Here is a 58,299-nt window from a genome sequence, read left to right as displayed (position 1 = left end):
GAGTGAATGTTAAGCCTAAGTACTTGGGTGCTCAGTTACCCTTGCGAGTTCATGCTCGTTGATACAGTAGTGGTACCTCAGAAATTGGTTTTTCCTCGTAACCCTCATAAAGACTGATTTTCCTGGATTTAAGACCATTTGCCAATTTTGACGCCATTTGTTAATGTTTCGTAAATTTCTATTTAATTCGGCCTGATCATCCGGTGCTTCTAATTTCATTTTAAATTACGCAGTCATCTGCGAACAATCGCATTGGCACTTTAATTACACTGTGAAGGTCATTTATTAAGATTAGAAATAAAAGCGGACCCAAAACACTTCCCTCAGGCACCCCAGAAAGGACTGGAGCAAAACTTGATGTACGACCACCGGTCTTAACACACTGCACCCAAGAAGATAAATAAGAACGAAACCATTGCGTTATGATTGTGTGTTTAAATATTTTGTTCAGTTTTAGTAATAACTTCTGATGAGACACTTTATCAAAAGCCTTAGCGAAGTCTAAAAGCCGGTTCAGACACCTGCGTTTGAGTGCGTTTGACTGCGTTGCGTCGAGAACCGAAAGCGAGTCACCGGCACATCTGTGCTTCATATGAAGCGTGGAATCTAATTCAAGGAACCATCTTGGCACGCGATAAAAGCAGCAGGGATGACCTGGTGTATCGCAGCCGCAACGCAGTCAAACGCAACTGTCTGAACCAGGCTTAAGAATACTATGCCAGTCTGACCGCGATTATAAATTCTTTGGGATAGCTCGTCAACAGTTTCGAGTAGCTGGGTTGTATTAGAAAGGCCCTTTCTGCTGCGATTAAACAAAGAAATCATTTCTATCTAGATAATTGAGAAGATGTCTTTGAATCTGCTGCCACGCTCCATACTGACGAGCGCAGCGGCCAATGGCCGCTGCGCTCGTCAGTTTTCACGACTAGTCACCCCATGGCGCTGCGTGTCCATCAGCGTCCAAGGTCACCGTGCCCAGGAGAGCACACGCGCTGACTGACGACGAAAAGTACACAGCAGACAAAAAAAAAAAAAAAAGAGGCGGTCGAGCAGCTTGAGTTGTGAATGCTTTCGCATTCACAACTCATAAGAAATGCGTAGGTGCACCTCGATCCTTTTTCGAAATTTTGACATTACAGGATCTTAAATCGTAAACGTTATGAGTGGGCAAATTAATAAATCTGCGTGAGGCTGCCCGCAGATCCGTCGATATTTAATATATTTTGTGTGGATTTCCGAAGAACTGCTGCCATCTTACAAGGCTCTCCCAGAAGGCTTACCAGCGTCACCTTTCACATTCTACTTTCTTGTTATTACCTTTTTCTGGAATACTCAGTATTTTCACTTCGCTCACCCCTGTGATATTGTTATGCGCGTTGAAGTGTCGAGCTGGGCAACATAGATCTTTTTTTTTTCACCGGTGCAATAACACGCCGTGTTCCAGAGCAAGGTAATCAAGGTGATCTTGCGCATCTAGACAAATTCGTAAAAACATTTTGGCGTCTTCGAAATAATTTAATATTATCTTCGTTGGATTTACTATCTTTTCTCAAAGCACAAAGGTGTGAATGTCTCAATGGCTCCGTTTTTCTACTCGAACCCTTTTATCGACGATCATTGTTTTGTTTGGGTTCTTTTCCCGATTCGGAAATTAACATACCGGATCCAGTCTGGCAGACCAACTGCCCAACCTTTTAGAGCTCGGCGAAAATTGTGCCGAGAAATTTCTGGCACACGCCTTAGAAGTGCCACTCGAATTGGGTGCACTCTCCAGCCTTTGACCACACGAACGGCCTTGCCGAAGGTATGGTGACATATTTTACCGGGGAATGACCACCCGAATTTGCCATAAGTATAAAACGGTGTATAGAAGATCACCTCAATCGGGCAGACACACAGCAAGACACAACCGCTTTCCCTCCACCATTTTTTTTCTTTCTTATAGTATCACATGTAGAATAGAGCGCCATTAAAGGGATACCTCAACGAAATTGGAAATATACCCATCGGGTTCAGAAGTAGGCTGAATATGATCCACAATAAATGAAAATGACGCGTTTTTATTTTGAGCCTGACGGCTGTATTTTTCGTAATAAACGGTCCACTCTGCCAAGCGCTTGGAGAGCAGCCAGTGGAGAGCACATGACATCCGGCGCAATGGTGACGTAGGTTGTCTCGGTACGAGCAAAGCCGCGGTGAGGCTGACATTGACAGGATGTCCTAGTCGTTCCAGCCAGCAAAGCGGCCGAAGTACGCCAGTGACTGGGCTACCAAAACTTATTGTGTTGCATGTATTGTTATGCAGCCTTGATGGTGCTACGCCTCAGCGAGTGACCTGCCTCTTAACTGTAGATGAGAAATTTAGCCAGTGCAGTACAACCCGCTAACCTGGTGTTTTTAGCGTACATCACGCAGTAGTGATTACACGAACGCGTGCCGTTACCAAACTCATCAAGATCGAAACAAGCGAAGGGTGGGTATCGAATCGAGTAGGTTCTGCAGCGCAAACGTTTGCTCAACCGCAAAGCTGTTTTTGTACGAATTTTTAGTGACAGGTTAATCTTCTATAATCTTGTAGAGGGACAATAACAAAGTGTGGGGCACACAAAATAGGGTCTTGGTAAGACGGGAGTTCCTCCTTCCCCTCTTCTCTTGTGGTGACTGGACGGCTGCCGGGATGACGTCAGGTTCAATGCATGTATAGTTTTAGGCGAGAGTCATCGTTACTACTTGTCAGGGTTCCTCGAGGGGTATTAACAAACGAGGCTTTGGCGACATCCACCAGGTGCCGTTTGCTATTTTTTTAATTCGCTTCAAAATTCCTTTCCTTGCCTTTTTGAACGAGAGATTGGTGTGTCAAATGTTACACTGCTCCCTTGAACACGTATAGACCAGGAAATAAGCACTGACATTTCGTTGTAGGAACCCTTTAATTGCGCAAGCTCCAGTGCATCACAGCAGGAGGTTTAGGAACAAGCCGCAACGTGCAGAGATTGGGGCGTGTCCATCATATAATGGGGCAAGTATAGGGGTCAAGGTGGTGTTTGACATCATTACAGAAGCGCCTATGAGAGTTCGCCATTGACATAACTTGTGTCGGTGAAACAAATATACAATGAGACGCGAAGAACTACATGACTGAATGTTTCAGACTTGTAATAATCCGTTATGAGTAACACCGTTACTTCTAATCGCTTACAGTTATCAGTAATTATTTGAGGGAATAATCACGCTTTCTCTAGAGTAATCGTAAAGTACTTTTCTTAAATATTTACGTAACGTACATAACATAATTGGGAATTATTACAATTTTATTATGGAAACATCGTAAAGTAAGAAATCAAATATATAAAAACATCACCCCCCCCCCCCCCCCCCCAAAAAAAAAAAGTGTGAGTTTCTAGTTTTTTAATTGTTTTCTTTTCTGTTGGCCTAACAACGAAGTCGGAAAGTCTCAGTGGTTATTGAAAAATAAAAAAAAAGTAGGATCAAAGTGCAGGCAAGGTTGTGTATTGCATCCATATACGCCTTTCTATTTTGAACTTTTTTCTTTCCTCTTCGTTTTCGCAACTAAAAACGGGAAGAGGTCACCCAGGGCTCCTACGCCCCTTCGAGAAGCTCGAGGCAGTAGGTGCGCAGACCTGAACTGACAATGTCCGTCTCGGTTATTGCAACTACGACCATTTTTATAATATGACAATAGGAGGGGACGCTGAGTCTTTCGCTGGAATCACGTTGAACTCAAATATCAATTTAAAGATATGTCACAATAACTGAAGGTTCCGCTCAAAAGAAAGGAAAACACTTCTGTGATGGGAATGGTTAAGGAAGGAACTCAGAATTCCGGAGCGGTGGTTGTAAGAAGAAAGATGTTATTTACAGAGTAAGAAATCAAAAATAAAAGTCAGATAGAGTAGGAAAACAAGTTACGAGAGTCATCAAAATATGTACAAAGTTCAGTCCGCCGACTTCGCTTACGGCTCACACGATGTTATTGCCGAGTAGACGCCTCGTTGTCGTAACATTGGTTCGGTAGCCTGGCAGGCTGGGTCGAACCAGGCGTAGGGTTGCTGGCTGCAGCTTGGCTAACGGCGGCGGTCCACGGTGTGCAGGTTCAAAGTCCCCGCGGGCCTCTTGGCGCCCGTCCGGAATCTTCCTAGACTGCCGGGACCGCTGGTGTTGAGCCGGGTGCCGATGCCCAACCGCCTTTTTCGAGCGCCTCGAGCGTGTGTCCTGTTCACTCTCCTCGTGCTGTCCTCCTCTCCTTTTTTCGTATTCTCATTCCCTGATACGGTCTTGCAGTCTTCTTCATCTTTGGTTATTCATGTGTTGACAGCGTTCATCTGCGTTGTCTTCCTCGTCGTTTCTTCAGCCCATATCATCACATTCACCCCCCTTTTAAAGACAATTGTTTAAATAAGATCGAACAGCAGAAAGTAAAGACCAAAATGTTATACACTTTGGAAAACGAAAAAAACACAAAAAAAAAAACACAATTGTTTCACCTAAATAGAAGCACTCGCAACTGTTTGAGGGATCTCATCCTTTACGGAAGCGTACTATAGTCGGCTCAAATAGTCAGCCCCAAAATTCTGACGGCCCCGAATGTACATGACATGAAAATCGTATTCAGCCAGCAGCAGACTCCATCGCAGCACGCGACTGTTGAGTTGTTTGGCGGAGTGAATGTATCGTAAGGGTTGATGGTCGCTTTGAACCGTGAAGTGTTTTCCAAACAGAAATAGGTGAAATTTCTGCACCGCCCATACAAGGGCGAGACACTCTCGCTCGATCGTTGAATATGCAACTTCTCGCGGCAACAACTGCCGGCTAGCATACGCAACGGGGTGCAACATCTGATCGTGCTCTTGCATTAGCACAGCACCCAAGCATCTTCCCGAAGCGTCTGTTCTCAGGATGAAAGCCCTCGAAAGATCCGGAGACTTCAAAATCGGTTTGTCGGAGAGGTATTTCTTTAGCCCCTCAAAAGCTTTGGCGTGTTTGTCTTCCCAGATGACTTTGATGGGTGCTTTTTTCTTTGTAAGTTCCGTCAGAGGGAGCGACGTCTCAGCGTAATGGGGAATAAATTCCCGGTAATATCCCGTTAGTCCAAGGAACGATCTGACTTCCGTCTTTGTTTGCGGTCTCTTAGCGCCTTGAATTTTCTCCAAAGTCTCGGTTAACGGCTCAAACGTTCCTTGTCCTACTCGATGTCCGAGAAATGTTATCCGGGAGAAGCCGATCTCTGTCTTCTTTGGCTTGATGGTAAGCCCAGCTTGTTTTACCCTCGTTAAAAATTGTCTCAGGGTTTTCGCGTGTTCCTCCCAGTTGGAAGATGCGATTAGTACATCATCAAAATAATGATGTGTGTTTGGTACTCCATCCAGGACTTCCCTCATTAAACGAGTGAATACAGCCGGGGCTGTTTTTATGCCGAAGGGCATGAACTTGAAACGATATAACCCTGACATTGTTGAAAACGCAGTCGCGTCCTCCGATCCGTGTGCCATTGGCACTTGCCAGTAACCTTTCGCAAAATTAAATTTGGAAAAGTACTTCTTTGTGCTGACTTGAGCAAACATCATGTCGACTCGGGGTATCGGTTCGCAATCAGGTACGAGCACCTGATTTAGTTGTCCAAAATCGATGCATAATCGGGTCGTCTTGTCCTTCTTCTTCACTACCACCACGGGTGAGTTGTAGGGCGAGTCGCATTTCTCAATTATGCCGAGACTCAACATGTCACCTATCTCTTTTTCTACTGCTTCCTGTAGCGCAAAGGCGAGTGGGTACTGTCGAACTTGAACTGGCACATCTGTTGTTAGTTTCAGCTGGCATTTTACGAGATTGGTTCGACCCGGAAGATCCGAGAATACTTCTTGGAACGACTCTAGCAATTCTTCCACCTCTGTGACCTGTTCTTCTGAGAGTTCTTCTGATTTCCGCACATCATTGTGGTCTTGCTAACGCCGAAGGCCGACATGGGGGACCTCCTGTCCTTCACCTTCCTCTTCTGCTGCGAGGCCAGCCAAGACTTGTTCAGGAGCGTCCAGAACTTCTCTCTCCTCATACTTTTTGAGCATATTGACGTGGAATAATGTCGTCTTTCCTCCAAGGTCTATTACGTAATCCAGTTCATTCCTTCTCTTCACCACTCGGAATGGTCCCTTCCATTGCAGAATCAGTTTATTTTTGTCAGTTGGTAACAAGATCAGCACTGGATCTCCCTCTTGCAGTTCGCGTACACGACTCTTCTTGTCGTAATATCCCTTTTGCGTCTTCTGGGCTTTTCTTAGTTCTTCGTGGGCAACTTTGCACGTGTCTTCCAGCCTCTTCCGAAGATCGACCATGTACCCGTAGGTTGTTTTCGTCTCAGGGTCGATGTTCTCGTTAGTCCACAGTTCTTTTAAAACTGCCATGGGACCCCGAACATATCTCCCGTAAAGCAGATCAAATGGGGAGAACCCCAAACTACTTTGTGGGACCTTCCGATATGCGAAAAGCAACGGGGTCAGGTACTGATCCCAGCATCGTGGCTTTTCTTGGCACATCCTCCGAATCATTTGTTTTAATGTCCCATTCAGCCGCTCGACAAGTCCATTACCCATAGGATGGTAGGGCGTGGTAGTCAACTGTCTCAGCGATAACAGGCGACTGATCTCCTTCATCAAGCCTGACGTAAAGCAGGACCCCCGATCACTTAGGACTTCTTGGGGTAGGCCTACTCGTGAAAACATTTGAAGAAGGCCCTCTGCAACCTCTGTTGTCTCCATGCTCTTCAAGGCGACAGCATCTGGATATCTGGTGGCAAAATCAATCATCGTCAATATATATCTGTTGCCATTTTCTGAACTCGGGTTGATTGGTCCGATGATGTCTATGCCGAATCGTTGGAAGGGTGTCCCTATGATTGGCATGGTTCCAAGGGGCGCCCTGGCCACCAAGTGCTTGGGAACAGTCCTCTGGCAAATGTCACACGATTTTACAAATCGTTTTATTTCTGACGTTACTCCCGGCCAGTAGAATTCTTCTTGTACACGATCAGTGGTTTTCTTTGTTCCCTGATGGCCGGCCATAATTCCTTCATGTGCCAATTTGAGTACGATCATTCGAAAGTCTTTTGGGACTACTAACTGCTCCCATTCCTTACGGGACGGTGTTCGATATCTCCTGTAGAGGATTCCGTCACGTAACACGAATTCCGATTCGTGTGCCTTTTCTGAAACGAACTTTTTCTTGATGGAAGCAAAGCACTTATTTAGCGTTTCGTCGTTCTCCTGAGCCATTCTCAGCTTTCTTTTATCAACTTCTGTTGGCTCCACCGACATGACTGGTAACTCGGAAATGTTTTTCTTGCCTGGCGCCTTTCCTAGCGCCCCTGCGCAATCACTTACTTTCTCCAAGACCTTACAGTCTTTCTCTTCACGTTTCTCGCTCATCGCGAGTTCTTTAGCAGTTTCCCCTCCTACTGCCGTCTGATCAGTTTCGATTTCCGCTTCTCTCGCTTCAGACACTATTTGTCCTCTGTCACAATCCCATTCTTCATCGGGATCATCGATCCTCCTCACTCCTTTAATATTTCCGAGTACCAAGTCATATAACGGGTTATCCATACACTTCGCCACCAAGCTGCCTGTGAAGTATGGTGTTTTTACTTCAATCTCCGCCTCTGGTAAATATTTAATCGTCCTGTCCAGAAGAAAAACTGGACTGGAAAAGCCAGTTAGCTTGTTATCTGGAACCAGGCTTCTTTTTACAACAACTGTGTTGCAGCCGCTGTCTCTGAGGACCGTTACCGTTCGACCTCCCACTTCTCCTCTCACCACTGGCATATCGTCTACTAAGAAACGTGGAGGTTTTCCAACTGCCATATTTACTACTGAGATTTTGTCCCCGTTTTTTAACAAGACATAAGTCTTTTCTGATTCGGTTTCGTCAGCGGTCGTTAACACACGGGAAGCCTGGGAAGCCTTGTCTTTTTCTCGGTCTGACTTCCAGTTACAAGCTTCTGCTTTGTGCCCAGCCTTTCCACACCTCCAACACGCAGAAGGACGCGGAGCCTTGGAACTCGTCCAGCAATCGGCTGCTCTATGACCAGGTTTGTTGCAGAGGTAGCATCCCTTAGCAAAAAGAGGCCGTACTTCAAACGAAGTTGAAATATATTTAGTACGAATATTCATTTTGTATTTATTCTGTATTATTTTGGCCGCATTCGAAATACGCGCGTAATGTATTCAAAATACACTATAAATATGAATCAAAAAATATTTTAGATATAGCAAAAATATTATTCCATCACACTCAAGATGCCATTTGTGGATTAAAAACCGGTTACACAATTTTTTTTTTTATTTTCGATTTTGTCAGCAAATGGTGTCCCTGTGGTATTTGAAGGCACTACTAAATACATCTCACAAAGCCACATTAAAACGAACACAAACACAAACACCATGACGCACTGAAGAGCTCATTCACAGTCCCGTTGACTGCTCTAGAGCCTTATATAGCCTACATATTGAAGGTAATAATTTTTTCGGTGACCACCTCTGCGCTTATTAAGGTTACAAGTATTCGATCTTCTCCTCGGGAGTCTGTCAAGGGGGAAACAGTGTTTTGAAGTTCGTGGACGATATCTCTTACTAAAAAGCATTGGTACAACTAATAACAATTCGGAACAGTTCCTAAAACAATATCTACACAAACGGCTCATAAAATACATGTCATTGCTTCTCTGCGTAGCACCACTCAGGGCGAAGCGCATCAAGGCAGTTTCTTCACTTTAAAATACTGTAAACGACTTTATTTTCGTGAGGACCTAATTCTCGCAAAGTTGGCGAATCGCCTACAATTCCGAAAAATAGGTCCCGTGAACAATTCCGGCAAAATGTAAAAACATTAAAATCTATATTGCGATCCCAGCGCGTCGCGAAAATTAGACTTTGCGAATTATTCCAAAACTCCAACTTTGACCTAAATCGCGAAATACTGAGCCCGCGAAAAATAAATATTTTACAGTAGTTGTTTTGCCTTTCCTTTTTAGTAGTTGACTATTTAATATGGTAGTTAATGTCACTGTATTAAAGTCACTATTCACATCACGTACAATGGTGAGTATACACGTTCAGTGAACTAACATTGTGCTAACAAAACCACGCCAAACGTATCTGTTCACAGCACCTGCTGAAGCTTTCCAGCATCAGCAAATGTTGTGGTTGTAGTTCCCGAACCCCGTTTGTGATTGGTGTGCAAGGAACTGATCAGGTGTGTTCTTGATAGAAAAAAGGAAACAATAACATAAACTGGGCTGATTTATCAGTGCGATGCTGCGTAATTCAATTGCCAAACTAATCAAATGTATTTAGGCGCTTCAGTGTAACCATATCTGCTTGAAGTGAACTTCAGAAGGGGAGCTTTTAAATATTTTGGTAGTTTAAGTCAAACTACCAAAGTATTGCAGTCGAAAGGTACTTAGAGTATAACACAACAGTATTTACGATTTTCAGGTATTTTAAGAGTATTCTGCACGTATTCTTGAATGCTCCATTTTTTTAGGGTTGGAGTATATTTTGCATGAATTAAATAAAGATTTCAAGAAATATATGTGAAAGGGATTTTGTGCCTATTAATTTAGTATTTACATATTTCAAAACGCATGAAGGGAACTTCAAATGTATTTTAAGTAAAGGTATTTTAAAATGATTTTTAGAAGTATATTTTAGTACTAAGTAACAAAAAAAGAAGTTTATATTTTCGGTATATTTTTCGTGTACTTACAATTATGAATTGTATTTCAAATACACTCAAATTAGAATGTGGTATATTTCAAACGTATTAGTTTTCGCTAAGGGATCGACCGGCTACCCTTATAGAATGCTGTGTTTTATTGCCTTCTTTCCCACAGCCTCCACTCTTGTGGTCCGAATCATCTCTCAATTTAAAGAGGCTAGTCTGTCCCTGTGCTTCAAGAAAGTGGTCTGCGGTTGTCGCCAGATTCTCCAGGGACCTGCAGTTTCTTTCTTTTAGGAATATAGATAGCTTTGTGTTGCATCTCTTCAGGAACTGCTCTGAGACTATCAGGTCCCTTAGTCCTTCATACGTCTTAGGGGTTTCTCCTGTCTCGATCCAACGGTCAAAGTATCTCAATAGTCGAGCCGCGAACTGTCTCCCTGTCTCCGCATCTTCGGGTTTGCCATCCCTGAATTTCTCGCGGTACCCTTCGGTCGTATAGCGAAACCGCTGTAGCAGGCTTAGCTTGACTTTTGCGTAGTCTAGGGACTCCTCAGGAGTCATCCTGCCAACTACAGTCAGGGCCTCGCCGGTGAGGCACAAGCTTAATGACAATGCCCATTTGGCAGGAGGCCAGTTTTGGCTGCTTGCGACTCTTTCAAAACGCTGGAGGAAAGCATCCAAGTCGTCTCGTTTATCATTGAATGGTGGAATGAGTTTATGAGGGCTGCGACAATTGGCTTGCGCTTCCTGATTTTCTGCCCCACCGGTACCCATCTCGTTCTCATTCCGATCTGAACTGGTACTGTCTCGCAGTCGGAGTCGCAGTTCTAACACTTCTCGTTCTTGTTGCAATCTACGGATCTCTCGATCAGCCGCGTCCTGTGCCTCTTTAGCTGCCTCCCGTGCTTCGTCTCGTAACAGGTGGCGTTCTTCGCGTTGCCGGTTGCGTTCCTGCTCAACCCAGTCGCGAAGCTCTCCCCCAGTATATCCTAGTTCTTTACCCAGAGCTACTATCTTTTCCGGATCCATACTCATTTCTCTTACAGCACCGTCCTGGAATTCGGCTCTCTATAAGATTTTAGGAAGAGAGGTCCTGTCGCGGACGCCAGGTTGTGATGGGAATGGTTAAGGAAGGAACTCAGAATTCCGGAGCGGTGGTTGTAAGAAGAAAGATGTTATTTACAGAGTAAGAAATCAAAAATAAAAGTCAGATAGAGTAGGAAAACAAGTTACGAGAGTCATCAAAATATGTACAAAGTTCAGTCCGCCGACTTCGCTTACGGCTCACACGATGTTATTGCCGAGTAGACGCCTCGTTGTCGTAACATTGGTTCGGTAGCCTGGCAGGCTGGGTCGAACCAGGCGTAGGGTTGCTGGCTGCAGCTTGGCTAACGGCGGCGGTCCACGGTGTGCAGGTTCAAAGTCCCCGCGGGCCTCTTGGCGCCCGTCCGGAATCTTCCTAGACTGCCGGGACCGCTGGTGTTGAGCCGGGTGCCGATGCCCAACCGCCTTTTTCGAGCGCCTCGAGCGTGTGTCCTGTTCACTCTCCTCGTGCTGTCCTCCTCTCCTTTTTTCGTATTCTCATTCCCTGATACGGTCTTGCAGTCTTCTTCATCTTTGGTTATTCATGTGTTGACAGCGTTCATTTGCGTTGTCTTCCTCGTTGTTTGTTCAGCCCATATCATCACAACTTCTCATCTTCCCTTGAAGAGTAGAATATATTTTTGAGTGCTGCTTTCCGATTTATTCGACCAAGACCAAAGTGATTTTATAATCTGCTAGCCTTTTTGCTATGAAACCTCTCTAGTCCGTTTGCCTCTAAGCTGACAGTGCGGTGGAAGTTGCATGCTCTTTTGAAACAGTCCTACAGTTATACAGCCACATTGCACCACGTGATAAAACTCCCATTCTTACCCATGCGAAAGAAGAAGACTCGGGTGACAATAGGGAGACGGCTAATCGGTGTGGCGAGTTTGTAGATTCCACCACACTGTCAGCTTTGGATGTGACGGAGCATAGGGCTGGCATTGCCTTACGTGTATATAGGAAGTTACTTGCATCCCTGTTACCCCCCTTTTTCGTCAGTTCTGCTGACCACTTCGGAAATTGTGGTTTATATATCTAAAAGAACACGTATTTTCTTTGACATAGATTTTCGGTAATAAGAAAAATAAAATGGCAGCTGACGTACGTACATTCGGGAATTGAGGAGTGAGAGAAACTCGTGAGTATGGCTTAGTTCTCTGCCGTTCGCTGCCCACATCTTTAGCACAAGTCTCTGCTGAGGTACACTACTGCAAGACCATGCTCTGTGCGCTTTTGAGGTGAAACGGTCCGCACGGCAAACGAGCGCTTACATTGTGTTCTTTTAAATGACGTTAAAATTAATTATTCTCAGGAGTGTCCTTGTGTTTTTATTACTTTATAACTACTGCTTGTATCTAAAAAGCTTCTTTCCCTCGTTAACCAACGTCTCAAATGCGGGCCCTACCTGTTCTAAAGAAAGCTAATCATAAAAAATATATAGTTAGTATTTTTATGCGTAACTATACTCTGTTTCACGTTATGTTGTACCGCAGAGAAGGCTAGAAGCGCGAGCTCATAGCGTTCGGAGCTGCTGGTAACGCACGAGAGCTTGTGCCGCCGAGATGTGCCCTAGACACGGTGGCCCTAGAGCAAGGAGCTCGCGCTTGTAGCCTTTCCTGCGGTACATCATAAGGTGAAACAGAGTATACACCTTTTCCGTCTAACCTCGACCCAGCGCGTAATGTGCATAGCCTCGACTCGGCGACTCGGCGCACAGCGGGAATAGTTCTTCCGGTTCTTACACTTCCGGTATGCGGGAGCAGGCCTAGCCCGCTGGCAAGATGCTGAAGTGGTGCGCGTTAAATGGGTTCTGAAGCCCTTGACAGCAAAGTGAGTTGTAATAAGGTGGGTTAATACGTCGATGTATCATGTCCGCGCATATTTGGTCATCGGGCTGCCACTGCGCAGTCGTTGGCTGCAGCAGCAATTTCCGAAAACGGAAGATAGCGCGCGACAAATTGTGCACCGAACACAAGAAGTCGCAAAGCAATTGCGGCTGTAACGTATACACTTTGCATCGCTTCCCCGCTGATATCAGCGGGGAAGCGATGCAATATCAGCACATAAAAAAAGCAAATAGGCAGTATAGAAACGGACATCTACAAGCGCAGTAATAGGCCTCGACAAGTCAAATGTAGAACGAATTTTGCAGCTTGTGGTGCAAATGTAAGACCCTGGGTGTAATGACTGTCATTGGCTACTCAAGTTTTGTTTTTCATTCCGTTCGATCATTCCTACGAGGATGTGCACTATAATTTTTGTGTTGCTCGGTAGCGACGCCTGTTAAAATACGTTAATGGAAACAATACGAAAAGAGGGCGCAAAATCGTCGTCGCCCTCCTCCCCCCCCCCTTTCACCCCCCTCTCCTGAATAGTTCCGACGCATCTGGGCGTCATACGAAGTAGAGATGTCCCGGTAACTAGCGATCGTACCTCGACGGTGCACCATAACAATAAACCGTTCGGCCCGCGTCGCCAACTCCCATTGTGAGTATTTCTACAATGAAACGATTTTTCTTCTATGCCCAGGGTCGCCCTCGCTCGCGCATAGAAACCCTCCGTTAGTCATTCGCAGAAGGGTGTCATTCTTCACAAACAACAACACGCGAAGAGTAAAACACTGGTAAAGGTCCTCAGGAAAAGTGAACTTGCCTCCGATTTCGATTACCGGCGACGCTGGCGACAAACCTCTCGGCGCTGTTGGCGCAACAACGGGCGCCATGAAGGCGAATAAACACGCCAGAACGCAAGAATAATTTACACTTTCAATAACAAACAAATTAGGAACTCACTAAAGGGAAAACAATGAAGATACGATGCACGGGGTCAATGGGGACAACGCGGGAGCTAGGAACAACGCTGCTCTCCGCATACCAAAATGGGCGCACAACAACCGTACGCCAGACGGCGCGGCTGTCGCTGCAACACGCAAGATGGCGACGACTACGCGGAAAAGGTGTATAGTACTACCTAGAGCCACTCTATATAGCAGCGTTGCTGCCAGAGTTGCGCCAGGCTTTTCCCTGTGCCGCCTCTTACCCTGATTGGTCACACGCGGTACCATAGCAACGAGCTGAGCTGGCTCGGTTTTCTTAGCAACCGAGTGACTACTCGTCACGTGACCTCGCAAGAGCCGTGATGTCACCGGTAAGATGGCAGCGCCCAGAGCTGGTGGATACGAGTTTGTTCGGTGCGCGGTAGTCGTAATGTGCCGCTGCTTGCCAACGATTTCGGACTTCTTTGTGCTCTCTGACGCAGGTATAACATGAAGATCTGAAAAAATGTGACTTTATACCTTTTCTGGGCAAGATCGTTCTGGATATTAGGGAGTTTTAGCAGATCATTTTCAAAGGCCTGCTACCGCTACGAGCGCGCGCTTCAGAGCATGCATCGAAGTGGCAGCGCGAGCTCCCGCTACGATTAGCGTGGCCTGAAAACACGATCTACTAAAACTCTCTATTAGCACCTGTGCGACAGCATGAGTCACATCGCTGTAGCGGTGCTTGGATTTCTGGAATTTGTTCGAGGATCGATAAGACATTTTGCATGCAATTTTCGCATACTCCTAGACTTGTTTGAACGTTGGAATGTCTGAGAATCAATGCGAATTGTATGCGTCGCATGTTGGACCTTGAGGAAGTTGTTTCAGCCCCAGGTAACCGCGTAATCACGAACTTTTAGTGAGGAAGCTCCTGCGATCTTTACTTTTTCTTCTAATCAACGATTTTACTATATAGCTTTTAGAATAACATTTTCGCATTTTCCAACTTCCTTCAAAAGTTTTAATTTCTGAGAATCGAAACGGAAGCTATACGTCGCGTGTAGGGCTTTGGGGAAGTTGTTTCAGCCCTGGGTCACCAAATAATCACAGAAACTTTAAGCGAGGAAGCGCCTGCGACCTTTAACCTTTTGTACTAATCGGCGATTTTGCGAATTGACAGTTCTGAAGACTTTGACAAACGTCCTTTCGTTGCAATAGCTTGCATTTAATCTTAGTGTGTTTTTTTTAGTTTTTTTTTTCAAGTGAGGCGTTTGCTCAAATGACTTATATGAAATGACCTGCTCTAAAAGAATGCATCAGCAGATACTATTAAATTTATATGCTCAGAGGTGTGTTCGTCTTTGTAATTATCAGGTTACAGACAATTATTTTTTACGAGTGCAATATTTATTTTCTGTAGCTGGGCCCGTTTTGTACTGATTAATGTCCGTGTGCTATGATGCTGTCATCATGTGTGTATGGCTCTAAATATCCTCTTTGCAATGCCTACAAAGCCAAAATGACGTCAGCTGACCCCAGCTGAGGCATTTGATATGAAAACTCCGTCACTCGGACGTATGCGCTCGTCAACATATATTCCTCGATGAACATTTGAATTCGCGTTGTTGTTGTTTAGCTTTACTTTACTTATTTTGTAGAAAACAACGATGGGTTGCGCGACCATGCAGGCCTGTAGGTCACCGTTGAGGGGGGAGGGGGAGAGGGAGAAAAGGATAGAAGAAGAGAAGGATTGAAGAAAATGAAAGAGAGAGTGTGACAGTCATAGTGTCGTCATCGTTGTCGTGTACGGATCAGGCGTATTATGGGCTGCAGTGCAATTGTTCGCGTAGGCGGAGAAAAAGCCGGACTGTCCCTGCGTACGGCGACTAGCACTCGGGAGTGAGGTTCTATGTCCATCTTCCTAGGCGGTTAGACCATCCTGGAACGTGAGTAGTGTCGCTATATTATGTCGCATAGCCGCGTGCGTCTCAAGAATTTGGCTAGCGCTGTTAGCATTCTTTCCGCCTTGGCAGCTGTTGCTGTGGGCCTAATCAGCGCTTCCAGGGTGTCACTAGGGCATCCGAGGGCGGAGTAGGTTTGTCTTAGTTCGTCCCGCTCTTGTTTGTACAGGGGCACACACATAGAAGATGCTCGTCGTCGGCGGTCACCCTACATTTACCGCATGCGTCATCTCGGTGGTCCTTCCATTTTGCCAGGTAGGCGGGAGTGAAGGCGCTTCTGGTGCGTAACCTGTGAAGGACGGCTGTCTCGTTTCTCGTCAGGCGTCCGGGAACTTTAGCGGGTAGGGGTCCATTCTCGAGCTCCGGTTTGCGTGCAGAGATAATTCGCCGCGTCAATAGGCGAGCGTCTGCGAAAGCGGGGACCTCAGAAATGGGGCAGTTTGGCTCGTCGTGGGCCCAGTCCGCGAGGGCGTCAACTGCTTCATTGCCCCCAATCCCGCAGTGAGATGGAAGCCACTGAAAGGCGATCGTCCATCCTCCCTTTTGGAGATTCTGAGCCTTGGCCATTACCTCCCGTGCGAGTGCAGGTGCCCTGTCGGGTTTCTCCAGGAGTCTTAGCGCCGCCCTAGAGTCCGTGAGCAAAACCAGGTTCCCCGGTTGTTTCCCATCCGTCATTGACAGTCCCAGGCGGAGGGTTGCCAGCTCGGCTGTTGTGGATGACGCATGAAAGCTCAGCTTCTCCATTCTGCTGTGTCCTTCCGAGATCGCCGCAGCCGTAGCTGTTCTTCGTTGTGCTTTCACTGACCCATCTGTGAATGTCCGTGTCCACCCGTGGTAGAATTCTTCGATGTGCTGTGATGTGTGTTGATACGCTACTGTCGCCGGTGTTACTCTTTTCGGACCCATCTGCGCGATATTCAATTCGATCCTCACTGCGGGAGGCTCACTGGGCGGCGGTGGAAGTGTGATGTGGGTGGTTGGGCACCCAGCAATTCCTTCAAGGAGATTGACGAGTGTCGCAAGATGTGCACGGCGAGTCGCTATGTTTTTCACGAGTGATACTGTGCTGGGAGTTTCTTGCATTCGTATGAGATGTCGTAGAGCCCGCTCTGTCGCTGCATTTTGCACTGTGTTCCCGATTCTACTAGTGTGTGACGCGATGATGCCGTCCGTGGGAGAATTCGCGTTCGTGGCTAATGAGTGCACATGAGTGCACTTGCGAATGACAAGTTCTATGGTGTGCTTAAAAAGCACGGTGGAAGCTTGGGGTCATCGCACCGGTGCCCTTGCATGTCACGACCGCGTGATTCCACTGCTCTCTTTTGAGTTGAGGATTAGAGCTAAGGAAGAAGAAGTTAAAGAATCCTCTCATGGCCCCTTTAACACTGGTATGCGTGCACACCAGATAAAAGTATTGACATTTTGCATGCCGCTAAACTTCCGGACGACCACTTGGCCTGTCGGCAAGAACACCGTATATCCGGCGTCCGTCTCTTTTGATGCCATTAACAATCCTCTGTAGACCACCGTGCTGTCCTTCTTGGTTTAGCCCCGTCGACTGTTCATCGCCCAAAACGAGGGTGATACCGTCGTCGACGTCGCTCCTCGCCAGTCGGTGAGATAATCTCATCTTGAATGAATGATTGGGTCTTGAAGAAGTATGGTGCTAAGCATACATTCTCTTACTATGGGTCAGTCGAGCAGCAGTCATGTCCCAAGGCAATCGTCCTGTCGTGGCCGGCGTAATCGGATTTTGTTCCATAGGAGCGAAGTCCGAAAGTACGAGGACGGTTCATTTGTCCCACGAAGCGGCCGCCATCCCGGCGGCGCTGAAAACCACTCGCCTTCTCCGTGCACGCTGCAAATCGTCTCATTTCACAGAAAAAACAGGCACCGCTCCTCCAAAGGCCCGTGCCGTACCGCCATGCAAAGTGTCTTTTAGGTCTGTTACCACTTTTCAATTAACGAAGGGAGATATCAACTAGATAAAGGTTGCCGCCTGGCGTCGCTAGCAGTACGGTTACCATAGAAACCTCCCAGGCCCAAAATGGAGACAACTATAGGCGCTTCTGACGTCGTGCATCTAGATAATTTTGCGTAGTGTCGCTACTCTGGCAGCTACGCTGCCATATAGAGTGGCTCTTGTACTACCCAGTATGATTAGCTTCGTACACCAACGTCTGGCAATATATTTCGGTATATTTAGGTTAGACAAGTAAAGTTACATACACATAGATCGATTCTTATTCCAGGTTCGGCCAGTTCTATGACGTTGTTTACAGCTTCGTGATTCCGTCAGCATAAAGCACCAGCTCCAACGACAAATCTTTAACATTGTCCAAGGTAAAGGAAACTTCTTTCGCTTCGCTGGAGAAGCACGATTCAGTGCATCAAGCATTCGTGAGGAAAAATACAATACCGCCACACAGCGTCTCAGTCAAAAGGATTTTCAGCGTAAAGGTCGACATCTTCTCGCAGGAGCAAGGGAAGATGTATGGCGAGATTATCGAGAGTCAGCTGTTGCTCAAAACACCAGAGATCAATAAAGTGTGACTTTCGGTAACTATAAGCACTCGAACAAAACGCTTTTTTTTGAGTCGTGTACAGTGATGTTAAAAGTAACGCCACAAAAGTAGCAAATTACTTTTTGAAATAACGGTCACTTATTTTCATGTAAGGATAATTGTAACTCTAATTAAATAAAATTTATTATCGAGTATTTTTAAATGAAATATCTTTTTTTTTTTTTTTTTTTTACTAACGTGTACAAGTCTGTTCTCAGATATGCAACGCGGTAATATGAAGAAAAGTAGTCGGTTTTGTAAGGGGAATCGAGCGTAATTAAAGAGACCTTCACCGGAAATCTGAACGAGGAGGGCCTTACTTCATTTAATCCTCAAACACGGAACGCGGCGTCATCCCCCTCGCCTCCCCTCTCCTGAGGGCGATACGCCGAGCACAGTGTACATTTGGGGATATATGTTTAGTTTAGTGTCGGATAAAGGGACTCGTTTCTGTGACGACAACTTTATGCGCGCGCACTCGATTCATTTGAAATAGCCTCTCTGTTATTATTTTTCAACTGATGCTTATGCTTTTTTTTGCTTTTTTTTTGGCTCGATGTCTTCTTCTTTCCTTTGTCCGCACGTTTCCGCGACTTCGCTTAGAGAATATTTCGCAGGGAGTTATGACTGTCTTCCCGAAGAGTCGTATTTCCTCCGAAGAATGAAACTACACCGGTGGGCAAATAGGAAGCGCCATATGTTTTTTTTTTACATCGTATTTCCTTTCTCTTTTGTTCAGCCGTTTCCATTAAGATTTGTAAGATGTCATCCAGTTTAGATTTTTTTTTTTTAGCCTTCATGTTAGCCGCGTCGGCTCTTTTTGTAAATTTTCTTGAGAAGCGTGTCGTTAGTTCTTAGAAAATATTCGCGATAATCTTCGGCATTCCTTTGTACTACCTTTGAAGTTAGAGAGAGAGAGATAGAGAAAAAAAAAGCGACCACCCGCGTATAAAGTAATGGAGTAGTGATTCATTGTCCCATGGAGTGGAATTCTGCATTCAAAAAATGAAGTGTACTTAAGAAGAAAGTCGGTATCGGAGATTAGACGAGCGTGGATGTGTGCCACCGAGATGGCGCGTTTTCCAAGGGGCGGTCTATTATTGGCGCTACTCCGAGGTTCTTCTGTTTCGCGTGAGGCTGTCTTCGAGTAATGTTCTGGAGCGTGCAAGGGGCTTTTCAAAAGGAATTTATGATGAGTTCAGTTCTGCAACCTTTAACAATATTATCGCATTTGTGGGCGTAAAAGTAGCTTTTTTTTCTTCAATATTTTCGGGGGTGCGTTTTATAAAAAGGTGCGACTCACACAATGTAGCAATTTATATATACAGGGTGCGACCGAAAGGACTAACAGATTTAGTACGCCTTGCAATGTTCGAATTCCAAACGCATATACCTTAAATTGGGCGCGCGAATATAGTTCGGTCAAAATTTGTATGTCTAGGGTTTTTTTTTTTATCAATTCTGAATTAATGAAATAATAAAGAAAAATCGGAGGCCGTGCATTTCTTATGTTTTATAGCAGCCTGTTTGTCGTCTGCACACTGGTTTATGAGCATCGCTCCCTGGTGGCTTGCTGAACGCTAAAACGCAAAAAGAAAGAAATGAAAAACAAATAGCCAGGCTCGTGGTACGCAGTCGTCAGAATTTCTCTCAAGCCATTCTTTCCTTCCTCTTCAGATTTTAACCGTGTCAACACCGAAGTCTTTATTCACTTATTATAAAAGGGACACTAACGCCCTCCAAAACTTTTTTTTTAAATTTTTGGTAGGCGGTTTGTAATGGTGTCTGGACCACCCATTCAATATTTTGCTGCAGTCACGCATCTTTTTTAATAAAGCCCAAAAAACGGCTTCGAAACCGAAGCCAAAGGGCACATTGGACCGCGTTCTTTTTTCCCCTCTGTTTCCCCGGCGTGTGAAGCATACGACGATGATGACGACGACGAAGTTGCGTGCACCGTTTGGCATGCGATTGCTTAGCAACTATATCCCTTCTGCTCGATCTCCTGCGTTTGACGATCGACTGGCCGGTACCACGAACAACAGGTCCGAAGTAGTGGCCTCCCATCTGTTGCAACGTTGGTCGGTCTTGCGCCTCCACCGCGTTGTCCAGCCCGCGGCACGTCGCCATATTGAGAATGGCGTAGTACGTGTACATCGCGTCATAGATTGTAGCTTCTCGGAGGCCACAAAAATGGGGTCCATATTTTTTTTATATTCTTAGATGACCCATGACCTGGAATATATTTGGTACAGTATATGTTGAACGCCGCGTAACAATGGAAAAAAGAGTGCGCAAAAATGTAACCTGTCCATTCTCGACCTCCTGTTTTCGGGCGGAAAAAAAAAAAAAACTTTCGAGCCGCATATTGTGGTCTGGGTAGTTGGGCCCTTATGCGGAGAGCAAGTTGTCTGCTTCTTTTGCAGGGGTTGTGGTGACGTCACAAAGACGCCGAGCTCAGATCGACTTTGATTGGAAAGATTGTGGATAAACCTTAAGGTGAATGCCTTAAGGTCTAAACACTGTTCTTTTTCAATCAGCCAATAAGAGCGGCGTTTTGACATCATCGCAACTCCCGCGCATGAAGCAGACGAACTTGCGCTGCGCCTAATTCCAACCAGAGCTCGGTATTCTGACGTCCCCCGCGCTTTCATCTCCTCCTCTCCCTAAGTTTCTACCAGTAATTAGAATGAAGACGAGAGTATTTGTTGAATGATGATAGCATGGAAGATAACACTACAATTAAAGCCTACCGAATATGATGATACTTTCGGAATATTTGTCTTTTTTGTTTGTTTGTTTCTGTTTCGTTTTCTCGATCTTATAAACTGCAACAAATGACACCGTACTGTGTACTCTGTGCGCACGTACGTGCACAAAAGAAAAAAAAAGATACATTAAGATACATATACAAGATCATGTAGATATGCACAAAACACGTCTGCCCCCTCATATATAATATTTTTTTAAAAAAGTTGTATACGTTTCCTAAAAAAAAAAAAAAAATGTTACGCAATATTAAAATGCAGATTTGCCTAATGCGAGTTTCTTTTTGTGCCTAAAAGTATTTATCTTCTGTTTGATATTGTTTTATTTTGTGTGGAGGAATCTAGCTGTTCTCCTGGGGACCACCACACGGATGTAATTACACGCAGTGGCACCTGCAAATAGTTTCCACAATGAATGTCGTTAACCGAAAGGGACAGGAGATCTCGAGTGCCAAGATTAAGTCTGGGGTGGCTGCCTCAAAAAGTTTCATCTATTACTGCGCTGGAAGAAAGCGCAAGGCTCACGAATACGTTTCCTTTGTTTGTGTGTGTTTTCTCGGGCAAAAGTGATCTTTGTTGGGAGAGAGATGAAAGTTTTTAGCAGAGTGAGCGAAAGATTAATTACATTTTTTCATTAAGCCGAATCTGCGGTCTTAGAAATTCGTCTCGGAAGGAGGCTTTTTTTTTTTTCTCGTTCAGTGCATTTCTTTTTATTTCGGAGATGTTTCTTTGTATTCCTTTGTTTCGCTTAATTAATCAACATTTTCGTGAAATAATCTGGACTGCATGGCACCGAAAGCGCGCATAAGACCGAGCTTTTGCTGCCGTAACTGACAACACAGTTAACGCACGGTGCCTTGCCTTATTTCCGACTTCATTTTTCTCGAATGCTGGGGGAAAACAAGTAGTAGCTAGAATAAGGCTTGTCTCAACTGTCGATTACTTTACCTTTGCACAAACAACGTAGTGGACGTAGTGGACTGTTCTTAAAAGGGCTGTTGCAAGACAGTGTATGTGTGCATGGTTGGAAGTGGAGTACAGGAGAAAAAATCTAAAAATTCGCAAGTACGAGCAGTGTTCATTCTCTAAAAAAAAAAAAAAATAAAGGGCAGAAGGAATGCCATACCGCTCAGACGTACTTGACGAACTTCAGGTCATGTATGAGGAAGACGCAGGAGCTGGAGTCACACTGCGCATATATCCTACACAAGACAGTCTGCAAACACGAGACACCGCAATATCAGTGGTTAGAATGCCGCGTGCCCATTTTACTCTTTAAACTCATTGCCGTGCGGCATTCGAACCACGAATCTCGCGGTGACTAACGTTCGAACCTGTATGCAGACTGTCTTTTGTGGGATGTATTGGGCAGGAGGTCGAACCATGGGGGCATTTTGTCGGGCTTGTTAACCGCACAGCTCGGTGTTTACCAACACAGCACAACAAAGAAATTAAACCTCGCCAGCACTGTCTGGGCACGAGCGCTTCGCTCTGACCAGTGCTAGTGCCACTAAATAAGCTATGCTTCAGAGTAACGACGCTTCGCTATATTGTGGCTTAAAATCATGGTTGCCAGTTATCTGAAGCTTTATCTGAAAGCACAGGAAACAATTTTACGCCCTCCAGAAATGTTTAAACCGTTCGCGACACAGCAAAGCAATATTATATGAGCTTCCTAACACCGAATCTAATGCCGAGGAAGTCTCACTTTTGAATCATGACGATCGGCAGTTGCGTCTGCTCTGCATACGACCCAAAATGGCGGCGACTACAGCAATGTTGAGATCGAAAGAGGCCACCGCGTGGGAGCATTTAAAGATGAAAAAAAATCGGCCCATCGTTGCGCATTTTGCTGGCTAGAAAGCCAGGCTGGAAAGCCAGAGAAAATGTGAGGCGAAATGCCATTTAGGTTTAAAATACCCCGATCAGCGCCTCGGAAGATTTCAGTCCCCTAGTTCAAGAAAAACGGCGGCAACTCTGCAACTACGCAAAAGAGAAAAGGCAAAATAAAGAAAACCGGGTCTATATGAACTATGATAAGTTAGTAATAAATGGGCAGACGTTTATCTGGGACAGCGACACGTGTCAACTAGTCCTGCATCGTCCGACTAATTCCGAGATCGTAGCAGAATGACGACACCTACCTCCCATCAACAGACTAAGCAAAGATGACATTGTTGATATGCCAGAGAAACCTACGGTTCTGGTTGTGAACTGCCGTTGCATCATGAATAAAGTTGATGAGCTTGCATCTTTAATAATGACTTTAAATCCACAGATTGTTATGGGGACCGAATCTTGGTTGGACGATACGGTCTCTGACACTGAGGTTTTTCAGCCGGGATTTACGGTATATCGTAAAGACAGACATCGACACGGAGGAGGAGTCTTTTTGCTGGTTTCATCTTGGTGGTGTAGCTGTGCAGTTAAATTTGAGAATGACTCTGAGTCGGTGTGGTGTCGCGTTCGTTTTCCCAAAGGGAACACTGTGGCGTTTGGAACTATCTACTGTCCGCCAGACGGAAATGAAACAAGCGTTTCTTTACTCTCAGATATGTTATCAGTTATACCAGACACCGTCTTTCTGGGAGGCGATTTTAGTTTGCCAGACTTTTCGTGGTTAACAGGGACGACGGCAAGAAGCAAATCGCGTGTTTATTCTATGTTCACAGAGTTGATAGATACATTTGGTCTGATTCAGTATGTCATGAAGCCGACTAGACTGACGGCAGTTTTAGATCTCGTCTTATGCAATGATCCAACTATTGTTTCTAGCGCCCAGGTATATTCTGGAATAAGTGATCACGATGTTGTTGTTACCGAGTTGAATGTATCAGGCGTACCTGAACAGAAACAAGAGCCACGCAGAGTACTCATCTATGAAAAGGGTAATTTTGACGCCATCAATAATGCATTACAGACATATTTTCTAACTTTTTCATGTTTATCTGAGTCTTGTACAACAGAGGAGATTTGGATTTTGTTTCGCCATAAAATATTGGAATTAGTTAAGGTTTTTGTACCTTCAAGAACTTTGCGGCAAAGGCGTATACAAAAACCTTGGTTAAATGCCGAAATACGGAAACTACTGGGGAAAGCAAGGCGGGCTTACAAAAAACGTTGTAAAGATAACTCTGTCCTTAATTTGCAAGGGTTAAAATATATTAATAATCAATTAAAAGTAACAATAAAGTTAGCTAAGCAGTCATTTTTGACCAGGCTAAACTGCGATCTTAAACGAAACCCAAAGGTATTCTGGAAATATGTGAAGACATGCAGGAAAGACGATATTTCTATCCCAGTTCTTGATGTTGACGGCCAAATGTTAAAGGAAAATGTGGAAAAGGCAGAATGCTTCAATTCCTACTCTAAATCGGTATTTTCTCCGGAACTCTGGGGGTATGTGGTGGAGTCACCGAATTGTTGTTTTACTGGCATGATGGCGGATATTGATATTGATGTTCATGGTATTGCCTCTCTTTTGCGCGGCCTAGATCAGTCAAAGGCTACCGGCCCTGATGGTATATCACCTGTTATTCTCATGAAGTGTTCCGAGATCGTGTCACATTACTTGTCTATTATATTCAAAACGATAATTGAGACAGGGTTGGTCCCAATAGATTGACAAACGGCGAATGTGATTCCTGTTTTTAAATCCGGAGATAAGAAACTTGTAGAAAATTATAGGCCTATATCACTAACGTCAGTTTGCTCTAAGCTTTTCGAGCATATTTTATACAGCGCAACGTTCAAATATCTTGATAGCTTTAACCTTTTTACTCCATCCCAGCATGGCTATGGAGTGGATTTTCATGCAACACGCAGTTAGCAGAGTTCCAGCATTACCTATTAAATGGAAATGACAAAAATACGCAAATAGACGCAGTCTTTGTAGATTTCAGCAAAGCTTTCGACACGGTACCACACAACCTTCTACTGATAAAACTAGCCTCTATAAATATTAGTAGTAAGGTACTAAATTGTATACGAAATTACTTAAGTGACCGTGAGCAATGTGTTGTCTTAAATGGAAGTAAATCCTCAGTCGTTTCCGTGACTTCAGGGGTCCCCCAGGGTAGTGTTCTTGGACCGTTACTGTTTTTAATTTACGTTAACGACATTGTACAAAATATTCAGTCAAGAATAAAACTTTTTGCTGATGACTGCGTTATTTACAGGGAAATAAATTCGACGAGAGACATCGAGATCCTACAGAGCGATCTAGATAAGGTAGCATACTGGTGTAACCAATGGAACATGAGCCTAAATATTGGAAAATGTAACCTCGTTAATTTTGCTAGAAACGTCTCTAAATTTTTTACAAGTTATACTATCAAAAACTTGACGATCTGTAATGTCTCTGAATGTAAATATCTTGGCGTTTATTTTCACCAATCACTTAAATGGAATAAACATATTGACTACAATATTAGTAAGGCCAGTAAAATGTTGTCTTTTATCCGTAGAAATTTCAAAGACGCGTTCCGAGACGTAAAATAAACTCTTTACTTTTTGCACGTAAGGTCAATGCTTGATTATGCGTGCGTTATATGGGATCCCTACCAGCAGTATCCAGAAAGAAATCTATCCTATATATCATCAGTACTTCTTCGACTCTGACCTAATCGAAACCGTTTCAGCGTATAAATATCTTGGTGTAAGACTAACATCAGACCTCTCATGGAATAACCACATTGAAGCCATACATGCTGACTCATCGAAAAGTCTAAGCTTTATCCATCGTAACCTGCGCAGCGCTCCTCCACTCGTCTGCAAAACGTCGTACGACACGTTCATCAAGCCAAAATGAGAATATGCAGCTTCCATCAGGAGTCCCCATCAGGCCTACCTCATCAATCACCTGGAAGCAGTGCAAAACCGAGCCGCTCGTTTCATCTTGTCTACTTACGATTTTTCTGTCAGTGTAACGGCGTTAAAAAGTCAACTAACCTTGTTTTCTTTGCAGCTCCGCAGAAAACTCTCTCGCCTCTGTCTTCTTCATAAAGTCTACTATAATCGCCCCGACCTCAAGAACTCTTTGTTATCACCTCCTGACAGAACATCTTCTCTTCTTAACAACTCCTACACAATCAAACTTGTTTCCGGTTGTACAAACGTCTTTCCTTCCGCAAGCCATCTCCGACTGGAACAACCTACCATCCTCCACCGTCACCATAGAGGACCCAGAAGTATTTCTATCAAGCTTACGTATTCTTTTTTTTTTGTTATTAGTATTTTTCCCAGTATGTTCAATTAATGAGCTTGACCTGGATGTATTAATTAGCTTGCGTTTCTTCCTTTTATTGTTTTATAACATGTATATATGCCCCCTTATGTAATGCCCGAACTGGGCCCTTAAGGTGAAAATAAATGAAATGAATAACACGAAATATGGAAGGCTTCTATAATCTCTCTCGTCACCCAATCCCTCTGTGTTCCCAAAATGTTGACCCTGCCAAAGTTAGGCCGACATTTGCACTCTATGCAATGAATTGGCAAAAGACCTCCAACCATGGCTCTGAGCAAATACGAATGTTTTCGTAATTTACCATTCAAACATTTTCCTGTTTGTCCCACGTGGGTCGTGCTACATCAGAAAAGGATCTTATACAACACACACGAAACACAAGTGACAAAAGGTTTTCTGTGTATACGATTCATTTGTGATGTAACAGGTGCGACGTGGAACCAACAGGAAGATCTTGGAATAACCGATTACGAGGACATTCGTATTCGCTCAGACACATGGTTGGGGGGGCTTTTGCCAATTCATTGCACAGAGTAAAAATGTCGGCCCGACTTTGCCAGGTTCTCCACTCTGGGCACACACAGGGGTAGGGTGACGTGAGGGATCATAGAGGCCTTCCACATTTCGTCTCACGGGCATTCATGTGTTAGTGAACCTTCAGTGGCGCTGTCAGCAAAAGTGATTTCTTTCCGGCGGGAAAAAATGAATCCCGTATTGAACGGGTAGAAACGTAATTACTAACACGCTTCACGGTTGGCGAGTGCGGTCCTTTGTTTTTGTGCCATCTTTTTAGATACTGTGTATGTTTTCCTGTCTTTCTTTCCTTCATTAAAATTTTCAGTTGCGAGTACAGCATTGCCCTGTCGTGTTTTTTCTTCTTCGTATTCCGTGTTTTCTGCGCTGTTTTCCCTATCATGTATGAAGTCAACCAACTCGCCCAGTTTAGCACCTTATTAACAAAGAAATTGAAGCTCGCCAAGCACGGTCTGGGCCCGAAAGCTTCGCTCTGACCAGTGCTTTGGTCGTACGAGGAGCGGCCGTCGAATCGTCATCTTCGATATCACTGATCAAAAACAAACAAGGAAATTCGGTCTGTTGTCCCCGCAGCTGAAGCGTGCCGCTAGAGCCGTGAATGTCTGATCTCCTCCTCAATAGGCTCCCCACGGGAGACAGATTGTCGCGTTCATTCTGGGTGGGTGGCCCGTAGCACCGTCTTTCCTGCACAGCCAGGGATTCTTTGCTCCTCACGTGACTGAATTTGGCTAATAGCGGCACCGCGTATTAAAAGCTGGAAAAGAGGAGAAGGAGGCAAAAAGCAGGGGAACATACGCCGAGGCGCGTACAACGTCGGCGAAGCGACCGTATTGGTGACTTTCCTGCACGGCGCAGGATTATTTAGTCGTCACGTGATCCATCTCGGCGAATAGCGCCGCGGCTGCGCGTGCAAAACGGACTCAACTCTGGTTTTCATAGGAACCCTATACAAGAACTCGCCTCGCTAGAGTTCTTGTAAGGCTCCATACGTGATCCAGAGTTGCACATTGAGCCATCGTGAAATCCTAAGTTATGCGGGGAAGCCACTCCTCTCGTGTGTAGGAGCCGTGCTCCGTCGATTGCGGCCGTTTACGTGAGTGAATTCGGCAAATAGCGGCGCCGCGCGCGCAGCCGCTCATGGAAAACAGGAAAGGAGGGAAAGGAGGCAAAAGTAAGGGAACATACGCCGAGCTGCGTGCAAGGTCGGCGAAGCGACCGTATCGGTAAGTTTCCAGCACGGCATAGGATTCTTTGCTCTTCACTTGATCAATCTCGGTGAATAGTGGCGCGGCGGCACGTACAAAACAGACGCCCAACTCTGGCTCCCGTAGGAAGCCTATACAGGAACTGTTACTCTGTCTCACTAAAGCTGCGCAGTACAGCGGAAGCTACGAGGTGTCAACACGCTCGCGCAGCCCACACCAGAACATAGTGCCGAGTTGTAGTCGGGTTTTCTTTCGATATGTTTCAGTGTGCGACATTTTAGGCGTGCAAAAACAAAAAACAAAAAATTCATATGATTTTACATTATGTTTGTTTTACTCGAAAAACGTGTTAATCGTCTCATTATTCTTTTTCGTTGGAGAATTGAGTTCGGCTACTAAGTGGCAAATTTGTCGCCCAAATGCAAAAGAGTAATTATTGAAGTGAATATACCCCAAGATAGAGATCCGTCGACGGACTGTGTTTGGGGCGCCGCGGAGGACGCATTTTGTTGTGTTCCTCACCGCCATGGCCACCATGGCTAATATGACAATAATATCCCCTGGAGAAAGGGAGCAAGTGGGACAAATTACAAACGTATACCTCCAAACACAGCTAGGTGATTGGTGCGCGACCGAAAAACTCCGCCTGGTCCTGATATCGAACGAGGGAACTCTCCATTTTCCGCCCAATCCGCCTGATCCACCTGATCCTGGTTTGATGCCAGGACCAGGCGGATTTTTTTCGGTCGCACACCAGTCACCTAGCTGTGTTAGTAGAGTTGTGTTTGTCCTTTGTCTGACTTGTTTCCCTTCTTCAGGGAATATTACCGTAATTTTTTGTCTAGCTCGCTTGAACTTTGCATTAACATCATGACTGACATCGGGTTTCCCCCGCGCCGTCAGGGAAAAGCATCTTTTTCTCCCACGTGTTCCAATCAGATAGCTTTAAACGTGCTCGGTAAGCTAAAGAAAGAAAGCGAGAAGAGTGCTAGCACCAATTTCAGCTTCGGGTGAGTGGCAGCGATGAGCTGTGTCAGCAATCGAACACTCTACAAGTGGGCAATTGAGTACAACGCGAGGTGCCCAGGGTGGTCTCACCAAACAAATAATCTCGGGTAGCAAAGAGGTGCGGGGGAAAAAAGAAATTGGTCGATTTTGACCAGGGAGTTCTAAGAAGAATAGCTCACGGGTTGTTTCGAAATAATGAGCTTCCGACAGTCGTGAAGGTTACGCGGAGGTTCGACGACAACGGAACCTACCCAGTGTGTCCAAAGCAACCCTTCATCGGATACTCAAGAAGCTGGGCTTTAGATTTAAGCGCCGCTTTCGCAACAGCCATCTGATCGTGACAGCGGACATTCTGCTATGGCGGTGCCAGTAAATGCGACAGATATAGACGTTTACACGGTAGGAACGGCCAATTTTCTCTGCTGACGAGACGTGGGTGTACGCCGGGCACAGCAAGGCGAGAGTCTGGGCCGTCGTGACCGTGATAAGTGCGCGTGAGACCAAGCGCTCCGGACTCTCCACCGGTTTCTAAAACCAGATTGGCAAAGGTGGGAGGCTGATCGTCACCCATGTTGGCAATGAGAATGGGTGCCTTGATGATGCGGGAAAATTTTTCCGCGCAAAAAAGGCAAGTGGTGACTACCATAAAGAGATGGACGGAAAGCACTGCGAAAAGTGGTTTGTCGACACACTGCTCCCTCTCCTACCTACAGCGAGTGTGGTAGTGATGGATAATGCTCTTTACCATTCGGTGAAGCTGAAGAAAGTGTCGAAGATGTTAACTCTCAAGAGAGACATTCAGGCGTGGCTGACAACAAAATGTGCCACCTGGAGCCTGGACACGATCAAGGCAGAGCTGTTGAAAATTGTGGCCATGACCAAGCACCACAGAGGAAAGTACTGCATTGACACGATTGCTGTTGCAGCCGGCCACATTGTCTTAAACTGCCAGTTGAACCCGATCGAGTTGACGTGGGGTGACATGAAGTGTTATGTTTTATTCATTCACAAGGGATTCAAGATGGTCCAACTGCACCTCTCGTGGATGAAGCTATTAATTAAGTAACTGCAGAGAATTGGGCACATTTTATGCGGAACGTGGTCTATGAGGAAGGGGCACTGAGGAAGGTTGGCCACATCATGGACGACGTTTTCGACGGACAGAAGTCTGTTGTGATCGCCATGGATGTATCTTCCTCGGAATGGGATACTGATAGCTCCAACGATGACCGGGGGTGTTGGGCACTGAAACGGGGGCTAATTCAGTGTACTAAAGTTATTTTTCATGAGCCAAAAGCCTATACAAAGCTAAACCAAGTTTCGCTGAAACTGCCTAGCGTATGTGGACATGCGTTATTTCCAAAAGCTATCAAGCTAAAATTATTCCTTTTATGCTAGAAAAATTACTCTGAAAGTGGTCGCCTTACAGGACTCAAAGCTAATTCAATAAACAAACAATCATCTTTATCTCAGTTTCTCTTTAGGTAGACTAAGCTTATTTGAAAGATACTCCTCACTACCATATCACTGTCCTTCAAAGTCATTCGCAGGACAAGGTGCCAATAGATTACGTTCCAATAGCTTTTTTTTTTTGTCCGAATACTATTTTTGGCCCTAGAAACGTGCATATTTACACAATTATCATCCTATTTTAGCGCTGGCACAGAAATACGACTGTGGGCTGAGGCCTTCATTTACATGTTGCCAGGAACAATAAAGCATGCTGCACTGTGATTTCAAAGAAAATTCTAAACTTCTCGGGAACATGAAACTTCGAAACAGTGTGTGCTCAGCTTCTGTTACTTATCGTGTTGGGATTCCGTGCACAGACGAAGTCCCATGTTTCTAAGTGAAATTGTCTACTAAATTGCCTACGCAATGCTACGGATTTCTGAATTCCACTTCTTTCAGTGCTGGTCACCATCCACATCAGACGGGAAGTCCTCCTGGCGGTTTTATTTAGCTAACAGCTGACGGGAAAAAGAAAGACATGAGCATAAGCCGCATGAGGAGCAGTATAGTAAAAGATGATTTCGATTAGTTATTTTTTTATGCGGCCAAGTCGCATGTCACAGTACGAATTTCCCTTTATGTGACAGCAACCATAGCCAGAGAGTCTATTTACTTCGTTACGTAATACTTTACTATCAAATGGTAACCTCGCTGTTTTCCTTTCATCTCATTAGTATATTTCACCGCACCTTGGGACTTCGTACGGTTAACAGCGATATTAGTCCCCTGCAACACCTACAAGATGTAGTTCACAGGGAAGCAATATGATTATATGTGACTATATGAGTAATCAGTGATTATAAAAAGCATGAGACGCATTAACTAAAGCCATAGAGCTCGTCACTGACTCGAGGAAGTCATGGAGGTCAACCATTTCCTTATGTCGGAAGTTCTCAAATCGGTGTCCGCGGAGTCTTTGCTATGAACCGTAGCTATGCGTCTCCAGGCACGCCATAAGACGCTTGATGAATATTAATTTCAACGGTGACTGGTGTTTAATAGGGATAGTATTTCTGCCTATCAGTAAGTAGGGGACGGAAGACCTTCAGAATACCATCGCAATAATGAGCTCTAAAGACAGGATTGCTCCGATCACTTGATCAAGTGCTGACAACGGTGGCATTGTGTCCAATAGTTTACGAGGCGTGGGCGGGCGTGGGGAAAACAAGAGCGATTATGGCTCTAATTGGAGAGGTGTGAACTATTATACTTATCTGGTTTGTCGCCGGCTTACGCACATCCGAAGGCGTGTGCGAAGTGATATCTCTGATGTTCTGTCTCTCCCAAAAATATGTTTTTTTGGGAACCTGTTGCGGCGGACGCTACGCCCACAAAATTTTTAATTCTGCTCTCCAAGCTGTTAAACAGAGGGACCTCTTCAGCAGTCAGAGGTGGCACATTGTTGCTGGTGTTCTTAGCTCGATGCTTGCTTTTAGCAGTCGTTTTTTTGCTCACCTGATAGTTAGCATGTAGAGCTCCCTTCACCTCGCAAAATGTGGAGTTGTGCTCGAGGTTGTACCTTGTAACTTCAGTCTCTCTCTCTTTAACTGGGCATTCGGCTGCATTAGAGGCGTGGTCACCTTCGCAGTTCACGTTGTAGGGGTCGCCTTCGCACATCGCTTTATGACTTTTTCCACACCGACGGCACATTCGTGATTCTGTCGTGCATGCAGCTGCTATGAGGCCGAACTTGTAGCATCTGTAGCATTGCACAGGGCGTGCTCGGTAGGGAATAACACCCGTTTTCACGAGACCCACTTTGACATGTTGAGGTGCCTGTTTCCTTGCGAATGCCACTCGTACAACGGGTGATGTCTTTTTGAGTCCTTTCACTTGCACTATGCCGATGGAGGACTGCAGATGTGTCTTTACGTAATTTTCAGTACAATCGGGGTCAGTACCGCGGAGGACGCCAAAGCGGCTCTGCGGTCTCTCGGTAGATAGGCTCTCGCCGGCATAGTACAGAAGAGCTTGGTAAGCTTGAGGAGCTCGGCTTTGAATGCAGGTCGTTTTACATCGACCGGAAGAATGTTCCATACTTTGTTCACCCGAGCAACGGTGACAATCTCTGGTGCATAGTCTTTTAGGAAGTCAGTAATCATTTTCGCAGTGAATCAGCTTTCTGTTTGTCAGTGAAAACGTACAGTACGGTGCACCCGACTTGACGGTTAATTCTGTCTTTGGAAGCCGGTGCTAGGCTCTGGCACGTCTTGCGTCTCTTCTTTCCATGAACTGTCTCGTATTCAATGTCGTCGGATTCCATTCCGTCATCGTCGAGGATGGATACGATCGTCGATGAGGAGCCGCTGACGGTTTCGGAAGTATTTGCCTTCAAAGAAATTTTGTATTTGTCTTCCACAAACGTGGCTGAACTTGCTTGTTCCATGGCTTGTTCTTTGTTTAATTAGAGGTCGATCGGTTGTTTCGATTCTGTGGCGGACATTTTTGAGAACGTCCTGGCTTCCCCGAATAAGGCTTCTTTTGTGCGCAGATCGTATGCCTCTGTTGTTGTAGGAGTCTTCAGAATATCAGGTCGCAGGATCATTATTTACCGGCATTTGGATATAAATCAGGAGACACCCATAAGGTTACCCATAGCTGTGTCGTCGTCGTCGTCTTTTATTGTCGTCTGCTTCTTGCTCGGCGCGTATTCATACGCCGCGAAGTAACACTGTGCAGAAGGCCGTTCGCATCTGTGATTGGCTCACGAGAACTGTAGCTTCCACTGTACTGGAAAGTTTTAGTGAGACAGAGTATAGGCCTCGCGTACCTGCTGCGACGCCTGCCGGGACAAGCCGTGCAATCTGGTGTCGCGAGTCGCACATCCGCGTAGCTGGGCCAAGCAGTCAGCGGCGGTTCACGCTCAAGCGCAACCCCCGATAGATGATTACAACAAAGAATGCATCTCAAGCTTAACCGCTTTTTTAATTATCGCGTGACACTCGCAATCGTTTTCTGTCCCTTTAGACGGGAAGTTTTATTGCTTCAATATTGCTTCAAACAAAAAAGCGAAAAGGAAGATATTTTAATATTTTGTTTGCAACAAGGACACACATGCCATGACACCACATATGTATAGACAGTGATATTACTACAAGTGACGATAATTCTTTTTTTTTTTTACAATTTTAATATCTTGAAATTGGTCAATCTGCTTTCGCTACTGCAAAGAAAAAAAACACTGTCCTGTTGCAAATTTATGGCCAGCATTACTCAGCTATCAGGGGTGATGCACCGAGCACGAAAAGCCTACGAGTGCTTGCCTCAGCTGTGTGCATGTGCAACATCGCGACACCAGATAGAGCGCTTGTCCTGACAGATGGCGCCACAGGAACGCGGGGCAACGCGCTCCACTGGTCAACTCCGTTTTGTTAAGCATTGTACAGTTCTCTAAAAAAACTTTACTTATAATTTGTAGCAACATAAAATCTGCAGCAAATGTTTCCACCGCAAAATTTCAATCTTCGGCGTCTCTTGAGCACGTACAACCATAGCACGGCGGAAGGCAAGTTATCACCTTCTGGAGGCGGCGTTTCTCCTACACACCTCATGTCGCAACAGACAACAGAGCATGCATGCCAATGCTTCTGTCTCGCTTCTTTGTAACCACTGGTGGCGATAGCAAAAAAGTCTTTTACCTGTCCAAGGCGACTTATATTTCCAGACGCTTGTGCAGGCTCATTATACTGCTGTTCGCTTGAACAAAAGGAGCAACAAACTGAGTTCGTGTACACTGTTTTGTTTTCCCCCACGTCTGTAGCTCTAAGCCGCGGTGACACTGCCCATACATAATTCAAAAGGCAGTCTGCGAACACACTCTCAGGAGTGTTTCTTTCTTGTGCTGTCACATTGGCTGTACATAAACTGTCAGAAGTAAAGTTTAAAAAATACTCACTTATGTTTAGCATAGATGCTTCGACCATGCTTTATGCCTGTCCTCACATGATTATGTCATCGTATCTGCAGCGTATACATCGTGTTTTTCGTACGATGTATGATTATTGTGACTGCAGTTTTAGGCCTCTCGTGTGAGAGGGCAGATGAGAGTCCGACTTACGTAGTGCGATTTTTCTCTCGCGATTTTGCAGTTGCTACGCGGCTCATGCTGCAGACAAAAACGTGTGGAAGGAGCGGTTCTCGTCGTCATGGCTGCGCAAATTGCGGGCAGAATCGCACCATGTAAATCAGGCTTGAGAAAACGCGAAACCAGTGAACAAGAAACAAATGTCCAACAGTGCCATAGTTTATTCGAAGAACGTTTTGCTGCCGCCCTTTGTAGTCGGGCTGGCCGTTGCACTCTATGTACTTCGCGGCTTCGGTGAACATACTATTTGCGCTACTATATACAGGAATGATTGAGAAAAATGTGCAGCGGTGTCAACCCGCTCTTTAGTGATCGCTTACGTATATGTCAAAAATAAAACTAAACGAGTGCTGTTTTAACAGTTGTAGGTATGGTCATACGTATTCGCGATGTGTTTCACTGTAAATATGAGGAAATCATAGCGATGAGTACGACTGAAGTCGTCAGATGGCGTTAGGTTTCGTATAAACGCAGCACCTGAACTACTGCGTGTACTCTAACACTTCGATCCCACTTTGGACGGCCAAAAAATTCGGTTTCTCAACGTATCGCGCTGAAATTCACTACAGTAGGAGCCACTCGTTCATTAAAACTCTGAATACATCAAACCCCCGGAGTTAAAAGAAATAAAATAAAGACTAGGTTTGTTTATGAAATAAATGTCGCTAATCCTTTGTATTTCTCAAAATCAGTAAAATAAAAAAAAATCGTTCAGAGCAGTTTTCGCGTTTGTTACGACTGAAAAGTCGGGGAAATGGAAGGAAAACACAATTGGGGCTTACTTATTCTACACTTTATTTGGCCAAAATAATGCCAGAGTGTCAAAAAATATTATTTTAGTGTACATTTCCAAGTGTAGGGAAAACACAGTTCTTGATATTTCGCGATTTATTCGGGTTAGCTAATCTTTCCGCAATTTTAGTGAAAGCTTCCACCATCTTGGGGCACCTCTGTAGTAAATCTTAGTGGGATAGTTAAGAACCAGATTTATATGGACCGTCCATATTGGTATCAAAGCGTTGGTGTAAACACTGTATAATGAGACTATTTCATTTCGTTTCCAAACGTGGAAATTTATAACCGGAAGGAAAAAAAAAAAGAAAAACAAATACCGGGTGACACGCTAGAAAAATAGTGATTTTTGCACCCAGAATACAATCTACATTTCGATGAAAGTTCGATATCTTTGAGAGGGTACGCTAGAGACAGGGATACGATTCCAAAGTTCTGATAGATTATGTTTACCAGAATGATATAATTTGTCTCACTTGATGATCGAGCGAAGCCGAAGCTACAAACATGAGCATGATACCTTGAACGACGCTCGCACTGCACGAGCGCTCCCGCTTGGCAAGGACGTAGAAAGTACCCCGAGTTAGCTCTTGTAGCTTCTGCTGTGCTCGTACATCACGTAAAACAAGCGAACGTGAAGAGAAAACTAAATAACTTCGCCAGTGTTCACATCAACTTGGGCACCGAAAATGTGACCTTACAATATGTCAAATTACGTGAAACTTCTTTGTTTCGTTTTAATTAAATTCAAGAGTAGTAGAAGCTTCATGAACGTGTTCCGAGCTTTAAGCTTCCATGACAAATACTGGCGCTCGTTTAGTACAAGTATCATTAGGTACAACATGATCGTGCTTGTAGCTTTGTATTGTTTGTACAATAGTGAGACAAACTATAGCTGCTTGCTTGCGTTAAGGTTGAAACCCCGTTGAATATTTTGTTTACTTATTATTTAAAGTACACACGGGACGACGGAATCAAATTGGCATTTACGTAGTCGTTCAAAGACATCTGTGTGTTTCTGTTGTCTTCAAAGTAACACTCTCGGGTACTTACTTCTTTGCATGTTTAAACTTCTCCCAACTCACTTGAACACTTTAATTGTATGTTTACTATAAAAAAAAAGTAGTGGGTACGGCCTGATAAATCTTAGAAAGTATTTTAAACGTGAGAAGAGTCGGACTGATCGCTATGGTGCAGTTCTATGATCTTCTTAATACTTCAGTGATGAAAGAATGGGACCCAATATGATGATAATGTAATTAATGCAAAGGTGCAAGCGAGCTGAACAAGATTTGTGTTTTTCCTTACTCCGCCTTATTCCCCTTCTCTTGGGATTATTATCGTTATGACTCAATATGATTTTTTAGAGATAGACCCAACTGAACATATTCAGCTGCTTGCGTAACCTTTATCCAATCTAAAGCACATAACATATGTTAGACAAGTACGCCCTGCCCTTTTTGTGACCCTAATATCCCAAAAACCTAGTGGCCATAAATTAATAAATAAATAGGATCAGCTGCAATAAAATGTGATTATTACAAATTAACAGGATAAAACACAAAGAAAGTACTTTAGAACAAAGTAAACAACAAAGGCTGGCGTACGTCAGTATAGATTTTGTAAACTTCATTGTTATGCAGATTAAACTTTTAGTATGATATATCGAAATTTACACAGCTTCCTGCCATAGTATGAAGCACCTCCACCTCAGTTGCATATTTATGAAATAGTAAGATAAGACTGCCGTTCATCTGTTATACAGAGCCGTTCTGTATAGACTAATTTAGGTGGGGGCACAGCTTGAATAATCTAAAAAGTGTTTATGGTCGCCTCTTTTTTAACGTTTTGTGCATCTTGGCTTTGTGAGGTTTTGGACACAAGCGGTAATAAACTGGCGCCATAATGAGCCTGGATTTCACAACGCAAGCTCGGAAAAAGCTTCCCCGCATTGTCTGCCAGCAACGATGATGTTGATGTTGTGTGGAGTGCACGTTGCGGAAACGCTAGGGAAGCTCATCATTAGTATACGCTAATTGGCAACGAACTCAGCTATGGTTGACAGTGAATATTATTACCTGTCCTTTGTTGCACCATAAGTGAAAGGAGAGCGAAGATATCAACCGCAAGTGCGCCACCTTGAACGATGCTACGCCTCTAATTACCACGTGTGAACGTCAGTGCGGTCTCCAAGTGTTATGCATGCTCTTGTTGTCTCCACTTTGCTCATACTAATGGTAAAACAATATATCGATCCAATTGCGATATAGAGATATACCGAACACTCTCTTGCTTTGAAAAGAAAAATAGTTTATTCCAATTCATGGCTATTGTTCGTTTAAATCTATGATTTAGTATCTGGTTTGAATGTGCTTATTATATCAAGTATATAGATCGATTTTTAAAGAATTTTAATGACAGAATCTCTTCTTTGAGAATTTCAAAACGCTCCACATGTTGCACTACGCTCACACTGATAAAAGTCTGATCTTCACGTCGCTGTTCTTATACAGAATGTCTAGAAAAAAATGTTTTAACTTGTTTTATTTATTTTTTATTTAGGACCACACCAGCGTTTTTACTAGGCCAAGTCACTTAAAAAATAAATAGCAATAAGACCTCAGAAGAATGGCTCTTATGTTGTTTTTTTTTGCTTTTTTAAATCTTTTCTTTGATACGTCATTTTGCAATTTGTGTGCAGTGATATCAAAGGCACAGTCAAACAAGCGAAACATTTTTCAAAATGCTTTTGTTTGCACCTTGCGCTGGGAAATGAAACTCATTATGAATGCCACGTGCTCACACCCGTGTTTTAGACAACACAGCACAGAAGCTCTTGAAATAGAGCAGAGTGTGCTGGAATCGGAAGCTTCTCTAGCGCGGTAGACACACGAATAAAGCAACGATGATTGCAAAGGCATATATTAAAGTTTGACGATTCTGTACTCTTCAAAACCGTTTCTAGTGAGCGATTACAATTCAAACAAAAATAAAGAAAGTATAAAATTATTTTAAGAGCTCTCTTCCGGGGCTGTACCTCGTAGTGCAAGTAGCTTAAGAAATGTGCAAGGACAGCTTTTCAGAACCTTGGTTACACACAAGAGTAGGTGCTCCGAATAGGAGCTGGACTAGTTAAACAAATAAACCAAAACTAAACCTAATGTGTCACAGCTCACCAAACTAACGAGTCACATTAGCGTGCGTATTAGATGCGATACTTTGCACTTAGATGATGTCGTTGAGTGACTAGGAATCTCCGTGTTGTAGTCTAGTCGAGGCGGCTCAACTTCATGACCCAACGTTGGCCATGAGCGGACTGTACAGGCTTTCGAGAGGCATAATTTGCGAGGCAGTGTTACTGACTAAAGATTTCTGGGGCGTCTCGTACTGCCTGTGACGGTATCTACGCGCCGCCAGAGTCGCCGCACACAGCACCAGGATCATGGCGGACACGATGCCCAGCACGACCGCCACGGCCACGTTGCTCGTGTAGTGGATGCCTTGCAGCATGAAGCTAGCGTCTCTCGTCCGAGCGCGCGTGCACGAGAGTTTCACGTGAGAGCCACCTTCCTCGTCCTTGACGGCGATGCAGAAAACGTACTTGGTGTCCGGCTGCAGGTTGTTGATGGTGTACGACCTGTAAAACTTGCTCACCGTCACCGATCCGAAGCGTCCTGTCGCCCCAACGTCCTTGACGGAAGAATCGTCCACGTTCTTGGTGCCCTGCGGAAAGTAGTCTTTGCCGTCGTCCAGATGGTACTGTATTTCGTACTTGGGAAATGTGTTCCGTGCCGTTCCGTTCCACACGACATTCACGGACGTGGCAAGAATGCCCTGGGGGAAGATGTGGATGTCGATGTTCTCGACCACAAGATCGACCACTTTGACCACGCTGCCGAGCGCGTTCTCGGCGATGCACTTGTATGGCCCCACGTCCATGGGCTTTAAATGGTAGATGGTCAGACTCCCCGGCGGCTTGAACTGAACATGCACGTCGTTGCCCGTGTCATTGCAGACCCGACCGTTGGGAAGGACCCAACGCACTTTGGGCACCGGAAGGCCGAGCGCGTAGCACTGGAACACTTGGGCGTCACCGATCTTCCGCTGCACCGTGCTGTTCACGGTGCCGACCAGGTAGGGCGCGCACTCCACGGGTAACTCGGTCAGCGATAGGTTTCGAAGAAGGCGGCCTGCCATCGGCTCCGGCCTGTGGCAAGCCAGGTCTTCGGGTTGCATAAAGTGAACGGACGTGTTTGATAGGGCTGACACGGCCTCAACCGCCCAACGAACATTACAGTCGCAGAGAAGCGGGTTGCCGTGCAGAGAAACCTGTAAAGGAGCGGACACATTGCGGAACAAGTCTTCGCTGAGAGCGGAAAGGTTGTTCTGGTGGAGGTACAGCTCCCGGAGGGACGGAACGTTGACGAACGCCTCGGTGTCCACGTACTGGAGCCGGACGTTGTCGTGCAGCCGCAGCAACTGCAGGCGGGGCAAGTCTCGAAACGCTCCGCGCTCGATCACGGTCAACGTGGGCACGTGGTCGGCGCAAAGTTCCACCACGGGAAGACGCACAAAGTTCCCGGATCGAAATCCCGTGAACGGGTTGCTACCGATCTGGAGCGTGCGCAGTCCATGGAGTTTTTGCAGTGCCTGTGCAGGAACGCGGGTGAGCTGGTTACTCTCCAGGTGCAGCGAGGTGAGGTTGTCCAGGCCGAGGAAGGCCTGGTCGCTGAGGCCTCGGATATGGTTGTGAGACAGGGACAGGTGCCGGAGGCGGTGCAGCAGGAGGAACACGCGGGAGTACACGTACGAGATGTGATTGTGCGAGAGTGAGAGGCTCTCTAGCGCGAACAGGTCTTGGAACCACTCGGGGTAGATGGCGGGCAGATGGTTGCGGTCCACTGTGAGCACTCGAAGCTGTCGCATTCCGTCAAAGACCCGCTCCTCCATGAACTTGATCTGCACGTTGTTCATGAGGAGCGTCTCGAGCCGGACGACGCCTCTGAAGACACCGTTGAAGAGGGTCTTGAACTCGTTGTGGGACAGGTCTAGGAACTTGAGCCTGCTGATATTGTGGAAGATTATGCCGCGGCCAAGCTGCTTGATGTGGTTCCGCGAAAGGTCCAGTTCAACGAGACTTCGGAGCGACGGAATCTGGTTGTGGAGGTCCGTCAGCTGGTTTCCGTTTAAGAGCAAGACCTGGGTGTCTGCGGGTAGGCCTGTCGGTACTGTCCTCAAGCCTCGACCTGAGCAGTTGGCAGTCTTGAGTCTCAAGCCCATGTTCATGGAGGCTTCGAGACTGCACTTGCAGACGAGGGGGCACTGAACGTCCCAGGAGGTGTCGCTGGTCTCGTTGGACGCTACGACAGACCCGCAGGCTAGGAGGAGCACGAGCAGATGGTTCAGGAGAGCGCAGGGCTTCGTGACTGGTAAATGCGGCGTGGCCGAAGTACCGAAAGTTTTTCTCCGGCGATCCATCGAAATTCAGTGAGGTCCCAGGCGTTCCCGCCTGGCCCATAGGATTCAGGTGTGAGGCCTCGAGGCTCGCCAACAGGAAGCGTGCGCCATTCTTCTGGCCGGTCGCATGGCGTTCGTACTTCTACGCGAGCAATCCATCTGCAGAAAGATAAAAGAGAAAAAAAGCGATCCTTTGTTAGAAGCCGACATTTTACTCTGAAATCAACTTTTCTGAACGCTACAAGATTAACCCTGATTAAAGATTAAAAGAAAATATTTGTAATGATCATATTCGTTAGAAAGTACCGCCCGTGGTACTTTCGTTAACTAATCATTGTCCAGTAAAATAAATATAGAAGGGAGACGGATGGCGTTGTATAGACGATTGCAAGCACTGCGACTCGCCGCCGCCATACCTCTGCTCATGCGGACAAGCCCGTGCAAGTGCAAACTTGCCAAAGTTATGTTTATCATCATCATCATTTATTAAACCTTGAAGGCCCTTACGGGCATTACAGAAAGGGGGGGGGGGGGGGCACTCGCTGAAAAAAACATTATATAAAGGAACAAACAAAAGGTGTTCACGCGCAAGCTGCACATGCTTGCACGCACGGGGTGCCAGTCGGGCGCCATGCTTTCATGCGTCTAAATACGTCTGGATATTTACTAAGGGATATCTTAGTAGACGTTAAAATGTGCTTCAAAATTCGAATCATCTCGAAAGGGCTGCCCCTCCGAAAGCTGGAACTTCTATTTTTTCTTCTTTTCTATTTATAAGTCGGGAAGAAAAAACAACAAAGAAAAAACGTAAAAAAAATGAAATCTAGAACTCGGAAATTTTATGGGATTACTCGAGATTGAAATAAGTCGGTCGCTAAAGAGACGAAAAAAACAGAAATCCTGGAGTTGCGAGGTCTTTTGAAGTCGCAAAAACTTTTAAACAGAAAACAAAACGAAAAAAAAAAGTCTTCTAGAACTTCTTTCGTGACCTCCTTACCTTTTGTTTAAACTTTTGAGGGAAGCAGTGATCGCCGGCGCGTCGTATATAGCTCCGCGTCAAGAAGAAAAGTGTCCCCGGGCTAGTTCCATACCTTCCCCCTGCCTTCGAGCCATTTATATCGGCACACACCCGTGTCGGTTCAGCGCTTCGATTGGACAACTGAGCGACGCCGCGGTTCGCGCCCGCAAGTAAAGACATCAGACACAAACACGCGCACAGACACGAAGACGGTCCCGCAGGCAGCTATAGACTTCGTTTCACCTGAACGATGGACCGCTGAGAAACCTACGAGCTATCCGAACCAATCCAATGTTGTGTGGGTGTCACGTGACCCTCAGAAGGGCTGCAGCGACGTGCGGGGGTGAGCAGTTACCTGATATGTTCGAAGTTCTGGATTGGTTAGGGCGTCTCGTAGGCGTCTGCAGTGCTCCATCGTAAGGTGAAACAAAGTGTAGCAAGCAAAGCAAGACTTTCTGTCTTCCACCTCTCTCTACCTCTCTGCCGAGAGAGAAAGAGGGAGAGAGAGAGGTAACACGATTTCATTTTCTCGGCCTCGCTTTTCAGTCTCATTTTGCTCCATGTCAGTCGCAATCCGTCCGCGCTATCCCCTCCCTCCTCCCCGGGATTTTCTCACGTACTTCCTCTTCTATTCCTGACTCTCGTCCGCCATATCGATTACTTTCGGCCATTTCTTTTGCGCCTGTCTTATGACGGACCCCCGGAGCTGCGGAAACCGTTCTCCGCTTCACCTTCCCTTTTCTTCTACGGTCCTTCCTTTCTTTCTTTTCTTTCTATCTTTCTTTCGTTCTAATTACGATATATCTCTTCGTTTCGCGCGATTCCCTCGCCCCGAATCATTCGTGGCAATCGGTCACGGTCGTTTCAAGTGTGTGCCTGCGGTACTCGCTCGCGCCGAAACCGTTTCCGCCCGGCCTCATGAATTCTTGGCGCCTTTTCCGGCGGCACGGATGAGATTGACTGAGGGGCTGCGCTCGTATTGTGTCTTTTGCGGTCGAGAGTGTGACGGTCATTGCCTCGATTTATTACTACGTCAGTTTTTTTTTTTTTTTTTTTTTTTTTTACCTTTGTAACTTACTCTCTGTTCGAGGTTAGGCTTTAGAGGGGCGTGGTTTATCGGATACCCAATCATTGTTTAAAATTATTTTTACTCGCAACGTATTGTACTGAATTCGGTGAAATTTTTTCTTCGTGCTATTGCTGGCGTGGCAAACTGTTTCAGTTTTGTCGGTAAAAGTACGTTGTTTAGGATGGCATAAGTAACTTGACAAATATTCGCTTCTGAAGTTGACTATACAACAGACAGGGCACCGCCATTGCACCCGCAAGTGCAGCTTAACCGCTGGAACGCCATTTAGACGCTGCGCTTCGAGACGTACGCACTTCATAAAAAACACTGCAGTAACCATAGCAGCCATCCGGCGCGTCGAGTGAGAAAGGGGGGGGGGGAATGTGTAAAGAGGGGGGGGGGGGGGGGGAGAGGGTTGCTCGTGCAAGCGGCGTGTATGGGCAGTTCCGTAACTGAGCTGATCTAATAACGTTGGTCTAGGGTCAGCTTTGTTTTCGAAACGAGGGTTTTAGTTTCTAATTTCTCAGGAAATACTCTTATTTTCTGCAACACAATCCACGTTATTCATGTCAGGTAACTTCGATAACGAAAACTTCGAAAAGCCCAGTCGGGACTGTAGAAAACTAAAACTCCAGCGAATGGGGAGGGAGGAAGATGATTGATTATTGTCGCGTGGAGCCCTTAATAAACACTGAAAACCTCGTGATGAATATGATCCTTACAAAATAGCAACAAAGGAAATAGTTTTTTCTTCACTTATTTTGTGCTTCAGAAGAGAGGGACAATGTCGCCAATGTCGCATATAAAAACAAAATCAAGAAAAACTCGAAATATCTCCGTCCTAAAGACACCGTAACAACTTAAAAATAGAAACAAAATACACAGTTGAGGTCTGAAGTAGTTCTTCTTTTTGCGTGTATATCTTGTAACCGTTTTTGTCTTGTGTGTGACTTATTTTTTTCATAGATGAGAACGAACTTTAAGCGAGAGCGCTCAGGCGCAAAAAGCCAGGTCATTTTTCTCTGGCTTTCCGGTGTCTAGGTCTCCGCAAAACAGAGAGTAGATGGAACACATCATATCGCACTCCGTTTGTTCCATCCTACGCTCCGTCTCACTATACGCTGCACCGCGGCGCACTCTAGGAAGAAACCCAGCCAATCAAGCGCCGAGGGCGTTACCACGCGAACTTCCTCTTGCCGGGATAGTCGCGTGCCACGTTCTCTTTTGCTGGATCGAGCGGGTTGGCTCGTGGCTCCAGCTGCAGTCCATTCTGAGACGAAACCGAACGCAGTCCTTTTGCATTCACGGCGGAATGCGTATTTGCCTCTTTCGTGCAACTTTTATTAGAGCTCATCGTTCGTACCCGAGGAAGCGGAAAGAGGCAGAAACGGACCCCAATACGCATGCATGCATTCTCGAGTGTACGAGCACTAACCTACCGACAAAGAGAAGACCAGACACGCAAGCACACAAGCGGGCGCGCACACATACACGCACACGCGCGTGCACACATACGCGTGCTCTTCACACTCATGATATAAATAAAAAGAAAAAAAAATAAGAGTGAAGTGTTTCAGCGGAGCCCTGGGTATTTGCCTCTGGAAGAGTTTTCAGGCGCACACTTCACGCAGAACGGGATGAGTTTTATCGCGTTCAGAAAAGAAAAAAAGAAAAGAAATGTAATAATATTTTGGAAAACAAAAACCAAACAAAAAGTAATTTTCTTTTGAAATGGGGTTCTCAGAAAGAAAGAGACAAGGGCACGAAGAAAATCCTTTAAGACAAGACAAAGTAGAAGGGAGCGAAATAACTGGGGAAGAAGAAAACATCACCAAGAGGGTCTCATACAGTTCTTTCGAGAACACAGAATGGGACTCTTGCTCCCATTCTATTGTTTCGCTTTTTTTTTTTTCATTTGTTATGAAAGGAGTTAGGTAGAATAGGTTTCTTCTGTTTTGAGGCGCATTTTCTTCTCGCATTGTTCTCCGGTTAGCGCATGTATGTACGTACGGGATTCGACCGTTTCACAATTTAAATATGAAGAAGGATGGTTGACAGCCATGTTTCGTGAATTCCAAACTTCCAACCTTCTTTGGCGATGTAACGAACGAACTGCCGAGTCAGTCAGCGTCAAATGTATTGTGCGGAGGTTTATGGATAATATTCCTCAACAAAATGGCGTCTGGTGTCCCGCTGTAGATGGGCAATCAGGCCAACGCAGTACGATTAAAGTAGCTGCCAGTTAAGAAAGGCCCGGCGTTGCCTATCATGGAAAAAATCGTAAGGGTGCAGGCGAGCTGGTGACTATTAACCATGTTCCATTAACCTGAGACTGGGGTAGAGAAGAAACATCGAAACGTAGAAGGGACGATGTTCTACGTTTAGATGTTTCTTCTCTACCCCAGTCTGAGGTTAATTCAACAAGGTTGCCTATCATGCTCATACTTCTCGCTTTGTCGTTCCTCCTCCGGTGTTGTTATGTACAAATGCCGCATCCTGGTTGAATGAGGAGCAATAATAAGATCATAAAAGGATAAGAATAATAACACTCCGATTTTAGTGAAGGCGAGTGCGAAAGCGTTCTCGGCTGCTGATTGGACGGGCCACCAAGGCTTGCGCGTAATCAAGCAATGAGGCATTTTGGACCCGTTCGCGAGTTCAGAATTAGGCTAAATTTCGGTGAGGAAGTCTCACCATCTCCAAAATAGCGAGCAAGACTTTGATGGCTCTGATGTGCTTGTCCTTAGTACTCCGCAATCTACCCGTCCATGTCAGCTTGTGTACCGCATCAGTACTTGATGTTTGCAAAAGACGCGCGGATGCCCAATGGCTTCCAACATAAAATAGCGGACGATCACAACTTCGGACCACGTTCGATCTCACTTATCCGTGGCATTCGGTTCGTATAGCAGGCGATCAACTTTTTCTTCGCTCCGTTAACGTACGACGTACTGTGTTTCCTTGTCTTATTTTCGTCAGCTAATGGCGCACCGCAGCGTACGAATCGTGTTCCTCGCTCACCTTGTGTCACAGGTTTGGAAAATAAAAGATCCAAATGATCCCCATGCAAACAAAATATATCATTTCGTTAATACCGCTGACCGGACGATATATAGGTCCACTCCCTGGTGGACGGACTCACTGTGAGGGGCGAGGAACGAGACGGAGGCGTAGCGTTTAACTAACGAATGATTTACAAGAGGCCGCGTCACCCCTATCACCCACCGGACTCAAGTTCGCGCTACTCACCCCCATAACTCTTTGTACAGTTTAATTATTATTTTTCTTCTTTTTCTTTGAGTACAAGAACCTAAGTGCAGAAAACGTTCTTTGTATGAGCGCTGTGTTTCCATAGTAAGATAAGTCGAGCCTGAGCACTTGTGGACAGATCAATAAGTATTGAAATTTGTGCGTTTCCTCTGTGAGGCGGCCCTTTGGGCTTTGCTGTCGGGAGTTTTGTCTGTTTTGTTTTAAGTCTAGCGGATTTCCAGTAAACCGTTTTGTGTTTGAAAAGAAAAGAGTCTGCGTTGTTCCGTTTCCCCTCACCGTGAGTCCGTTGGCGTGGACCTATCGTTGGGTCAGCGGTCCTATCAAAATTAAAAATTGTGTTTGCATAGGATATATTATTTCACCGAAACTGTGACACCTTGGCAAACGAACCGTCCACGAACGCTATCTTCGCTCCCTGCGCGATGGGCAGAAGATCAGTCACAACGAGTGTTGTGACCGAGAAATACCTATATATCAGGCCATAAACTTCTACTGGTGCGTAAAAAAAAAAAGGGGGGGGGGGGAGGGGGGGGGGGGCGTCACTGTGTTAGTTTGCATATGGGTTCGGTTATATTATTTAACTCGCTACAAAGTTTTGAGCACCAATAACGATTTTTTTACAAGAGGCAGCTTTCATCGTTTATCACTTGGGTCAAAATTGCCGAGTCACTAAGTTATGAGCGCATGATATTCGTCAGAAGAGGGCTGCTGCGAATGCCCTGAACGCGTTCCATTTGACAAAGATGTCGGACCTTGTTACAGACCCACTTCGTCTTCCTGATATGTTCCCCCACGTTTCTTAGTGAAAAAAGTAATGCGGGAAATCTGGATAGGGGAGGAGACGAGGGGTGATGATCTTTTGAGCCCGTTCTCGTTTCGGTCTTCTTACTTGGCCCTTTTCAAAACAGTCGTTCTCTAAAAAGTCTTCTCGCTTTGACCCCTTCGCATCTGGCTCTTTCCCGTTTCGCCCCTCGCATTTCAACCCTCCTCATTTGAGCCTGTTCCCGTGTCACCCTTCTCACTTGTCCCTTATGGTTCCCTATAGGCGTGACGCTATTAGGTGTCGCGTTTTCGTTACAGCCAAACGTTACACTAGATTTAGAATATTACAGATCTCCATAAAAATCGGCCGATCAAACGCATTCTACGTTAATATTTGCCTAAGGAAATTTTGTAAGGACAGGTATATTGATAACAGATTGATAATATCAGGTGCAAAACAAACGCAATGCAACGCATGAAAATAAAGAAAAAAATTGCCACAAACAATACACAACATCCGATACCCTACCTCCAGCTCATATATTTCAACAAATTACTCTTTCGCTGTGTATTTGTTTTCCGGGGTTTCTTTTAACGCAAATGTGGCCCCTGACTTCGGTCGATGAGGACCCATAGAAACCACGTAAAAAAAATAAAAAATAACCCTCCGTTCATTCCCGAGAATGTCACACACGCGAAATGACGAGATGCTCAATTTAAGTATTAACCTCCTTAAAATACGGTCTCGCGCCGCTGGCATCCACGACGAGACTGTTCGCGGGCGAGAAGTTTTCGTAAGTGCCTTGCGTAATCTAAAATGGGTTCACTCTTCTTTTTGCGTTATAGCCGCTTGGTTCGGCGTTTTAATGTCCCTCGCTCTTATTTCGCGGTGGAAACTCGGAATTGTCCATTTATTTCCGCGAGCTTAGTCTCGAATGGCCCTTAGCAGGTTGGAGGCTTTGGGAGCAATTATTTTGTCGAAACTTTAACGCGCAAGAAAGCGCTTGCGTAAGTTTTGAAATCCTTAACGTTCGCTCGCAAATGGAGAATGAAGGAGCTCTTACATAATGAAAGGACCATCATGTGCGTTTTTATTTTGTTTCCTCGAGCGGACTGCGCTTAAATCAAGACTTTGTCCATTTGGTCACGTACTGCCGGCATGCAGGTATGCATTTTTTTAAGAGTTAAGTTAGTTTAAAAAATGCTTGACATCAATCAGGCAATAATTTTGTCGAAAGTCACATTATTGATTGAGGCGGGCTTCGAGATGCAAGTGTGGCGTGACAAATAACATATTAATTACTAGCTAAATGATATTCTTAACAGTTGAAATGTTTTACATTAAAATCAGCGACTTCGTTAAAATAGGTTATTGCAAATTTTGTGTTTCAGGAAACTACATTCTGCTCCGCACTATTCATTGACGACTGCCTAAACAATGTGGCACAAGAGAAAAAACGTTCCTACGAAATGGGGACGCCAATGGCTGCTTGAAAGTGTCCAGTGATCAAAAGTCGATTTATCTGTCGCAATATGTGTAGCTCACATGGTCGTAGACGTGCGAGGGTACGTCATACCTTGAAGTTTCTACTGAACGCAGAGCTTTAGACTATCTTCTTTTGTTTAGTTCTGGTATAGCGTGCAGTCTTAATTCCCAACGTAAAAACGTCAAAGAAAACTTTTTTTTTAACAATTTAGAAATATTGTATTTTAATGACGAGTTAGGATGTGTGATTAGAATGTACCGGCCAAAAATACTTTTTGAAAGGATAGGTAATAAAATTTGGGTCATTTGTTTTATGCTTCTAACCTCCTACCCCGGCATAGGAATCAACCGCGCACGATAACATTAGCCGACGGAGTAATTTGTTCGAGCCAAGCACCCCTGGTTATATTTGTCTCAATAGAAAACCTGTATAGGCTATAAAGATGGCGAGAACAGAGCAAAACAACGCTCACATGAACTTTCTCCCCATCCCTTAATATAGTTCGCTGCGATTTTCCTTCACGTCCAATAACCAACACAGTTCTAAAGCCTCGCGTTCCCCATATTATTTCACGCCCATCATTTGCCTGTGACAACTGCGGCTGTCTTTTTTTAATGGCTCAATTATACAAACCTGCCATTCAAGAATCCTACTCATATGTATATATATATAAATATTGAAAGACGTTTACAAATATTTGTAATGCGAAATTAGAGCGCAGCTCTTGAGGTATTTTGATTTTGCGATGTACCGTGACGGGAGGGTATGCAGGAGGATGAGGGGAGGTTACGAAGGAGGATGGTAGGGGAGGGTACGGAGGAGGAGGAGGAGAGGATACGGATGACTCTCCCCTCCTCTCCCCAACCACCTCTTCTCCCTCCTCCCCTCCTCCCCTCCTCTTCCTCTTCCTCCTCGTCCATAAACTACCCTCCTCCTATAGTTTCCCCGCTAAATTTAGCTGGAATAGTGAAGCCACGTGACCTCAACACCAATTCAGTTTCCCCGCTAAATTTAGCGGGGAAACTGAATTGGTGTTGAGGTCTCGTGACGTGAGTTTTATCGCTAAATTTATTGGGGAAACTGAATGCGCAGTGTTGCATTATAGGACGTCACGGGCCTACCACACCAAATCAGTTTCTTCGCTAACTTTTGCCGCGAGTTGAATCGGTGTATGAGTCTGTGACGTCCCATACTACAACGCGCGCGGTTTCGCCAACGGCGACGCCGCGAAACACGGGAACGAACGCCTAAGAGCTGCGCCCTAAAAAAATGGTATACCAACAAAAGAAAGCTTGGCTCATTCCATTTACCTGCACAAGCCTGCACCGGAGCACAAGAGTGTAGCCCGCTGCAGAGACGTACAGGGCAATGCACTTCCGGTTGTGTCTCAAGATAGGCTGCACTCGTAAATTAAACGTGGCGGTGGGTGCAGGAAGCGCAGGTAAATCGACCGCGGCAGCTGTCTCGTCCCATCAGCCGTTTTCTGAACCCCCATATTTGAACCTACTTTGATGTGCGCTTATGACGCGGAAAAGCAGAAAAAAAGCCAAACGGCAGTTTTACACATATAAAACGAAAAAATCTAATTTAGCGTGAAGATATTTTTTTTATTATTATTTGAAACAGCTATGTCCGATGTCAGAGCCAATTCTTGCTTATAGACGCACTCAGCATCGCATTCGCGTTGACACTGGAGAGCACAAAGTGAAACACGTCGAGTTACACTGTTTTTTTTTTGTGTTTCTATCTGTGAAAAGGCCCACGTAAGCTTTGTGGCCTCTTGGATCTCGCCTTGGCATCTTTCGACTCCGAACGCGGGAGACGGCGGTAATTGAAGTTATAAAAAGTTTTTTTTTATACTAATTACAGTCACGAAGGGTTGTAGAAATACAGGACGTGGCGGGTCCCAATTGTCTTACCGTTCCGTAGTCAACGAGACTCGGAAATTAAAGAGGTACGGAAACCAAATGACGTGACCCGCGAGCTCCCTACCTCTCCCTTCTTCAAAATCAGACAGCGAGGAGCGCAATCCGTATCGCCCTCGTGACGTCAGGGGCTCCTGCACAGCCAAGGTAGTTGCAAGCGTTGCCGCTTGCTGGCGTCAACGCGTGACAATATCGCCTATTAATATCCAAGGACTGTACGCCTGTGGCCTACACGCCGCTTGCCCGTAACGTCACTCTCGACTATGCTGGCATTTTTTTTTTTTTTTTTTTTTGGGGGGGGGGGGGGGGGGTGGACCGAGTATTCGGTTCACCGCTTTAGTTTCACACAGCAGAAGTAGTAGCTCGAGGGAACCAGTAAGTGGAAAGAACCGTTGGCACCCAGCGATGGCGACACCTGCGAGCCATGTATATACGCATTTTCATAAAAGCGCGTATGAGGCCGCGTTCATTGCTGTGTTGGCGTGTTATGCGCGCTCACTTTCTGGCTGGCCGCAATCGCGAGGGAGCGCTGGTTGGGCTGTGATTTACACACGTATGGACTGTGATTCTTGCAAATAGTGGAAATGTCTACGGACGTTTGCAAGCATGACGTACCGGATAGGGGGATCGGTGGCCGAGTGGTCTAGCGCACACCAGCTCGGAGCACGTGGAACGAAAGCTCGCGCTGCAGAACCCAGGGATCCTGGGCTCGAGCCCCACCCCTGCCCGTTTCGATCTGGATGAGCATCGTACCGGCGTGCGGTCGTGTATCACTACTGCGTGAGCACGTTAAAGACCCCAGGTTAGCAGTCGTACTGCACTGGCAAAATTGCTCATCAGTGTAAACCAGTGTCGCCCCTACTGGCAGACCAACCTTACGCTGTATAAATCACTCAAAACGTCCAATTTGACTTTGATTTGACGTACCGGATGAAGGTAGCTCTGACATGCCTGCAACTGCACGTGCTTGCTTACGCGAGGGAGAACACGGCGGCCGCCCGATGCCCTGTCTGTAATCGTCTATACACTCCGTGCGACGCGACTAACGCGCCGCCACGCGGCCGTTACCGAAGGTAGGCAGTGAGAACTCCAGAGAAAACAAAACCGACACCACGCCGCGTACGTTGGTACACATTGAAGTCGGAGCGGTGCGGTTGCGCTGGGTTCACAGCATGAAGCGCTGCCGGTGCTGCGTCGTTAAGTACTTCAATAGTTATGCGTCGTATCTCGTGGGGACAAAGTTTAACAGTTTTTCACCTCGCCCATGTTTTGTGGGACAGCGACAACGATGGACCCGTGCCGTTCTACGCGATAAATTTTGTCTCCCGATCATATCTGCCACTTTGTCGGCACGGCTGACATATTCTACACTGCCGCTTTGCGCTCTGCGTTTGTTTTAGTACCTGTGACGCCTACATGTGTTAGCGCCGATGGGACGAACTGAAATGCCATCCCACACTCGCGGGTATGCAGTGCCGATTTCATTGGAGGAATGCCCTCTAAAGAAGTTTCGTCCCCATCGTACGTGTCGATGATATTTCCGGACAAGTATGGCACGCAATCTGTACTTCATGCAGATAATTCGAACGATAAAAAAAAAGAAAAAAAAAAGTGACAAATATGAATCTAAGGAAAACTACAATAAAACTCGGAATCACTGGAGAATTGGCGATTGAGTAGGCAAGTTTATGTGGTGTGCTTTCTTTTTTTGATCAGCCTCCTTTTGGAATAGGAAACGCTGACACCCTCAGGTCTGTAGACAACAATTTTTTTCTCGCCTTTAGAGCCACCTATCACGAAGTTGTCCGAATTGGAAGTACCGTCCATTGGTCCCTTCCTACTTGTAAAGTGTACACCTCCCACGATGAGTGGTATTATCTTGACAGCCTTTGACAGTCAAAACTGGTTTCCGTTTAGTTACGCCGCTAAACTAAACTAAATTTCCACTTGGTTTCGCTATGCCACCTCTTTTTGGTATAATATGTGCTGTGTCAAGTTACGGTCATGTCACAGTACCTGTGTGCCGAAAATCAGCACCTCGCGCAACAGGTTATTACGCAACAGCTGACCGCAAAAGCCTTTGACGGCCAAACCGTGCCTTGGCCGACAACTCGGCTTTAGAACCACCTTTCGTAAAGTTGTTTCAATTGGGAGTACAGTCCACTGGTCCCTTCCTACCTGTAAAGTCTCCACCTCCCACCACGAGTGGTATTCTCTTGACAGCCCTTTCATGGTCAAAACCGGTTACCATTGAGTTTCGCCGCCCAAACCAAATTTTCACCTGGTTTTCCTATGCCACCTCATTTCGGTATAATAAGTGCTGTCTCATGTTACTGTCAAGTCCGAGCACCTGTGTGCCCAAATCTGCACTTCGCACAGCCCGGTTATAACAACATTTTGAGTCCAATACGAGTATCCCGTAAAGCTTTATTTCTTTATTCATTAGAAACATAACTTTCACACCTGCTGTTTAAATGAAACTTGTTACACTTCCTGCACAAACTTAGTGAACATCTCACTCGCCTCCAAATATCATCGTTCCAGCAGTCCCGTTTACAGCGACGAGCGAAACAAATTTTCCACTCAGAGCAATTATGGTGGCGGCCGTCTTGCTTTTCGGAAAATTGCTCCAACCCCTTTTTCGGCCGCAACTAGAGAAATTACCCCTAATAACGACTCAAACTCAATATATAAGAAGTGGAGAACAGCTAGATGCCCTTCCTAGGTCTGCCCCAGCACTCATGCAGCGTCACCCTGAACGTATCGGATCAAAAAGCAAAATTTCTTCCGTGCGCGCTTGCGCCACCACAGCTTCGCACGCGAAAAGGCGCCGCAGGCTGCTGAACACGCCTCGCTGTCGAACGCCATCCCCTCCGCTAGCGGCGCTACGCGCGTTTTTCAGAGCGCCCCCTATAGTTGCCGCACGGAGCGTATAAGGTATTTACTTTCTGCTATATTTGAGCCCGTTATTCACAGCGTATATGGGGGTAAGAGGGGGGCAGGGGGAGGGGGAGAAGGGGTTATGATTGACCTGACAAAGCTCATTGCATCTCAGGTCAAGCTTTTATCTAACGGCTGCTAAGAATGGCGATTTTGGTGGTGTGGAATGCACTGTGGAAGCTTTAATGTACACAAGGTAATAGACTCGTTAGCGTTTTCTGCCAAGTCCCGTTCAGGACTAAGTAACTCCACGAGGGAAACATTCTGCCGCCAGCTGGCGCTATTTCTAGGAGGCCAATGACGCGGAGGCATTCCTTCGGAGCTTCACAAACTGCCACCAGGCGCAATCTTGAAATGTATTAATTCGTTTTAAAATTAGTTTTCTCGTCTTTTCTGCTGGCAGCTCAGAAACACTAGTCTAGATTTGTTCCTGGGCTACCGGTACTACATATATCACATATAAGAAAATAAATAAGCTTGAATAGTTTGCTTCCACACACCTTTAAAGCTGAAACGCATGGGTGAAAAATTACCCGAAAATCGAACGAAATTCGGAACATGCCATAGCTGCCTCACGCTTTTTTCTGGAAAAAAAATACCATATTTACTGCGCGTGTCTTGCAAATATGGTTTCTTTAAAGACATATTCGCTATTTCTTCACTATCAATACCCCCGTGTGGCTTATTTTATTTATTTATTTATCTAGTTTTAAGTGGTGTGGAACTATTTCTTCAGGTTCCAATTTTCGTGCGTTTTTTGGTTGGTTTTCTTAGCATGCGTTCCAGCCTTTAAAGGATAAGAATGTCGAAGAAGGAATCACAAAAAAAGCGTGCAGTGTCACGCTCTGCTTCCCTTAAAAAAGTACTCCGGCGTTTTCTTCACAGTCCCAGATTTGCCTGAAAATTTGCTGAACACACCGACAAACATCGCTGAAATGGTAGCCCAAATATTGGGCCAAAATAGTTTTTCTCTCTCGCGAAGTTATAGAATTTGCAGTTTTGGCCCTCACCGCGTTTTTCAAAGCAAAATTTTTCACTAGGAACAATGAAAACGTAACGACAGCGGCAGGCAGGGTTGCAGACTCTGGATCGTACAATTCGTTCCAAACTGATTACAAACATTATGAAAGGGGAACAGCGCAAAAATAAACGAGGGACGACTAGAAGAGGTAACGACAGACATGGCGCTGTGCCGGTAGTTTCCCATTCTTCTCGTCCCTCGATTATTTTCGCGCTGTTCCCCTTTGGTGATATCAAACCAACTCGCCCAACTTTATGCGTTGATCACAAACAGTTTGAGGATGTCAAATGAATGCTTTAGAAGCTCGGTTCAGCATCCGCGTGACAGCTCAAAACAAATGCTCGGCATACTCTGTTTCTTAGAATGCCTGCTCTACCCACAAGCCCACCTACCAGTGACGTCGTGGCACTGCAACAATTGCGGGTACATTTGGAAAGTCGGTTTCGACATCGTTTTCATTGGACAATTTCACAAGAACAATTGTGAACTTCACGGCACTAAGCAGTATATTGTGAAGGGTAAAAGCCGGGCGGAGGACTCAGTAAATATAGTTAATCGGGGCGGCTAAAAAAAAAAGAACAATCAGCGGAGTATCTTTTTTAGGCCGCACCCCACCGCGCTCATACATCATACAAAAGACAGACAGGGCATTCGCATCCGACATGATGGCAGAATGCGGAGCGCAAGTACTTCTGCTTGTTGCAGATGGGTTGCGATGATGTGTGAGCGCCGCACTCTGATTGGCTGATTGGAAACAATAGTGGGTAGAGCTCAAGACATCTAGCATTCAGCTTCCTCGACTATCCTTTCCATGAAATCCAATCAGAGCACGGCATCTTTTTGACTTTACCCCAACCCCTGCGCAAGAAGCCGGCGACTCGCTCTTTGCATTATCTCCGGACACGCCACAACAATTTTTGAAGCACCCTTGGCTTCGTGTATTCTTCCAACACCTCTGCAGACAGTTCTTCTATGACCAATGTGGCAGTACTGTGATACAAGAAAGCAACGCGCCTTAGACATTTTCTGCAGACTGTCTTTTGTACAACGTATTAGCAGTGGGACCGCCGCTTGGGAGATTCGAGGGAACCTTTACCCCCCAACTCTAAAAATGAATGGCGGCATTACGTTACTCACTGCAAACGCAAGAGATTCCTTCAGTACTGTTTGTTTGAGATTGTTTAAAAAAAACAACAACAGAAAGGTTTATTGGTGGATTCTTCGGAAATTCGTTAGCATGACCCTTGGAAATGCCACACACGTCTCCCTTTGGGAAACGCTAACACTGACCCCTTCCCTTTTTATCTTCTGACTTCTCTTTTGTTTACTTTATTTTTTTTCTGTCTCTTTTTAAGCGATCAATGTTAGCCTTTCTCAAAGGGGGCGTGTGTGGCTTTTTCAAGGGTCATACTAACGGATTTGCCAGGAATCCACCAATGAATCTTCCTGTAATGTTATTTTTTCGCCCGCTTTCTTGTACTCTGCTCGCAAGAGGACGTCGACACCCTTGGTTACGGTCATCCTTATCACTCGTGGAAAGAGCCACATCAATACCACTCGTTGTAGGAACTGCGTTCATATCACTCGTGGAGTAAACCGCATCCATCGTTTTAACCACACACTCATCACAGCCCACGCACCACTACTACGAAAAATCAAAGCGAAGAACAACCGGCGACAGCGGAGCGGCAACCGAGCACGCCCGCATTCCCCCGCGACGCAGCGCAACACCTCCTAGATAACAAAGCCGTAGCGCTGAATGAGATGACGTCAGCAGAGAAGGCCAACTCTAGGCACAGATTCGACACGACGATTGCGTCAACGTTTGGCTTAAACTTGACTCAAAGCCTAGACATGACGCGCAGCACTGGTTTTAATCTGTGTCCAGCGTTGCCCTTCTCTGATGACGCCATCTCATTCAGCACTACGGCTTTGTTATCTAGGAGGTGTTGCGCGGCGCCTACACCTCTATGGCTCAGCGCAAGCTCTGCGCATTTTTCCGAAGACGAAATGACTCGCTTTAACGGAGACCGGCGGTGTTTGTTAGTTTGTCAGAGCCGAAGAGACAGGGAGAGCTTGACGCGTGCTTATGTCAGCGCTTCGGACCTATGGGGCGTCGCCAGTGACAACTGACAAACGAAAGAAATTCCCGTGTTTTTTGTCGAAACCCGCGTTCTAATGCTGACACATTAAAAGAAAAAAAAAGAACAAAAAGCTAGATGCTCCTATTCCTATTGTGCATTCAGCGGGAGCGTTGTTTTGTCGTCAGGGGAGACACCCTTCCTGAGCATATTCTGCACTACACCAATACCACCTTACAATAATCGTAGCCTGCGAACAGCCTCTCTATACCACCACGTAATTTCAGCACACTCGAACGGCGCCAAGTCAGCAGGAGGTCCCAAGCCAGGTGTCGAATGTCGTTCGACGCATCCATTGAACGCTATTTCTAGCCAACGCTTACGCTGCTTTCGTGTCCAAACCGCGTTGGCGCTCTATCTCGGTACGATGAGGTCAAAGTTCTAGTGCATGGGTTTTGACTATTCTAGGTGGTGTCGACTATATTGACTATACTCTAAGAAACCTAGTGCTCAACTGCGCCGTGAAGCACTGCTGAGAGTCAATCGCTGTAATTTACGGAGATAGCTGTGCGTCTAACAAGGCCGAACATGAGCAGAAACCTTGAAAAAATGTTTGCTAAAAAGTTGACGCATTGCGTTTGTTAGCGTGCACAATAAATTTTGAACACAATCAAGTATGACTGTTAGTGCTTTCGCCAGTTTGACCAATTAGAAAAGAGAGTGGTATCATGATCCAATGGGCGTGCTGTCTCAGTTGTAAAAAAAAGTGCCCCACCTAATTATATTGCATACAAACTGGAAAGAAAATATTTGAGCCACCTTTTTTTAAAGGAGTACCGAAACAAAACGACGTGGCCGCCGAGCTGTCACCCTCTCGCTTCAAAATTGGTCACCGAGAAGCGCAATGCGTATCGCGCTCGTGACTTCAAGGGCCTCTGCGCGGCCAAGGTCACTATAGTTGCGAGCATTGCCGCTTGATGGCGTCAAGGCGTGATAATGTCGTCTAGTAGTTATATCCAAGGGCTGTACGCCCTATGGCCTATAGGTTAAAGTAACTGGGTCATTTAGAGGGGTATTCACTGGCGGTCATAGCTGTGTGCACGACTGTTAAGCGCGCGCTAGTGGCGAGCGTCCACAGTGCTTTTGTAACGTGCATTCCACAACATCAAGATTGCCGATCTTTGCCACCAATTAGCATAAGCTTGTTCTGAGAATGCGCTCTCTACGAACAGAGCCTTCAAATATGGTGCACAGTGAATACCCCCCATAAACGTCACTCGCGTTTATGCCGGTATTTTGTGTGCCGTGAGCATTCGGTTCACCGTGTTAGTTTCACACCGGAGAAGTAGTAGCTCGAGGGAATCAGTAAGTAGATAAAACCGCCAGCACCCGGCAACGGCGACACCTGAAAGTTATGTATAAATGTATGCACTGGGTGACATATTTAACAACGTTATTCACCATGCATCCGATTTTTTTTGGGGGAGGGGGTGTTGGGAAAGGGGGGAAGGGGGGTGTATGGTAAGCCTGGGGCCCTATGTTGAGCATTTTTGACACCCACGGCGACTAGAGAGAAGAAACTGACGTCAACAACGCAGCAAGCGCAGATTGGGTGTTAATTGGTGAGAGGCGCTGAGGACAAAGTTCCGCAGAAGAAAATAATTTTTTTTTTATTGATGTAGACAATGAAGCCAGAGAGATTAGCCGGGCTTCTGACTGTCTACTCTGGTGAGGTTGGGGAATGAGGATAAATAGAGGAAGGATGAGTTGAAGGCACACCAAAATAAAAGGAGATTAAATAAAAATTAAAATTGAATTAAAAAGAACATGTATCAGCATTAAAGTTTCTTGTTGAGACCTGTACTTGACAGGTATCCCAGGAGAGCAGTTGTAGCCGTTGTGGCGAAGGCTTTATTTTCCCATGAACCCAGTAGTTTGCGTAGGCAAAGTTCTACTCCTAGAGGCAGTTGAATCTTCTCTTTCAGTTGCTTCCGTTCATCTTCATACTGAGGACAGA

General features: G+C 45.6%; 2 protein-coding genes and 1 pseudogene across 2 annotated transcripts; 1 reads left to right on the top strand and 2 right to left on the bottom strand.

The window, feature by feature from the left end:
- Nucleotides 1-15,535: 15,535 nt before the first annotated feature.
- LOC115315873 lies at nt 15,536-16,443 on the bottom strand (annotated as a pseudogene).
- A 6,686-nt stretch (nt 16,444-23,129) lies between these two features.
- On the top strand, nt 23,130-23,937 carry LOC120842829 (the record flags this gene model as incomplete). The annotated part of the gene is made up of 2 exons (XM_040214013.1): nt 23,130-23,757; nt 23,900-23,937. Coding segments are annotated over 2 exons (666 nt in total), but the record flags the coding sequence as incomplete, so codon positions are not given.
- A 14,508-nt stretch (nt 23,938-38,445) lies between these two features.
- LOC120842828 (leucine-rich repeat neuronal protein 1-like) lies at nt 38,446-40,730 on the bottom strand. The gene has a single exon (XM_040214012.2). The coding sequence runs from the start codon at nt 40,728-40,730 to the stop codon at nt 38,541-38,543; it is 2,190 nt and encodes a 729-aa protein (XP_040069946.1). The 3' UTR covers nt 38,446-38,540.
- Between the last annotated feature and the right edge of the window lie 17,569 nt (nt 40,731-58,299).

This window comes from Ixodes scapularis, unplaced genomic scaffold (genome assembly GCF_016920785.2).
Source record: "Ixodes scapularis isolate PalLabHiFi unplaced genomic scaffold, ASM1692078v2 PGA_scaffold2__306_contigs__length_199485367, whole genome shotgun sequence".
NCBI classification, from domain to species: domain Eukaryota; kingdom Metazoa; phylum Arthropoda; class Arachnida; order Ixodida; family Ixodidae; genus Ixodes; species Ixodes scapularis.
The sequence above is the reverse complement of the archived record's forward strand: the minus strand, read 5'-3'. Positions and strand labels throughout refer to the sequence as shown.

Bases quoted from the DNA above. Each gene is read 5' to 3' on its own strand.
- LOC120842828 (XM_040214012.2), bottom strand. From the start codon at position 40,730: ATGGATCGCCGGAGAAAAACTTTCGGTACTTCGGCCACGCCGCATTTA.